Here is a 61,384-nt window from a genome sequence, read left to right on the forward strand (position 1 = left end):
GGGATCTTCATGATGCTGGATGTCACTTTTAAAAACAATGATTTCAGATTTTGTCTTTTTCAGGTTTGAAGCCGCCCTCGTTTATTCAGACGCTGAGACCTTTTCCTCATAAATATGTTTTCATGTTATTGTTCCTTTGTTTGTTTGTCACGTTGATATAACAGATTACTTTGTCTAGAACATTTATCATGATTAGTAAATATTGAGAAAAGTGGTATTTTTTTTAGAAAAGAAATGAAAAATAAATAATAACGGCTTCAACAATTAACAGAATTTTGCACCATTTAGGTTTGACTGATCTGTTGTTTTTTTTTATTTTTATAATTGTTTGTATCGCTGAATATTTTTGCACCTTCTCAGTCTTGGAGCTTGTTTTCTGCTCCAAGCTGCTGAAGCTTTTGTGTGTGGTGTTTATTTGAATGCAAATGAGCGTTGACTTCTACCTGCAGACTCCTGCCCACCTTCCAAGGCTGAGGACACGATCACAGCGAGTGTCCAACAAAGATGAGTGGGCTGACCATTAATATTCATTTCACCGACTGAAAGCAAAGTTTCACATTAAAAGTCACTTTACATCAGACAAATGGCATCCTAAAATTTCACTCCCACTATTATCTTCATCTGTTTATCATTTTTAGGTCATTAAGTTGTTGTTACTTATTCATTTTCTGCTGCTGCTGTCATTTTGATCATCTGGCCCACTTCTCTTTGTTCTTTTCTGTTTTTATTCCAGTGGAAAAAAGACGTTACCTTGAGCAATTTCCTCATGACTGGTGATACTCAAAACACTGAAAATCTGCATGTCACTTTCTGCATTTTATTCAGAGTTAAATATTCATTTAGCTTTTTTTCTCTTAAATTTCAACAAGACTTGTCAGCAATATGGATTGAAATTAAGAGTTAACCACACATACTGCTGGGTTTGTGTAAATTGCATATTTGACTTATGACTTTTGAGTTTTTTCAAAATCTTGTTTTCTTCATTTACATTTTTGAATAGATTATATTGCTTCATGCATGTTTATATCTGTTTTTTCCCATTTATTTTGCTTCCTGCTCTGATCCTAATAACTAATTACACCAGAATTACATCAGTCATCAGCTCCTTCAAAGTAAAAGCTCCTTGCATTTGTTCTCTCTTAGAATTTTTTGGGCTGTTCTTTTTTCTCATCGCAGCTGTTGACTCTTGTCTTTTTTATTTTATTTAATATACTCTCACTTCAGTGCCTTCAGCTTTTTCTTAAAACAATAAAAGTTCCTTTCACAGAAATAGCCTTCTGACTGCCTTGCTGCATTTGGACCCAGGGTCCACTATAAAGGTGCCCGGTGGTCCCCAGTGTCCACTGTCTTGCATATTTTGGGTCTTGGTGTTCAAACTTGGTCCTTGAGAGCCACTAGCTTACATCTTTTAGCTATTTCTCTGCTCTAATACAGAAGTTCTCAAAATTATGATGTTCTGAACAAACTCCAGAAATCATATAATACCCCCAAAAATAAAAATTTATTAAATATTTTCTTTAAAGCTTTTTATGAAGGCGTATGTTTGTGTTTTACACTCAACAAAATATAAACGCAACACCTTTGTTTCTGCTCCGATTTTTCATGAGATGGACAAAGATCTAAACTTCATTCCAGATACACAATATTACCATTCCTCTCAAACATTGTTCACAAATCAGTCTAAATGTGTGATAGTGAGCACCTGTGTTTTGCTGAGATAATCCATCCCACCTCACAGGTGTGCCACATCAAGATGCTGATCTGACATCATGAGTAGTGCACAGGTGTACCTTATACTGCCCACAATAAAAGGCCACCCTGGAATGTGCAGTTTTTTGCTTTATTGGGGGTCTGGGGACTCAGAACCGGTCAGTATCTGGTGTGACCACCATTTGCCTCATGCAGTGCAACACATATTCTTCACATAGAGTTTATCAGATTGTCAGTTGTGGCCTGTGGAATGTTGGTCCACTCCTCTTCAATGGCTGTGCGAAGTTGTTGGATATTAGTGGGAACTGGTGCACACTGTCGTATACGCCGGTCAAGCACATCCCAAACATGCTCAATGGGTGACATGTCTGGTGAGCATGCTGGCCATGCAAGAACTGGGACATTTTCAGCTTCCAAGAATTGTGTACAGATCCTTGCAACATGGGGCCGTGCATTATCTTGCTAAAACATGAGGTGATGTTCATGGATGTACGGCACAACAACGGGCCTCAGGATCTCATCACGGTATCTCTGTGCATTCAAAATGTCATCAATAAAATGCACCTGTGTTCTTCATCCATAACAGATGCCTGCCCATACTATAACCCCACCACCACCATGGGCCACTCGAGCCGCAACTTTGACATCAGCAAAGCGCTCACCCACACGACGCCACCACGCCGTCTGCCATCTGCCCTGAACAATGTAAACCGAGATTCATCCGTGAGCAGAACACCTCTCCAACGTGCCAGACGCCATCGAATGTGGGCATTTGCCCACTCAAGTCTGTTACGGCGACGAGCTGGAGTCAGGTCAAGACCCTGATGAGGACGACGAGCATGCAGTTTAGCTTCCCTGAGACGTTTCTGCAGAAATTGTTTGGTTATGCAAACCAATTGTTTCAGCAGCTGTCTGAGTCGCTGGTCTCTGACGATCTTGGAGATGAACCTGCTGGATGTGGTGGTCCTGGGCTGGTGTGATTACATGTCGTCTGCGGTTTTGAGGCCGGTTGGATGTACTGCCATATTCTCTGAAACGCCTTTGGAGACGGCTTATGGTGGAGAAATGAACATTCATTGCACGAGCAACAGATCTGGTTGACATTCCTGCTGTCAGCATGCCAATTGCACACTCCCTCAATGCTTGTGGCATCTTTGGCATTTTGCTGTGAGACAAAACTGCACATTCCAGGGTGGCCTTTTATTGTGGGTAGTATAAGGTACACCTGTGCACTACTCATGATGTCGGATCAGCATCTTGATGTGGCACACCTGTGAGGTGGGATGGATTATCTCAGTAAAGCAGAAGTGCTCACTATCACACATTTAGACTCATTTATGAACAATGTTTGAGAGAAATGGTAATATTGTGTATCTGGAATGAATTTTAGATATTTAAGTCCTTCTCATGAAAAATCGCAGCAGAAACAAAGGTGTTGCGTTTATGTTTTTGTTGAGTGTATATATGCAGCTAACTCGGATAGTTAAGCTTGTCGTCTCAAGCCTTTCCCGATCAGCAGCTGCAGCGCATCAGTTGAACCAGGTAAACTTCCCAGCTTCCACCAGATTTTATACTATTATCTGTAAAGTGAACAGAATCTCAGCTGTTTTTGATTAGTTGTGATCATCATGTTGAATTGGATTGTCGTCAAAAAGTAGACAACCTGTGGACGACCATCCAGTGATAGCACTCTGATTTCATTTAGTTTGTGATACACACACACTCAGGCAGGTGCACAAAAAAAGACTGTGAAAAGCAGTAATCTCATCCCCCCCCCCCCCCCCCCAAATCATTTAAACCAAGAATAGTTTTACCAGAAGGAGTTGAGGAGCCAAATCATCTGTACAAGAGAAAAAGGAGTTGGGGATTCGTAAAGCTGCACAGAAACAAACTCAGAAAGACGAACCTGTACCTTTTGATGAGCAAGTCCTATCATGGTATTAACTTGGATAAATAGCATTTAGCTTGAACACCTTTTACTTTTCAGAGGAAAATGTCCTATAGACCTTTGTTGGCGCCGTAAAGACACCTGCATCAGGATGTTCCACGATGGAATAAATCACCTGGTTGAACTTTTGGGATTAGCAGGTCTGCAGAGTGGAGTCGAAACAGAAAATCTTTTGCATGTTTGGGAACTCCTGCGCATGATGCATTTGCATACCAAAGCATCATGTTTCAGACTAATTGTTGAGAATAACACAGAACTCTTCAGTTGTCAACTGTTCATTAGACTGATTTGGCTGACAAGCAGCCATTTGCTACTGCAGCTTCCTTCTCTTCTTCTTAGAAACACACCAAATCAAATCCAAATAAAACCAGACCAGGCTCCCGCAGCTTCAGATAATTAATCTAATGTAATCCAGCCTCATATTGTTAATGGACAAAACGCTGAGCCTTTACACATCTAATCGGTCACAAATGAGATGATCTATAAGATGTGTTTACAGTTTTAATCTAAATGCTGATCACTCTGAAGATGGGGTTAAGTTCCCAGAGGAAACATTTAAACGAGATGGATGAGGTCTAGGAGGAAATGCTGAAAAGTTTTCTGTTTCATTAGAAAACATGTTTAAGGCAGGAGCTTTAAGATATGAACTTAAATCAGTGCGGAGAAACAACAGGAGTATTTACATTCTCTTTATATAAAAATCCATGTGATCTGATCAAATTCAGAGATTATTTATAATTGTTTCGTTGTTTCTGAATTAATTCTCTTACATTTATTCACTCCACAGGTGATGGTGAGCTTCGAGTCGGTTACAGCCGCAGCTCCTCATCATCAAACAGAGCCAGCTGAGGTGGTGCCGATACCTCCTAGACCCTTTCTTTGACCTTTTCCACCCATGTCCCACAAAAAGACATGTGCCCCCCACTTTTTCCAAAGTAAATTTTTGTCCCCTGCACTTTTACCGTCCATATTATCTATATTAAATAGACACTGGTTGAGCACTGGGTCAAAGCAGAAAACAACTTCTTGTGTTGAAGCCTGTTTCCCATTAGAACCGTCTGCAAGCTCATTTATTGGCTCTGCTCATACTTGCTAAAGTGTGATTGGTCGTTTCTGCCACCTGTGCACTTGACATTTCTGAATTCCTGACATTAGATAAAAAAGCCTCTAGGCTTTGGTTTATACATATTTTAGTATACTTATTGTACAGATCCCCCCCCCCCCCCCCCCCCCCCTCAGTCCTTATATGCCGGTTGCCCCATCCCCACCCCCACCCACCCACACTTACACACTTACACAAACACACATTTCTTAAGTCAAAGCTACGTCCATGGTCTGCGCTACAGGAGAGCAGCGTTCAGACTGATGCGCACTGACCGCTGGCATGCTGCACCTCCCTTCTCTCCTCTGTAATTTCATCTGACATTAATTGGCATGTTCCTATCTAAACTCTGCATACCACCCACATGCCCTCAACTGCTGCAATATAAACTACAATCCCTTTTTACTGGAGAAAATTGGTCTCTTTGTGTTAGCTGGGGAGAAATTACGCAACAAGCTGCACCCGCTCTTCATTTTAATTGCCACTGAGGAAAGGTCCTTTCCTTTTTCCCCACAATGAGGCATTTAAACTTGCTGGTTGTGTTTTCGTGTGGTGCTGGAGATGCAATGGAGTTGATTTTGTAGAAAATTATGAAGTTATTTAGTGTTTTCAGCTTTAATTGTGATTTGGGAATCATCAGCAGATCTTCCTTTTCTGCGCTAACTGCGCAGCAGGAATGTTGCTGATGATGTCATCTTGTTAAGGAGCACAATTTAGGAAACACCTCTTGGAACATTCACTTAATGTAAAGGGTTTTCTTTAATTGTGTGTGTGTGTGTGTGTGTGTGTGTGTGTGTGTGTGTGTGTGTGTGTGTGTGTGTGTGTGTGTGTGTGATCTTTCCCAGTGAAAACAAACTGCCTCTCAAGTTGGTTAAGAGCTGCGCCTCTCAGCTGAAGTGTGATTCAGTTTTAATGAGATGGAGGTGAAAGAGGAGCTGGCTAGCCTTCACAGAGTGGTAAAATAGTAGATTTTCTTTTCTCATCTGTCTAAAATTAGCTGAAGAGTAGAAAACTGCAGCTCGTGTGATGCATTTGGAGACATTTATCTCTGCTTCCGCTGTGGTTTATTAACAGGAGCCCTGGGTGCGCCTCTTTGGAGGAAAAAAACGCATCAGAAGTTAAACGCGGGGGTTCCGAGGGGTGTTTTACGCACAGTTGTTCTAGTTTCTACGCTTTACTCCAGCATGCTGCATTTTTCTGCACATTCATGTCATCATTATTTCTGAGTCGCTGGAACAAAGCCTCTCCAGGTTTCTGTGAGAGCCGCGCGTCCACTCATCTCCGAAGAGGACAGTGGCTGTTTGTTTGGCATCGTTTCAGTTTCCTTTTTATTTTTGGAAGTTGAACTGTTTAAGTTGCTCCCCATTTATCGCGTGATCAAATGTGTTTTTAGTCTTTATTTGAATCATTGCAGCTGCAGGTGAAATCGCCGGATTCCTCCGTGGCTGTGCGCGCATCGTGACCGAGGTTTGTTGAAAGAGAGAGAGAGAGAGAGAGAGAAGAGGTGGACAGTCTGGGAAGCACAAGTTCGCCAGAGGGCACCGAGAGGAGTTTACGCGCCCAATGAGAGCCACGCTTCAGAACCAAGGACAGATCCAAACAGCTGCACGGCAAACATATTCGCAGTGAGCAACATCTGGGTTCCTCTGGTCTCCTGAAGCTCTCCGCGGGGTTGTGTGGAGTCCACGGATTGTGCAGATCGATCTTCAGCAAGGTAAGAAACCTGAACCAGAAGGACGTTTGCCTGAAGCGGTGTACTTTACGCGCCATTCTTCTCATCTGATTGTTTTGAAAACCTAAACAATTCTTCTATTTGCACAATTAATTAATTAATCTTTAAAAACAACTTTACACATGTTTCTCTTCAGCCAGCATAAATTTAACAAGGCACAACAAAGCAGTTTGAACATGTATCCATGATACATTCCAGCGATTGTAAAATGATCTTACCAAATCAAGATTGTTGGCAAAATGTGAAGAAATATTTCACTTTGGATCAGTTAGATTCTGACATTTTAAACCAAATGGAACAAAAATCAACACACCATGAATGCAGCCTATTTTAAACTTAAAACTAATATCTAAAGATAACTGTTATAACCTCCATTCATATTTTTGTAAATTGCCATAGTCCTGCAGTGTGTGTGGTGTCATTTGCATACATGTCCAAGAGGGATATTCCTGCACTGAAATGTAGTGTCTGAGGGTTAAACAAGCAGACAGCCAAGTTTCCCTGTGCAGTTCTGATCAAATTATGCATTTGATCCGTGTTCAAATGCAATTAGCTGGCAGCTGGTCAACACAGAGGCATCCTAATTCCTGCATCTGACAAGTCCAGGTGTAGGGATAAACTGAGTCCATGCTGGAGATTAGGATGATGGAAATCCTCAGAGGAGTCCTGGAGGCTGCAGTGTTTTTCATCCTTTTGTTTTGTGTGTGTGTGTTTTTTTAATTACTTTTTAATAATGCAGAAATGTTGCTATGTGCAGAAAAAATTCCCCTTCTTTTAACCCATGCTTGGATTTTTATCCATTTACTGGCTTCCGCCACTCAACGGGCTGAATGATTTATGTGCTGCGATTCAAGCACTTAATTAAATGTCATATCATTCATGCTCAAGCATTTAATACATGCGTGCACGAGCTAAATCAGGTTTAAAACTTGGGAAATGCAATGAAGGGCAATTAGTGCAAATCACAACAAGATGGGTTTCTAATCTGATCAACTACACCAACAGATCTGTCCCTTTGGACACATAAATCTAATATTCCATCATAAATGAAGCTGTGGATATTGACCACTATCACCACTGACTCTCTCCAGTGAGTCAAATCTCACACAGATGTTACATTTAGTAGAGAAGGGTAGAACAATAAGGAAACGGTGTTCTCACAGCGTCTTAGAGAAATCCTTTTTGTGCCCGGCAGGAGCAGGAGTGCATTAGCTGATGGTTCAAAGCAGAGAGAAGCAACACTGCCTTTTCTTTTTGAACTTGCCTTTCAGAGGGAATATTGAGCGCAGACAGCTGGAGAGCGAGCAACTCTATTGGCTGCCGGGTGGGAGTGTGACTGCGGCTTCAAGATGGCTTTAATGATGTTATGGAGACCTGATAAAAGCTGTCTGTAACACAACTCCAGTTTAATAAGTTTTAAATATTAAAGATGAAGTGAATCGCTCTAGCACTTATTTCTTAGAGTTTTGGGAGGTTCTCCTGGACTTCCAACCTTGGCCCAGATTCTGTACAGGTCAGCCTAATTGACTGTTTCTTATTGGACCATTAATTCACACTGTGACCCTGAGTTTGCAGCCATCTGCACCTGTAGACAACATTGAGGAGCAATTAGATTTCTAATGCTGAACTCTTTAAGTTATTCCCTCACCTTTAGTTTCTATAAATAGGATAAAGCGGTGCACCTGCGGTGGCGGCGTCAACCTGCAGAACTCACAGCAGATCTGAGACAAGTTCCACATGACAAGCTCATGCATTATCTCATGTGATCCTTCTCAGACGAACAGCCAGTTGTGGATTCTTCAGTGCGCCATGAGGACTCCCACCCACAACCTGATGTAATATTAATCTGCAGAGACGCTCCGCTTTTGTTACACTTTTCTCCCTCTCCTCCTTTTCTTTTGTTGTTTGATGCTCCTCTTGGATTGTCACGGCGCGTTCTTTAATGTCACTGCAAAAGACACACACACACACACACACACACACACACACACACACACACACACACACACACACACACACACACACACACACACACACACACACACACACACACACACACACACACACACACACATGGCCTTATCTGTGTGTGTGGCTGCAGAAGCTGGTGGGTTTGTGTCCAACCTCTGCATCCCTCCACTGTGATGGTGTTCTGCCTATGCAAGCACAGGAAACAGGACACTTTCAGGTTGGATAAAAATCACAGGTAGGAGGAAGGTAGCTGGTGATGCTGGACAGTTTTTGACTAGATCAAATTTTACACTTAATATGAATTAAGAGAAGAGAAATGGAATGCAAAGCATAACAAATGAAAGCAGAGATGCATTTAAGCTTTGCTATGTCCAAAATAAAAAGTCCAAACCAGACTCTGAAACCTTTCCTGGTGCTACAAACGCCGCTGGCATTCCCTGTGATAAATATGTTGACAGAAATGGCCCCAAAATGGCTTGCAGCTCATTTTAGAAGTACACAGTCTGTGTGTGGATCTACATAAAATAATTGTGCTGAAGTGGTTGGTGTGTGTGTGTGTTTACGTTGCTGGGACCAATCCTGATCCGAGCACCACAACAACTCCTGGTGAGATCCAGACCTGTAGCCTCACACCATATCATGCTACATTAGCATACATGTCTCACTGCCCACTTTTCCTGCAGTCCCACCCTTATTTTTTTCTTTACCCATCATGTTTCCATGGCAACCCCAGCCACTGAGGTGAACTGCTGTCTATGTGATATTTCCGTTGTGAGCTTGGAAACTTCACCGTGCTCTAAATGTTAGATGTGATCAGTGTGAAGAGCGACCCTTAAGTGGGTCCTTCACGCTGTTGTATCCTCACCTGATAATACTGATGATAACAAATGCAAATCTACTTTAGTTTTAGAACGTCACTCGATCCATAGTTGAGGTTGGGGTTCTCGACTAAATGAAAGACTTGGTATTAACTTTTCCAATAAATATCGATTGGAATAAGCAGAGAGAAGCTCTGGTCAGTTAAAAATCAATAAAAAGATGAGAAACTTCTGAGAGAGAAAGTTTCTATATGAAACGCTGGCCTTTAGACTAATCTGTGTCTTACTGGGTTTTAGAAGTTTGACCAAACTTGCAAACACAATGCTGAATTACATGAACGAAGAATGACAGGATTTGGAGTTTTACTCATTAATATTCATGATATTTTAACATCTGAACTCTGAGCCACACCACTCTTCCACTGCCTCCGTTCACTCTGCAGCGTTGATGTTTTATCTTCACAAATAACACAAGCCTGAAGGAGTGTGGTCATGTTGTGGAACTGCTAATGCTAACAGTTCAAGACATGCTCTGCTCTCTCCCGATTGCAAAAATAAATACTACCTTCCCTGGTCATTAGCCAAGATGTTGGAGTCCATGAATGCTAGTTTTCAGTGTGACGTAGATCTGTGTGGCTTTTTGTGACCCGAGCACTTCCCCGTTTATTTTCTATCGGCGACTAAAGAAGGAAATTGTCAGGTCTGAACTAGGACTGAGACGGAATGAGCAAGAGTTGAGGTTTAGCGTGGATGAAAAAGCCAAACACAGAAGTGTGAACGCTGGGAATTGCAGACAAGCGGTTAATCTGGGAACATCAGCACGAAGCCCTAAAGGGAACAGGTTCACCATGATGTTCCAGGAAGAAAAGATTGGACTAACTAGAGTTAAGTGGATGGGTGTAGAGCTGGGAAGCTCGGGTCTCAGGCTTGGATCTGGTGAATCGATGACTGAGTACTGATTGGTGGGATGACTCCTATACATGGATGCGTTTTGATGACATGGGTGACTCCAGCCAGGGGGATGTTGGGAGCTGGAGTCCCAGGAGGGGGGAGACCGGCTGGAGGTCGTGGCAGAACTCAGAGTGGCTGATCATACTTCACAACAAGTAGTTCGTTTTCGCAGTGAATTTGATCTTTGAAAAAGGCAATGGGCACAAAGAGAAACAGAAAAACACTGAAATGAACAACATAATAATCACAGTGGAAACTAAGAATAAAAACAAAACTAAAGAAATGTTTAAAACTTATAAAACATTCCAGAAGAAGTGCCTTACCTGTTCTTTGTGTTTTATTCAGAGACAAATTTGGTGCTTTACAGTTTTCTTGTTTTAATCAGCAAACACATTTCAACATCAGACATAACTTGAGTACATAAAAAGGCAATTTATTAATGAAAAATTCCTTTCAGATCATCTATGCACTGAATACCCTTTTACAGCTCTGCAGATTTCCACAATGTTTCCATTTATGTTTTGTTTTTGTTTTCAGAGATTATCAGACATGCTGCACTCTTTAAGAGAAGTCCTAAAATTAATCTGCCTTCAGCCTCTGTGAACCCATCTCCTCTTCTGCCTGCTAAACCAGCTGACAACATGCAGCATGCAGTGTTCTGCACCGAGTTACGGGCCGGTTCTGCCCTTTACTGGCCTTTCCAGATGTTCCTGATGGAGATGTTGATGTCGGGAGTCCTGCCGAGCATCTCCAGATTACCACCTACAGCCAAGCGTGAGATCATCATAGACGGGGATTTGGTGATCGGAGGCTTGTTCCCTGTGCACGAAAAAGGTGACGGTACAGAGGACTGTGGGAAGATCAATGAACAGAGAGGAATCCAGAGACTGGAGGCCATGTTGCTGGCGCTTGATGAGATTAACTCCAGCGACCGTATTCTTCCTGGACTTCAGCTGGGCGCCCACATTCTGGACACCTGCTCCAAGGACACTTACGCTCTGGAGCAGTCTCTAGATTTTGTCAGGGCATCCCTCACGAAGGTTCACGACCCAGGCTTCATCTGCCCAGATGGCTCCAGGCCCATCCAGAATGAGGTCCCACTGGCCATCTCTGGAGTCATCGGAGGGTCCTACAGTGATGTGTCCATCCAGGTTTGGAGGCACATTCTTCTATTTTACATTCTGGATGTTGCACTGACACACAATTAAAGAAAACATTCAACTTACAGCAGTAAAATCAAGATTGTTTGGATGCAGTGTTTTAGAGCTAAACTCAACTGAAGCAGTGCTACTCAGGAGGTAACTTTTTGAAGCCATTACATGTAAGCACACTCCAACGATTTAAAGATTATTTAAAGTCATAATTAATTAACAGTTTACTAGAACCTGATGTCAGATTACGCAGCCAGTGTGTTTTTCTTAATTCAGAAATCCGGGTTGGTTTTAAAATAACTGAGAGAGTCCAGAGTTGACTTAGATTTGAATATATTCACGTCCAAAATAGAAAAAATGTTTAGAATTTTAAATTAATATGTAAACAACCCGGCTGCAGCCTGCTGTAGCTATAGCGCTAACAACGAGCTAACACTAAGATGAGCCCACTAAAACTATAATAAACCACAAAGTAAAAAGATCCACATTGTTGGACCAAAATATTATTACTTACAAGTCCAGTAACAACAAAGCCAGGTCACCATCAGTCAGTGATTTTGTAGCCTCCTTCAGCTCCCTCAAACTAGTGTAGGCTGCACCTATGTCCAATCCGGTTTTAGCTTTTTGATTCGACTACAAAGACATTGCTCTCTTACGTTTACTTCCAGGCTACGCCATTATGCCAACAGTTAAAGCAAACTTCTTATTTTTTGTCTTCTTCTGCTTATTATTGAAGATTGGCAAACTGGAAATGCTAACCCCTAGCATTACAGCTAACCAGTGCTGCCTACTCTCACGCATTGAGCGTCAGACACACAGATTTGACCCGCCACAGCTCCCAATACCCCCACGGTGAAGACACGTCACTGTCACAGTAAGCCCTCCCCCCCCCCCCCCCCCCCCCAGTATCTGGGTTGCAGACAGGTGTCAAATACGAATCAGGTCAAGTTTCTAACCCAGCAATAACTAAGATCAATGTTGATGCTCTAGCCTAAAGTTTAAAAAACTTTCTATTGTTACTGTAAAGTAACAGCAAAAAAGGATTAAAAAAAATGTTTTCAGTTGAGTTTTTTCACATCAAAAGCTGAAACTTCCCTAAATTTGGATGTGAACATTCCACATGAAGCTTAGAAACACCTTTTTTATGATAAAATCTAACCAATATTGTGCACGTAAACAGGTTTATATAAACGATTCTGTAATCCGGTTTGAGTGAATGAATCTACATAAATGTCAGGATCTTTAAAATAACTTTGCAACACAAAACTCCACGTGGATTTAATTAAATCCCACTGTTTGGTTTATTCTTTTATGAATCGTGTAATCAGGTGTCTTCTCAACTCAAAAAATTCCGTTAATTGCTGCAACTCTTTGCATCCGGTTCCAGCAGGACGTTTGCTTGAAGCATCAACATCCACAGAAATATTCATCGCTCTTTCAGCGATTCCATTTTGGATTTGCATTGAGTGCTGACCTTTCACTCACACACACACACACACACACACACACACACACACACACACACACACACACACACACACACACACACACACACACACACACGCGAAAGGTTGCCAAAGGAAATTCATCTGAACATAATTAATGAATTTTCATTCCCCTCTGGCGTTGTAATTATCGTGTTGCAGAAGGTGTTGGTGAGACATAGTGTGCAGGAATAATTTAATTTCAGTTAACACCAGATACTTAATTATTGTTATTATTATTACGTTTGTTGATGTTGCCAGGTTCGGAGCAGGAGGAGTAGGACCCAAGATGCAGAGCACCAGACGACATGAGGCAGGTGTAATTGAAAAAAAAAAGGGGTAGAATCCTTTATTTGGGAAATAATATCCAAAATATAATCCAAAAATCACAGAAAGGAAGCCAGGCCAGGCATCAGGAACAAACGAAAGATTCAGAAGGTCACTAACTGAGCAGGAGTTTCAGGTTTACACGGGGGAAACAAAACATGCTGACAACAAAAATGAACCGACAAACACAGAGGGACAAGACAGGGCTTTAAAACACAGAGGAAGGTAATCAGGGGAACAGGTGACAGGTGTGACGAGTGAGATACTGGAGGGAAGGCAGGCGCATTCAATAAGCTAAATGAGGGACTAGAACTGAGCAAAAGGGAAGATAACATTAACCTATAAAACACGGAGTAACTAAACCTAAAGACTAAGGGCAAATATAAACAACTAACAACTAGAGGGATGAGAAGGACTGATATAAAAATAGGAATTACCAGGGAGAGACTAGAAGGAAACCTGAGGGAAGCCTAGAGAAAGCTGTGGATGATGATGAAACACACAAGGAGAACCTGGAGTGAACAGGAGGGGGCCGGGAACCAGAGGGACATAGAATATGACAGATGTACATCTATGTGCATACGTGATGGTACAATGTTTCCATATTGGCATCAGTCACCTGCATAGCAGGACTCTCACATTTCATCAAAACTAGTGTGATTACATCTGTTAAGGGGGAAATTTGGCTGCAGCTGCTCCTCACCACTAACTGATTTAATGAAAAAGAGTTTTCTCCTCCTAAAATGTATTTATTTTATTGTTTATAAGCAGCCATTTGAAACCTCATGTTGGGTAAATTCAGTGAATCAGTCTCACTAGGCTGGTGAGTTATTGAAGACAAAACAATTTGAAAGAAAACACAAATTCTTAGTTTGAGTCACTCCAAGTCTATGTGTTAAGACACATTTGCAACACATTTTAAATATGGCTACCATCCCCTGCAGAAGTTGTCTCAGTTTTCTCTCACTTCTGGCAAGCTTAAACTAGGATCTCAGCTTTTCACTCCCAGCAGCCATCAGCCTATAAAACCAGAATGACTGATGAAAAAAGCTACACAAATGTGCAATAGTACAGTTTTCTTTCGTGTGAAGTCATTTTTAAACCCTGAAGTCAGCAGTCATCTTGTCCAACTGCCATTCTTCACAATGTGCATCATCTTCTAAATGCTTTTCTTTTTTCTAACGAGTGTTCACCCCCAATTAACGCCTTTGCTGTTGCAGCACTAAGTTTCCTTACTAAGGGACCAATAAGGTGTGTTGTTTTCTCCAACTGAACACAGGAGTGATTGAGAAGAGTTTGAGATGCTGATTCACAGGAGAACTACGCAGGGATTTTAGGGGAGCAGCAGTTTTCTTTGCAAATGTTTTTAAAATGTTCAAAAATTCGGCAACATGAGATCAAGGCTCTGCATCTCACACAAGGACGTGGAAACTTCTAGCAAACATTTCAATAGTTTTTGGAATCTGAATTATTCACAAACCACTGCCAGCTATTGTTGTCCAGCAATAAAATGACAAAGTTTTTTTTTAAATATTTTACTAATATTTTATTATTTTACTTTGTAAAGTACTGTTTTTTTGCAAAGATTAAATTAATGTCACACCTGTTGGTGGATAGCTCCTTGAGCAGCCTCAATCTAAAGAAATAAAGATTTGTTCTGTCTAGATTGACATGCAAACAGCTAGTCACTGTGAAGGCAGTTACAAAGTGGAACACTTTCCTGTCAAAAAGAAAGTCTCTGATGGGAAAGGTGTCATTTTTAAGCCAACACAATTTCATAATTGTTTATCACTAAATGAATGATGAGGTAGGCCGGCAAGCCATCCTATATATGTGAATAGTCTGGCCACGGCCCATTGATAGCTCTGGGTGGGAGGATCTATGGTTGCCTTTGAAACTGTCTCCACATGCTATTGGATAACAAACAACGTGACATACTCACCACTACGAATGTCAGTCAACAAGGCAGTCTACCATACTTCATCAGAAGCCCTTTTTATGACACACCATGAAGGCAAATCGGCATGGGTGTGAGAATGTGTTGACCTTAACGGTGTGTCTTATAAGCGCGCCACGATGGCACGGTGTTGCACGAATTTTTTGGGATTCCTTCCACCTCGATCGGTAGTAATATTGCGATAATTGTCCACCATAAACGGCGTTTGCGCCTTGAGGTGTCATGATGACGTGGGGAGTTACTGCCAAGTTCTGGCCAGCAACTACATTGAAAATGAAAGAAAACACGGACAGTAAGTTTTCATTTTTGAACAAAATCAGCCGAGACGGCAAACTGGAGCACTGAATCTTCTCACCGTTAGAGCTGGAGGTCAGATCACTAGAGACGGCATAGGAACTGGTGGGAACAGACACCTTTTTTGGCTTGTTAAAAAACGAATGAGCACGAATTCGATCACAATAAAAAGCTATTCATGTTCAAGATAAACAGAAGTCCCCCATACCCCCTTTATGCCGCCATCACCTAAGCTTTTGTGAAAAAGGACAGAATTGCATCAAATTCTCGCCACGATCTGACCACTTATTTATGACCTAAGGCTCCCTGATGCCACCACGGTGTTTGTAAAAATGGCTAAAGATGCAAATGCATCCTTTTTCCAAATCAACTTAAGTACCTCTATCTGCTCTTGAGTCAAAGAAAAGCCCAAGTCTAAATAGTCTAAAGTTGATGCCAAAGTCATTTCTAATGAGCCGTCACCATCTTTGTTTTGTCAGTAACATCTCGCCCACCAACGAAGCGCTATGGTTGACCCGCCAAACCAATAGAGCGCTGCGATTGGACCGCTATGGCTGTCAGTCAATGGGGCAGTCCGCCATAATTGTGGAAGAAGCAGGAAAGAAGACAAAGATGCATTGTTTTTCTAAATAAACATGCTGTGATTGGCCGGCCAAAATACTGGCTGGGTCTACAGAGGTTTCAGTGGAGCATTTCTTGAAAAACATGTAAAGCAAAATGATTTTGCTTCGACAAATGATGGTCTAGATTCTAAGCTAATGATGACCCTATTTGCAGCATGAATTAGAGACAGAGCTAGTGTTTTTTTTATATTTCTGCCAGAATAACAGCATAACGCCTCACTGATAGTTGTGTAAATGTTTTTCTAACACAGTGTTGAAATTTTGTAACATTTTTCAGGTTTGAGTTGTTTTCAAAAGGCAGAAATCTACTTTGTACCCGTCCTGCTGTGGCTAGCTGTTAGCGCGTCTCTCTGATCCAAACCAAACTGAGGTCGTGGACAGAGCCGTCACAACAGGTAAAAGATTAATTGTTCACAACCTTTCCACAAAAACCCACTTCAAAAGACCTGAATGGAGTTTCCTACTGGGCGGTCCGAGGACATCCGCTAGGTTTTTCTCACACTGCTACAGATCGTCCTCTCCAGTAACAAGCCCGGCTTTTTTACATTTCAGTCTTTTTTTTTTCTCTGAATGGCTCTTCAGCATCCGCAGACACGCCAACAGAAACTCATCTTTACTGTTTGTTTCATCTCTTCTGTCACTCTGCTGAACAGCCTTTTTGTTGCCTTTCACTTGTTCCTGGCATTGAATTGGACCGAGCTGTGAGAGCGGCTGTTGAGGGGGTCACTGGTTTTAGACTGTCCCCGTTTATCCTTTTGAGAAACTGAAGGGCATTATACAAGTGAGGGGAAGACGAGTGCCAGGGACCGTCACAGGGAAGTTTTGAGAGGAGCTACTTTTCCCATCTGTGGGGTGCACCTCTATTAGCTGGCAGGGACGTGTCCACCTGCGAGTTGGAGAACAGGCTGATGCTTCCTGTGACGGGGCCAAGGAGGAGATGAGGCACATACGGCAGGAAGCATGCCAGTTTCTCACACGCCCAAAGGATTTGTTCATTACTGGCCCGGTAGTACTTGGAAACCTTTTATTATATGGTCTTCTTGGTCGTCCTTGTTATTCCTTCTCTCTGCTGAAGTTTCTTGAAAATCACTTTTATCGCCATCTGGGATCGTTATAGCCGAGCGTCCACGATGACTCAGCTTGAGCAGCCACATTTCAATTTCACCTGAAGAAATAACAGCAACAAATAACACAAATGATCCTTCTCAACTGTTCTCACATGTTCCCCGGACAAATAACGTGAAGATGAAATGTAATCTGTGAGTATGTTGGATCTGGATGGCACTCGCCGAAGACCAGAAATTCGTTTAGAGCGGATCTAATTTTGACCTGTCGATATGAAACTCAAACAGGTGCTGGCGGAGTTGTCCCAGATCAATTCAACCACATTAGAAATAATATTTAAGAGTTTCTGATAGAAAAACTGTATTTTTTTTTCCTTTTGAACATCTTGATGAAATGCTAAATCCTGAAAACATATGGAAAGAGCAAAAAAAGAGAGATAAAACAATAAATATTACTACTACAGATGGGAAGGCTCTCATAAATATGAGGTTATAACATTTGTCTTGCCGTATATTTGATGTTTAATGTTTTGGGTTTATTAACTCCGGTGGTGTGTGTTACGGAGATGAATTAGGAGGGCTCTGCTTTTATTGCTTTCATGGTTATTCAGATGGAGAGAGGAGGGAATAAAAAAACCCGCTTTGGTGATAACTTCAAAAAAGGTTTTGTTTATCACGTGATGGGCTCTTTGAAACTGTAATGCAGCGCCTTCTGTGAGCACATCTCTGCTCTCTAATTATCGCATCACAATGTCATTCAGCATGGGGAAAACACTGTAATGACTGCAAGGTTGTTTGGGGTCACGCAGTTATTGTAACGCTGGCTTATGTGATTCTGGACGAATCTCACTTAATTTAATCTGGCTCGGAGCTGTTGTTCCTGCGCAGTATCACAGGTCAGTCTTCTCCCAAAAGCCTGTAGCTGTTATTCAGAGTGTAATACACGAGACAGAGTGACACGAGCGATGCATTTCACTCTCAGTAACAATAAAACTGCCAGACTTACCAGGTTTGTGCTACAGGCTACGAGCGAATATCTTAAAGCTTTAAGCTGAGAGGTCGATAAGCCGTGCTACATCCTCGCACTCGAGAAATGCTTCAAAAGTTGCTGTTGAGATGAGTGCTGTTCAGCTGGTGGGAGGAAAGAATGGATGTGAATGGAGGCTTAGCGTAAAAAAATTCCTGTTCCTGAAATAGTCTGTTGAAGCAAATCAGCACTCTCGCTTTACTGGTGCGTCCGGGTTCAGATCTCGCAGACCCTACGACAGAATCATTAAACTCTGCATCTATGGGTCCATGCGATTCATGGGTATTTTGATTTCTACAGCCTTAAAAATAATTATTTGGAGAATTTTTTTAAAGGTACAAAATGTAAGAATGGAGTAAGAGTGACACCCTGGGTCAAATTTTGTTACTGGAGGCCATATTACTAAGATTACTTTCTCATTACCGTTCCGTGCATTTCGTGGCTGTTGCCAGTTATGGATCAGCACCAGAAGATTCCAGATGAGTCATGCACAGAAAGTTGATAAGTAGCTTTTATGGAAATTTTATATTTCATTATTTTAATCCTATTAACAAATGTCCTGAAAGCATTCTCTCTCTCACACACACACACACACACACACACACACACACACACACACACACACACACACACACACACACACACACACACACACACACACACACACACACACACACACACACACACACACACACTGCCTCTCCCCCTCATGACCTCTCTCCCATTCACACACATACACTTCTGCTTCTTTCCTTTTCTCATGTTATAAAATAAACTTGCAAGCAGAATTCGGGGCAGTTGCCTCGTTGCTCTGCCACAAATTGCAATTTGGTTTACTTGTTTGCTTCCTTATTGTCTCCTGTCTCTCTCTAGCTGCAGGAAATGGGTTTATAGATAAATATATTGATAAAATCCCTAACAGTAACTAAATGCGTAGTCATCTGGTGTTAGCACTCTTGGGTGTTTTACGGGAGCAATTACTACACTTATCATCTACATTGTAGCTACATCGTAGCTCATCCCCACCAGTGTATGAATGTGTGTGAATGGGTGAATGATACACTGTAGTGTAAAGCGCTTTGGAGTCCTTACTCTGAGAGGCGCTATACAAGTGCAGGTCATTTATCATTTATCATGTAAATATATCTCCGGCATTAGAAAGAGTGCAGCTGTTTGCTATTTTGCTGTCAGCTTGCTGTTATGGTTCTGAATGACTTATTACAGTTTATCTCTATTGAAACACTGTAACGAATATTTTGAACTCAAATTCCAAAACCATAGTGCTATTTTTCAAAAAACACACACACAAAAAACACCTATTTCTCTGAACTATACACACTATTTGAACATCTTAGGTGTGTTCTTACTATGCGTTATTTCTAATTCCATGTTGTCATTCTTTTTAAAACACAGAAACGGTTTTGTTACCTGTTATTGACTGACGCGTCAATAACAGGTAACAAAACCGTTTCCGCATACACACTATTCTCCTGCTTAACACGTGAGTCAGATTTGGTGAACTGTTACTGCAAAACTCCACACAAAAATCCCTACAGTTTTTAGTGCTGACCCCATGTGGTCATTTAGAAAGCACTAGCAGGAAATAATGTTAACTGAAGTCAGCACAGCTTGAGCTCAGTTAGCACACAATTAACCAGCTGGAAACACTAACATCAAAATTTAACACACACCAATCAGAAACTCTGATGGATAGATAAAAGGGTCAGTCAGCTCATTATCATTTGAAACAATGGATCCAAAAAGATTCAAAGGAAGAGGTGGAGGAGGAGGTCTAGGAAACTAGTGTGGAGGAGGTGCAAGAGGAGGAGGAGGTAGAGGAGTGAGAGGCATAGATATGTATATAAACACTAGATGCCTCGTCCCCGCTGTTCGCCAATGGGATGCGACGTAGGAACGTGGCGGCCATCTTACCTCAGACAGCTGCCCCCCTTTCTTGACATTTGTTATAAACGCCAGAGATGTGTCTATGAAATAGAATGGGTTTGGCCCAGAAATGTCTGTTATTTCACTCCACAAAGCATTTAATCTTTAATAAATAACACATTTAATTGTAAGCTACAGTAACTTAAAGTATACATAGCCTAATATTATATTACATATCTATCTATCTATATCTATCTATATATTCCTAGTTTGTGAAATAAGATTTGTGTAGAGATGAGATTTCAAGGTTCGTCTGAGGTAAAGCCCACATTAACAGAACACAGATACAAAATGTGCATCCCAACAAATAAGACAACTAACACCCAAATCACATCTGCCAGCCAGAACCGGCCCGCCAGCAATCAAATTTCACTCAGCAAATTATTTTGTATTTTCACTATTTCTTAACTTTTGGTTTCTTATTTATTGACTTTCATTTATTAATTATAAGCTCTTTGGAAATGCTTTCTGAAAAGTTAGGAAATAATCAAACGATGGATTAGGTTAAGAAATAAGATGGATTACTGTAATAAATATGATGGATGGATAATGGATTGATCTTGTGAAGGAGATTTTTAACATTCATAAAACCAGATAAACAATGCATAGAAGAAGGTAGCTGCAGCAATGGAACAGCAGTTTCTAATTATTTTGTTTACATAAAAACAATTAACAGACTGAATAATGTACAAGTCTAGGTTTTCTTTGCAACAGTTACAGATGAAAGGTGATCCCATGTTGTCTCAGTTTGTCACAGTGGCGATTCGAGCATCCGTAGGTTTCACGAAAGTCAGGCATGCTGACCCTCGAGCTTCACAATTAATAAAGGTGTATTTCTGCAAACATAAATCCAGAAATGTCCTGTTTTAATATATCTTAATATAAGTTTTGTGTAACAAATCAAGATGCTTAAAAATCCCAGGTAGTTTAGCATTAATTTACCTAAAATAAAACAAGCGACTCCCACTGAGGTAAATAGTCAACTTTGTTTTGCTAAGCAGTGCACCCACCGTAGCCTCGTCATCTCTAAGCCAAATTAGACAGCTAATAAATACAAAAACATCCACAAACAGCCATTTACACAACGATTGGGTTGTCGTAAAGTCGTTATTGGTTTTGTAGAACCACATAAAATATCGACTGTGGTCTCAACCTGAATAACATGCAGATAGCCTAGGCGGGACACATGGTTCACAATTAAGCCACTTTCTAAAGCAAAAGCGTTACTTTCAACGTGCAAGTATGTTGTCTCAAGCCCATGTGTTCTAAGATTTGTAACAAGGCAAACCGCTTGTAAATCTGTTAATATTTCATTTTTTGTTCAAGCTGATCACTCACCTTCCAGCTTCTACCATTGAGAGCGGAGGGGTCTGTTGTCTGAGGTAAGATGGCTGCCGTTTAGCTACGACCTCGACTCCCGCTTTCGCCATCTAGTGTTTATATACATATCTATGGTGGGAGGTAGAGGATGTGCAGGAGGAGGTGGAATAAGAGAAGGAGGAGAAGGAGGTCTAGGACACCAGGGAGGAGGTAGTGGAGGAGGTTGAGGACGACAGTGACAAGGAAGGGGAAGAACAAGGGCAAGGAGACAAGTGGTTTCAGATGAAATTCGAGCAACTTTGACCATGTCCTTGTCCATGGTATGACTATGAGGGAGGTGGGGCAACAAGTCCAGCCAAATGTGAGTCGCTTCACCGTTGCCTCCATCATCAGACCCCCCACCCCCCCACCCCCCGAGAAATCTCGAGAAATCGAGAGAGGGAGTGAAACGCCACCATTGTGTTATCATTCACTTCATACACATATTTCACTGTAATATCGAGCTGTTGGTGATTGAAAAGGTTGCTTGAGATACTTTTAGAGCCGACTATTTATGTCTAATTCCCTGTTAGCATTGTTAGCTCAATATTGGTCTCTACATTATGTGACATTACTGTAATGTATGTGTTTTATTACACCTGGCGTAAAACAAAACACAAGAATACATTTGACTTTGACTTTGAACCTTCCTTGTCGTGGGTCAAGTTGGGTGAGTTCATGAATTTAAGTGACAGTGTGACGTAGATCTGTCAGGATTTTCTAATCCTAGAGTTTCACCATCTATTTTTTATCAGACGGTAATGCAGGTGATAGGTGTAGGAGACTATTTTCATGTTCAGCTTGCATGAAAATCTCAGAGTGACCGATTATGTTCAGAAATAATCATAAAAAATTTTTTTTCAGTGTTCCACACCTTTAAATGGCATGAACCACACATTGTTCGCATCACTCCACATTCACCAGTACATGATAAAAAAAGCATTTGTTGAATAATTCCGGTAGTTTTTGCAGATCCACGGTTCATTATCTGTCTGAAACAAGTCAGTGACATTCCCATAGGAAAAGATTAGGTTCAGTGTGCCAATTAGAGACCCATAACACAAAATTTCTAGGAATTAAAAAAAAGGCAATGACAAAAGGCTGCATCTTGGAGTAAACTAATGAGAGTGAAGTATATTGTTGAGACGACACAAACACGGGTAGTAAGAGGTAAAAAAAGAACAGTTGGTTACCAAGGTAACCAGATAATTGACTTGGCAATATGTGTTGTGGTGACAGGAAACAAGCATATTAAAAGCACTGAAATTTGCTAGCCTTGCAGTGAAGGAGCAAAATTATAGGAAAGCTAAGTAATGCTTACTCACTCACACGTTTTCTGGGCCTAATTACTGTAATCCTGCTCAGGATGCATCCCTGCAGCAGTGGGCGAGAGGTGGTGTGCTGTTTTGATAGGTCATCAGTTCATCAACATCGTAAACAATTATACAAAGTACTCCAAACAATTTTATCAAAAAAAGAAGCAAAATTTTTAATACATGCTTTTTTTTATGTATTCAGTGACTCATTATCTGCTGGCAGAGGATGTGTTGTTTTTTTCCAGTGTAGAAAAACAATTATAAAAACCTTAAAACCAACACTGTAGAGTTTAATTAATTTTTTTTATTTTCTAAAATACATCAAAATGAATAAGAGTTCACATCTTCATATTTTCTCCTGGCTCGTCATTAGTCCAACAGGCTATGCTAACGATGGTTGTTTGTTTTGTAAAGTCCTGTGTTGACTATGGGATGGATTTACATCATGATGAAAGCTGAAATGCATCTCAGTGACAATGAACAGATAAATTGATACAATTTTATTGTTTTTTTACAATTGTCGTTAAAATAGCTCAATTATACATATTTATGCTGATAATTTCACTACCCAGCCAAAAGAATTTAACAAGCCTCCTATTGGGTAATTACTGCATGGGTGATTATCTTTCAGCTGGCAGCAAGTTATTTAACCCCAACTGGTGCAATGACTTGCTTCTCATTTTGACGCCATATTAGACGCCTTGCTTCCTTCAATGGGAGCCTGTGAAGACAAAATGCATTTACTGATTTGTAACAAACGGTTACAAAACTTTCACCATTATAAACATTGTTTTACACATTTACCTCTTCACTTATTGCCAGTGATAAAATGGAGTTTGAGGTGCTCATCATTTTGCTGGAGGTTGCACACCCAGGGATTTTTGACCGTAATGGCCATTCGTCGGCAAGGCCTCACTTGAACACAGAAATACTGCTTGCTTGCATTGATTTAGGTATTTACTGCCCCATCACCAGGGAAAATGCATATTGTCCCTTTAAAAAGCATAAAGTGCTGTAAACATTAAATAGTTTTGAGCTGTTTAGAGAGAACAGTTGTCTCTGGCTCATACTAGCCATTACCTCATCAATCTTGTAGGATGTAATCTCCATATTGTCAAACAGAGGCTGCTCAGAAAGCTATTAAAATTATTTATGACTTTTACACTGAAGCAAATTTACCTTTAATATCAGATGGTACTTTTTTCTTTAGAATACGCTGATAAGAATCAGCACCTGGTGATGTTTATCTTGAGAGGTGCTTTATATAAAAAAAATTCTTCTGCTTTTTTTTCTTTTTCTTCTTCTTCTTCTTCTTCTTCTAATAATAATAATAATAATAATAATAATAATAATAATAATAATAATAATAATATCTGTTTTACATGAAAATGTATGAGTTTTATTGCATTTGTTGCAATAATGTTGTTATTTATACTCCTTCACATAAGCACCTTTAGCTCCAGACAGTGAGCTCTGATGTCTTTACATTACATACTGTATCTGGTCTCAGCCGTAAGGACCCTGGGGACGTGTGATGGACTTTCCATGTTGAAGAACGAAAGACATGAATAAGAGACTGTCGGTGTTCCAGATGTCTCATATTTTTCTTTAATGCTCCAAACGGAGCACTGGCCTCGTACATCAGAATTACCGCTCTTCATTATGAATGATCTTACAGTGATACGGACTCAACAGATATGGGCTGAAACGGCTTAACGTAAAGCCTAGAACAACAGTTCCTACGTTAGTTTATCTGTCTTATTGAAATATCAGCAGTCGTTATTGCATTACTGACTTTTAACACATTATTTGTCAATGGCTTGTTTATCAAGCAATACCTCTAATGAGAGCTTTTTGGTGCGGAGTATGAAAGCAAACACATTTTGGTCGTTACCCGTTATAACTATTTCACTTGTTTTCTTCTTCAATCTTAGAAAAAAACATTTAGAATAAAAACTGGCTGTGAGACGCAGAGGCACTTGTGAAAGTGTGTCGCTAAATTTGAAATAAACAGAGAAAGTGAAACGCAGTAATACACTATAAATTAATGAACATATATTCATGTGCTTTGCTGAAAAAAGGGAATATGACAACTAAAGAAAAGTCAAAAATAATTAAAGGAAAGAACATTAGTGGAGATGAATGAAGAGCTGACCACTTTTATCTGACATTTTGCGACAGAAATCACTCAGTGTAACATATTAGTCTACATCTATTAGTAAATGCACTCTGCACATCAGCGCCTTCTCTATTATTGCTAAGAGACTCTTTCTGGACAAAAGAAACTCTGAAAGGAAGGAACCGTTCATGTTTTCTCCTCTTGAAAGCAGACTCCATCTCACTAATGAACCTCCCAAATAACAGAACCAAAATAAGACTTAACTCTATGGCACGTTGCCATAATTACGCTGACATGTTAAGTCTAACGCGCAATTATAATGGGGTTATTATTTTAGTTGTGCAATTATTTTGTATAAATATTTTCAAATGCAGCAGTCCTCCCTGCAAACTGTCATCCACGGCAGTGAGGCTTAATTAGGAAGTAGAAAAAGGATTGTTTTAGTTTTATTTATTTTTTTGAAAGGGGGGGATCCCGCCGTGATTTTTAAATGTACCTGAAGCAGCACTGAGGCTGCTTGTATCTGAGAGAGAATAAGAGGGAAGCAGTGCATGAGGATGAATTGACAGCTACTGTCACACACTTCAGCGGCATCCTGAAAGGTGAGCTGTCAGAAATCTTTTCAGGAAGGTCTACAGCTTTGCTGAAAAAACCCTGCAGGAGGAAACCACCATGTTACTATGCAAGCTTTCTGCATAAATATGGTTTTCATCCACAGCAGCATAAATCCAAATAGTGGGTCTTATTAAGATTGCCCATGCATTAAAAAGAGGTCAGATCTCTTTGTGGGTAATTTGATGAACACTCTTGTAATTCTACTGGGGAAAAAAAGTACAGAGCACATGTCGGACTGTGGTCTGCTTGTCTAAATTCATCAGATTATTTTTATTTTCTCCCTCAAAAGTTCCTGCTTTATGCGACTCCTGGTTTTGGGAGTGTGTGAAAGTTAAACACGTGTAGTAGTGGTAGTGATTTTATGGTTGGACATTGGTCTGAATCTAAAATATATCACTTCCCACTGTGCAAATCTAAAATATATCACTTCCCACTGTGCAAATCTAAAATATATCACTTCCCACTGTGCAAATCTAAAATATATCACTTCCCACTGTGCAAAGACCTAGTTTGGACGACCTACAGACGTGGTCTGGACCGACAGACTCAATATAGACATGATCTGAATGTCCATGCGACGTTGACTGTTTGCAGGGTTTTTGCATAGATATAAAAAGTCATTTTAATTCATTTCACACAATCATGTTTATTTGTTTCTAAATATTGGCTTCATAACACAACAGAGGTGATTTAACATCATGTTTTAGGCCTAACCTAACCCTTCTACGGCTGCTGATGTTAGGTCAACTGGACTAATTAACTAAATTCTAAAAATAATGCTTTTTTAAAGTATTTCCTTGATGTTATCTCAAGATAGTGAAATAAAAAATGTGTTATCCTGAGAAAACAGATTTTGATTTCTTGAGATAAGTTATTTATCTAATCATTTTCAGATCTTGGTGGCTGTTTTATTAAGAAAAGCTTATAAAAGCCTTGTTTAGTTGTGTTAAGAAGAAATGATTAAATACTCTAAACTTTATCATAGATGAAGCTGAAAATGTCACAGAATATTATTTGTCTATGCATCGCTGTTATAAATAATCTCTAATGGAATGACACAGGAGCCAATTGTTTTTGCGCAATTTCCATGTCAGTCAAATAATTAAATGGCATTTAAGTGAAAGAAGTATTTGCCAGGTTTATTCGTGTACCTTTTGATTTGTCAGACATTTTCGTTTGTTCGACAAGACTGACTCACAAAAAAAAATCATATTTTCTCTATTTCAGAGAAAACAATCTGAACAAGTTACTTTGACAATCCAATCAAAGTAAATTCAACAAAATCCAATAGCAAAAAAATAAACCAACTTATAAAAATTGTGATGGCAAAGTTCAACCATATCATTCGGCAAATTAATTGATTCACTTTGAGAACAAAAAGTTCTTATTTTTTAAGGTTCATTCAACAAATTATTTCTTTGAGTGTATCTGAGTAATTAAAAGAGTTTTTGGGGGGGAGGGGGGGGAAGATCTGTAATTAACACTGGCAGCATGTTGCAGTTAGACCTGTTTAATTCAGCTAGAATCAAATGCTTTTATTTTTTAAGCCTGACAGTAAAATGATTAAAACACATACTAATAACCAGAGAAAAGTGAATTAAGCAAGATGAAAGTTGACAGTTTAACTTTTCAAACTGTCATGATTTCATGTTTCTAGCTTTCTCACCAACTGCACCGTGATGTTTTGCAGACAGTTTTAAAGGTTTTCCAAGAACTCTTTAGGTTTTAGACAGCTTTCAAAAATGAAGATGTAGAGAATGTTTACCTTCCCCTTGGTGAGGGAGGGCCCATTTTCATGTTAAACTGCAGAACCTAAACTTGTTTTCCTGGTACTCAGTGGAGTCGATACTAAAGTGTAACGTAAAATCAAGTAATCGATCAGGAGAGAGTCCCACCTGTGGGTTTCACTACCGTCTGAGGACTAAGGTTGGTTTGGTTACAAGCTGATGTGTTACAGCCACTGGCACATCTCAGAAAGATCAGAAGAAAGAAACTGCTTGGGTTTTGTGCATGCAGTTTTACAAATTTGTTTAAATAGTGTGTGAACTACAAGGCAGACAAATATTAATCAAAAAGTCATAAATTTTAGCTCAGTGAGTATTTAACGTATTAATTTTTTTTAACAGATATCATCTCAGTGTAATATGGCAAACCGTTTTAACATTTAATTAACAGACCTCTCATTAGTTACTATTTATATAATTTATTCTAGTGCTAATTGTATTATCATTAGTTACAATTGCAAATCAAGACATCCACAGCAATTTGTTAAAACTATAATTACGTATATCCATGATAACAATTGCACTATAGGAATTAAGTTTGAGGTATCCTAAGGTTTTAACAGTTATTAAGCAGATTGGATATGTGTTCCAGATATCTAAAATTCTATTTTTTCTGGTAGAATTTTACATTTCAGATGCATTTCCAATGAAATGTAATTCTTTCTATGACAGATGACGTCACATTTCCCATTTGTGTGTATTTGGTTCATAGCACCTCCTATCCACAAAGACATTCTTCCTGTCAAGAAGGAATATTATAGATAGGAGAAACTGAGTTCTGAAACCAAAAACTCCTCCTATCTCTTTCTTAAAATTCTCATACTTAAAGAACTTAATTATCTGACCGTATTTCATTACTTTTTTATTTGGTTAGTTACCTACATTTTTACATAAACCCCATGAAAGGTTTGAGCTGACGCTTTAGAAGATTGTGTGTGTGTGTGTGTGTGTGTGTATAAAACAAAGGAGATGATTTTAGACTTCAGAAGAAACAGGGTGGAGTCAAACACTGTTTCCATCATGGGAGAAGAAGTGGAGGTGGTTGAGGAATACAAATACCTTGGAGTTCACCTGGACAACAGACTGGACTGGAGAAAGAACAGCGAAGCCGTTTACAAGAAGGGACACAGCAGACTGCACTTCTTGAGGATGCTTAGGTCCTTCAATGTCTGTAGCAAGATGCTGCAGATCTTCTACAAGTCTGTGGTTGAGGGTGTAATCTCTTCAGCCATCATCTGTTGGGGTAGTAGCATTAGAAGCAGGGACCTGAAAAGGCTCAACAGCCTAATAAAAAAGGCTGGTTCTGTTCTGGGGACGACTCTGGAACCACTGGAAGAGATAATGCAAAGAAGGATTCTCCAGAGAATCAAGACAATTATGGACAACCCTGAGCATTCTCTTCATAAGACTGTCCGACAATGGAAGAGTGTCTTCAGTCAGAGGCTTCTTCAGTTTTGCTGCAACACTGACCGCTACTGGAGATCCTTCCTGCCAACAGCCATTGTAATATACAATAACTCTTTGATGACTTGATTATTATTATTATTCAGAGCTTCTACAGCAATCAGTTTGTTGAGAAGCAACATGTTTTCTTTAAACTAAAGAGTGTTCATGCAGGAATGCAATCTGTGTTAAACATGAATTTGTTTGTTACCCTCAGGAGGTGTCCTCTGTGGCAGCCATTTTGAACCAGCTAAAGAGGAAGCCCGCCTCTAATGCTGCCTTTATATAGTAAAATGCCTGAGTGGGCTGAGGTGAGTGGCCGACCTGAATTGGGGGGGTCGGAGAGTATATAAGTGGACTGCTGGGGGTGGCAAGAGATCTCTCTCTCAAAGTGACTGAGACTGGAAGAGAGTTGGATGGGTGGCCATTTTGAAGACTGCTGGATTATCTGTTTTGTTTTTTTTGACCAGAGGAAATTAAAACGGTTTTCCTTGTTCATCAACCAAGTCACCATGTCTCTTTTGTCCTCACTACACTTCACTGTGTAACACAGTTTCCCTCTGGGATTAATAAAGTATTTTTGAATTGAATTAAATTGAAAGGACCATTGACTCCATTTTGCAGAGGAGCTCTTCATGCAGAAAACTGTGTAAACAGAAACTAATGTCGTTCATGATGGAACATTTTTGATGGCTCTGTTTAAAGCTGGGCTGAGATGGGCGAGCTGGAAGAGCGAGAGCGGCATTTAGTGTGAGTGTCGAAGCTTCCAATTAGATCCATAGGGATGCCATTGTTTGAGAAGCCTCCAGGCATACAATGATGCTTGAGGGGAGGAGGGAGTCACTCTGAAGCCCGTGGGTATTCAGTAATCACCACGTCTCATGAGGTATCCTGCAGATTGACGAGTTTTCTACAGCCTCTCTGTCATGCCTTTATGATGTTGTGTGAGGAAATAATCACCAGGATTTCATGTTTTGTCTGTGTGACACGAACGTTTCAGCAGGTTAGTGTTCAACATTAAATCTTCAGACGAAGATAATTGTTCAATCCTGGAGACCACCGCCTCTTCAAAGACACCCCCCCCCCCCCACCACCACCACCACCACCAAACACACACACACAAACTCTCATGCACATTTGCACAATCTGATAAAATCAAAACATAATTTTCTGTATCAGAAATTGTTGACAGAATCATTTCAACATCACTGATAAAATCCTGAGTGATTTTTTTCCTTGCTGCTATCTCCTGGAGGGATTTGTGATGCTACAGCTGCTGGTGATTGTATTCCTGAGCAAAAGACACCAAATAGTTAGAGATAGCGGATCATTACATAGCAGCTCATTTCTCTGCCAAAGCAGACCATCACCTCACTTCACCTCCTGATCAGATGTAAAAGGGCAAAAATCTGAAGGAATGTAGATAAACTTGAAAACATTTAAATATGTACATCCCTGTCATGCATTAGCTTAGAAAGGTTAAGTTATATATATATATATATATATATATATATATATATATATATATATATATATATATATATATATATATATATATATATAATGCAAACAAAATGCAGCTTGAAGAGAAGGAGCATCCCCTTCACCATCTCTATCTCTCCAGCATTCTCAAATTAAAACAAAGAAACTAAACGGGAGTCTTTAAAAAAGACCAACTTTAACCAAATAGAACACCATTAGAACCTTCTTTAACTTGACTTGGCAGCTATTTAAACCAAATAACTTGGAGTCTGGGGTACCTTTTTCACTTTTTTTGTCAATGATATCCAAATGTTGTTATTCGCATTAAAGCTGTTATAGCAAATTGACAAAACAAGCTAGGTTTGGAACACAAGACATAGTTACAGAACACCAGCTATACCAGAGGAAACAAGATAGTGCCAAACACCAGTAGCCATTTTCTAGGTCCAAACGTCTTTTGTTGTCCATGATTTCAAATGGTGTTATTCTTTTTGGAACTCTGGTAGTTTGTCCTTAAGTTGAAGTGGTAGCAGCCGGCTATTTCTTCTTCTATGATATTACTGAGCCAAGAACCTCTCTCACCAGTTGTGTTCTTTTGCTAAATATGCAAGTGTGTAATGAATGGAGGACTCAGAGAAGTGTGGCAGTTCGGCAAGACCGACAACTGGATTGTCCAATAGTTGCTTTCGGCGGATGTTTTTAGACAAATGCGAGAACACCACTTTCTTCTCTCTTTTTTAAAATCTCTTCATTATATTTACAGCTATAATATGTTAAAATGTTAAGAGGCATGAAATTTTTTTAAGCTAATTTGTGTTTCAAATTTGCCAATGCAGCTTTAAAGAGTTAGGAGAAAATTCCCAGTGTCAGCCTTTGATGTCTTGTTTTTCTGACAAATTAAAGGAAGGAAGACATTCTAAGCATTGTTAAAAATACTGGGAGACCAAAACCCAGTTCAGGGGTTCTTATTAAGACATGGGCGAGGCAGTTTGGTGTGGTCCAGCACAGAGTCCTGATCCCAATCTGACACTGGTGGTGAACCAGGAATTCTCATCCAACAGTCTGACTGTACAAGGATCTATAATTCCTATAAGCACATTGCTACATGAAAAATCTTCCCAGAAGAGACTATGGTGTTTTAGCTGCAAAAGGTGGACCAGCTCTATCTGAAATCCTATATACTGAGGAATGTACTGAGGACTGGATGTCATCAAAGACAGACATTCCAATACTTTTGGCAATATGATGTGCATCAACATAAATTACATTTTTATATGTGTGTTAAACTGCATTTCTCTCTTCTTTAGGTGGCCAACCTACTGCGTTTGTTCCAAATACCTCAGATTAGTTATGCCTCTACCAGTGCGAAGCTCAGTGACAAGACACGCTACGACTACTTCGCCCGGACGGTTCCTCCAGACTTCTACCAGGCCAAGGCCATGGCTGAGATCCTTCGTTACTTCAACTGGACCTATGTGTCAACAGTAGCGTCCGAGGGGGACTACGGTGAGACTGGTATTGACGCCTTCCAGCAGGAGGCCCGCACTCGCCAAATCTGCATCGCAACTTCTGCTAAGGTGAGCCGTACCATGAACCGCCAGGGCTATGAGAACGTTATTCGTTCTCTGCAGCAGAAGTCCAACGCCAAGGTGGTGATCCTGTTCACCCGCAGCGAGGACGCCCGGGAGCTGCTGGTGGCTGCTGCCAGGATGAATGTCAGTTTCACCTGGGTGGCTAGTGACGGATGGGGGGCCCAGGAGAGTGTGGTGAGGGGCAGTGAGAGTGCAGCAGATGGGGCTTTTACTATTGAGCTTGCCTCCTACCCAATCAGAGAGTTTGAAGACTACTTCACCAAGCTGAATCCGTACACCAATACCCGGAACCCATGGTTCAAAGAATTCTGGGAACACCGGTTTGACTGCAACCTTCAAGAGCCGGACTGCAGCGAGCGCAGCCTACGAGATGGAACTTTTGAGCAGGAGTCTAAGATCATGTTTGTGGTGAACGCTGTCTATGCCATGGCTCATGCTCTACACAACATGAGGCAAGCAGTGTGCTCCAACACATCCAAGGTCTGTGATGCCATGAAACCAGGCAACGGCAAACGATTCTACAAGGAGTTTATTCTGAAGACCAAGTTTGAAGGTAAGCAAAGTTGTTAGGGCAGGCACATCCAAAGTCAGGCCCCAGAAGCCATTTTATGCCATTAGAGTAATTTTGCCCAACTCAGTTAGATTTTTAGAATGGTGAAATTTTGTCTTTTCTAGTTAGGAGGCTTCCCAACTAGATGCCCGAGCCACATCAGCTGGCTCCTCTCGATGTGGAGGAGCAGCGGGTCTACTCCAGTCCACTCCCTGGTCTGTCACCTTATCGTAACGGAGGGGTTTGATTGTCCCAGTGATCCTAGGAGCTAAGTTGTCTGAGGCTTAATGCCTCTGGTAGGGTCACCCATCGCAAACCGGTCCTAGGTGAGGGATCAGACAAAGTGATGCAGCCCAAAGACCTCTTATGATGAGTAATAGAAATGGAAACTATGTTCCCTCGCCTAGACACGGGTCACCAGGGCGCCCCTCTTGAGCCAGGCCTGGAGTTGGGGCACAATGGCGAGCGCCTGGTGGCTGGGCTTTTTCCCATGGAGCCCAGTCGGGCATAGACATAAGAGGAGACATAGGTCCCCCTTCCCATGAGGTCACCACCCATGGGAGGAGCCAAAGGGGTTGGGTACATTGTGTGCTGGGATAGTAGCCAAAGGCTAAAAAGGCTAGAAATAAAGATAAACAAAAAAATCTACACATTGCAAACAAATCAGTAAACAAGACTGAACAAGAGCACAGAAATGGCAAGAACACAAAAATGAAACAACAGTAAAAAAAAAAAAAACATGGTCCAAATCACCAAAACCAAACATTTATGTTTGGTTCTGATCTGAACATAGTTTAGATGGACCATAGGTCAGCAGAGATCAGACCATTGGAACTTTTCTTGGATATTGTTTTTGCATATAGCAATGCAAATGAACCTGTTTGATGGTGAGTAGCTCAATGCTTCATTTAGAGTTAAAGTCACTGAATGTTTTCTGGTGGTTTCCATATAAACCATGAAATGAATCTGAACTATTCAGTCTTATGTACAGATCTGTGTGTGCATGAGTCTGTTTCTTATCTGCTTTAGACAAATAAATGATACTTCTCCTGAGTTGTTTTTAAGTTCAAAAACCTACTCTCTCTTGGTTTAATGAAGCCATTCAAGTGCTGTTCAAGCGACTTTCCAATTTTAGACTCACAAATGTCAAGACTCAAAAACTACTCAACTTACTTCAGAAGCAACGGCACTGTGTGACTTAATTTTCTTCTCATGACCTATTGAATATATATATATATATATATATATATATATATATATATATATATATATAATATGTGTGTGTGTGTGTGTGTGTGTGTGTGTGTGTGTGTGTGTGTGTGTGTGTGTGTGTGTATATATATATATAAATACATACATATATTCAGCAGTTCACAAAAGTGACTTTGCAAACAAAACAGAGTAAAATTTAAAACTGAATGTTATTAGCACGTCTGGATGCATGTATACTATTCATCTTTAAGGTATGCCTCCAATGATGGCTGTGTTATTGTTTCTCACCAGCTCCTTTCAGACCTGCCGACACAGAGAGCATGGTTCGCTTTGACTCTGTCGGAGACGGCATCAGCCGCTACAACATCTTTCATTACCACAAAGAAGATGGCAGGTTTACCTACAAGAAGGTCGGCTACTGGGACCAGATCCTGACTCTAAACACCACCATGGTGCCCTGGCGCGGCCTTGTACCTCCGACCTCCCAGTGTAGCGACCCCTGCAGGAAAAATGAGATAAAGAGCATGCAGCCTGGAGATGTGTGCTGCTGGATCTGCATCCCTTGTCAGCCCTACCAGTACTTGCAAGATGAGTTCACCTGCGCTGACTGTAGCTTTGGTCAGTGGCCGCTGGCTAACCTGACTGGCTGCTATGATCTGCCTGAAGAGTACATCCGTTGGGAGGATGCTTGGGCGATAGGACCTGTGACCATCTCCTGTTTTGGTATCCTATGCACCCTGACTGTTGTGGGAGTGTTTTTTCAGCACAATGAAACACCTGTGGTCAAAGCCAGTGGACGTGAACTTTCCTACATTCTTTTGATGGGAGTGCTAATGTGCTATAGCATCACTTTCATCTACATTGCCAAACCTTCCACTGCTGTTTGCACGCTACGCAGACTGGGCCTGGGCACTTCCTTTGCAGTGTGTTACTCAGCTCTGCTCACCAAGACCAACCGCATCGCTCGAATCTTCAGCGGGGTAAAAGATGGAGCACAGCGGCCACGCTTTATCAGCCCAGCATCCCAAGTGGCGATATGTGGAGCTCTAATCTCCTGCCAGCTGCTGGTGGCTGTGATCTGGTTGTTAGTGGAGGTGCCCGGGGTGCGGAAGGAGGTGAGCCCAGAGAGGAGAGATGTGGTTACCCTCAAGTGCAACAGCAGGGACACCAGCATGCTCATGTCCCTCACCTACAACTGTGTCCTTATCATCCTCTGCACTGTTTACGCTTTCAAGACCAGAAAGTGTCCCGAAAACTTCAACGAGGCCAAGTTCATTGGGTTTACAATGTACACCACCTGCATCATCTGGCTCGCCTTCCAGCCCATTTTCTATGTCACAGCCAGTGACTACAGGGTAAATATGCACAAAATTATATTCTCATCAACTCTGTTTCAATCATAGGAGTTCTGGGAAATTTCTGGGAGGAGGGAAGGTGGCAGGGAAAATAGGCTGGCTCTGTCCTTTCAGCCTTTGTGCTTCCATACAAAATTGTTTTTTTCAGGACTTTGCCAAGACTTCCTCTCATAATGACAGATCAGCAGTGATTGATGTCACTGATCAGCGCCAAAAGGCATCTGTGGACATTAATAAGATTTTAAAAGTTTTATTCTGTTAAAGTGCACCATCATTTAATCCATCAAAGGGAGAGTGGCTGCATGATGTAAGAAGTGATATTCAATGACCAGGTAAAGTGTAGTTTTTTACGGTGATCTGTAGGAGAACACAAAGAGTAGTGAAGTATGGTGTTGTGTAGGGAATTCCACTTTTTTGGCGTTGGGAGTTTAGAAACATCGATTTAAAAAAGACAATGTGCAGTTTTTACTGTTAATCTCTGGAAAATCTATTGAAATATAGTTGAAAGTGACTTAAGCGATGCCCTCTTGTTAAAAATATTGGCAGCTTTGTAACGTATAACCATAAAAATCGTGTCTAAACTACATGGCAGCAGGTCTAAGCCTCTGTGCAACAGCATATTAGATGCCACATTTCCTTCTGTGGGAGCCCGTAAAAACAAAATTCATTTACTGATTTGTAACAAACGGCTACAAAACGTTTGCCATTCATAAACGTTGCTTTACACGTTTAAGTCTTCAGTCATTGTCAGTGATGAAAGGAAGTCTGATGTGCTTGTCATTTTGCTGGAGGTTGTGCTCCCAGGGATTTTTGACTCTAATGGCCATCCATTGGTAAGGCCTTACTCCAACACAAAAATACGGCTTGCTTGCAATGATTTAGGTCTGTACTGCCCCCTATTGCCAGGAAAAATACACACCGTCATTTTAAAGCAGCTTCAATGCTGCACATTTTCTTTTCCTTTCATTAAGCTTTTGTCAGCTCTACCGATTTTACAAATGTTTGATGACGTCTGCAAGTATCATTCCCTACTAAGTTACAACCAATCAGCATGAGTTAACCGCAAGTCCTGCCCAGCAACTCCATTGGGCCATTTCTGAGTACATAACCCAATACAGGTGCTTGCTTGGTTCCTGGTGGCCCGGGGAAATGGAGACATACTGTGTAAGTCGGGACAAAATTACCTGGAAGCTGTGATACTGGAAACAGGCTTCATTTTTTAATGAGTCACACACATCAGCTTGAGTTAACCATACGTCTGTTTCCGAGTTCATAACCTTGTTCTAGTACTGAGTTGGTCATCAAAAGGACTTTAAAGTGGTCCTTTTGGGCACGGTCCGGTAAAATGGAGACACACACTACTGTGAAAGTCCAGTAAAATCACCCGGAAGCTCCAATAGTGGAAACAGGTCCTTAGTGTCATCTGCGTAGTCACGATGTGTGTCTTTGTTTTTGAACTTTTGTAGATGTGGAAAAAACTTTAAATGAATACTCCTTTGCTTTATTTGCATTTGATCCCCACCAACCGTACACAACTAAAAAAGATGCTTTCTTAAATTAGAGCTGAAGAATCTTTGTGGACATTAAGAAAAACTCTGGATACAAATCCAGCATTTATACACTGACCTAAAAAGGCAAACTTATTCACTGAGTTGCAAATGTTCTTGTTGCTAAATGGCACATTTCAGGTGTACAAACAGAATTATTTTAAATATTATGAATAAAAAAAAACGTACCTTTTGGTGACGTTAGCAAGTTACGGTATTGCTTTGCGCTCCAAGGCACTTCCTCAAAAAATAAAAAAATGACTAGAAAATGATAACATATCTCCAGCTGAAGGCTAAATTTAGCTCACAGAAAAGGCAAAGAGTAAATGAGCTGAATCTGCATTCTGAAATTGTTGGCACCATAACATTACAGCAGCACGCTAATTAGAATATATTATTTTAGGCTCCAGGTCCTGATGAATCTGTTTGCTTTGTGCAGTCTGTGTGAAGTGATGAAATTAAAGATTAAACTCGAACCTGACAGAGCATGTGAGCTGAGTGTTGGTGCCCGAGGCCGACCCAAGGCTGCTGTCACAGCGTTTTGGTCAAGGTGTGCACCAAGGCCTTTGTTGTGCAAACAGGAAGTGGAGAAAGGGTGTTTGATCACACAAGCTTTCTATCATCATAAGGTATCTGAGCCCTTTCATGTCTGCTGTAATCGAATCATGAGCGTGAAGCCACCTTTGGTGATGCTCAGAGGGATTTCTGAGGCCACCTGAGCATCATCCAGGATCCGTTTTCATGCTGGAGACGCAGCACAGATTAATTAACGGAATGTCAGGTATGACACCGCAACAGGGACACCAAAGCCTTCGCTCTGTGTGACAACAATAATAATGGTGGCGGGTTCAGTTACTGGGTTCCAGATTAGAGGTGGATAGCATGAGAGTGTGGTCAGCCTCAGCGTTGTTGCTCCAAAAATCAGCATGAACTCCCAAGTTTAACTGGCAAATACACATTTTATGAGCACAAGCTGTTAAGGTGTGAATTATTCAAATGTCATATTTTTGTATGTTTATATTGCTGCGCAAAAGGCTTGAGTCACATCTGATTTCTTTGTTTGTTTAAACAGAGATGCTTTCAATCTTTTAAAGTGCTTTCAATCAAATGTCCTGGCTTCCTGAATGTCTTTACAGGGTTTTCTTTGGTCTTTGGCTGCTTTTTCAATTATTTTCTGTCCAGAGCTCAAACATCATCTCTGTACGACACATTTAGTTTCCATTTCTTTATTTCAATACATAAAAATCTCATTGGCAGAATGTGTTGCAGTAGCATGGTCTTAAAAGAGCTCCTAACTGAAAACCTAACAAACAGCATGATTAGTTGAAGAAAGATGCGTTTTTCATGCTTTTGCTAAATTTTGGCTCGTATTTTATGTTACTGTTCATTTGTTATATTCAGTGTTTTGGGCCAAATCGTCCTTGTTTTATTCTCTGCTTGCTCACTTTTCTTAATGTTCAAGCACACATACTACACACAGTTGGTTGACATAAACAAAATGCTTGAAAAAGCAGCCATAGTCCAAATAATTAACCCTGAAAGACATTCAGAAACTCTTGTGTGAAATTGCAAGGAGTCAGATTCACTAGAAGCAAAATATAATGAAACTAATGCGGTCAAAAATCTTTTGGGCCAACGTTTTTTATTACAACTAAGTATAATCCTAAAACTCCAAAAGCATTTGCAGCTGATAATGTTAGAATAGAACAATAGAATAAAGTTGAATAGACTTTATTTATCCCACTTATTACAACAGCACGTGCGCTTAGAGAATAATTAGAAGAAAAATAGTAATAAAAGTACATGTATATGCACATAGGAAGTATTGAACACGTACTGAGTATTGCATGGATGGTATTGAGTTACAGGATAATGCCAGTACCGGTTAAACTGACGAGTTATACACTCTTGCTGCAGAGGGGATGATTGACCTACGGTAATGATCTCAGTCTGCCTCTGAAGGAGCTGTCCATGGTCTCCACAGTGGAATGCAGTGGGTGGGAGGGTTTTTTTAAGATGGTGGTCATCTTTCCCATCATCCTCTTTTCACATGTCTCCTCAACTGAATCCAGAGGGCAGCCCAGAACCAAGCTAGCTGTTAACTAGCTTGTTCAGTCTCTTCCTGTCTCGGTAAGAGCTCCCTGCACCCTGACAGATCACAGCAGAGTGATAACAGAGCCAACAGCAGTGTGATAAAAGGATTTTAGCAGCTGGGAATTATCTCCGAAGGACCTCAGCCTCCTCAGCCCAGAACATCTGTGTTGTTGGACCAGTTCAATTTACTGTTGATGTGAACACCCAGGTACTTAAAGGTATCCACCACCTCAGTGTCTGCTCCCTGGATGTTTACTGGTGAGAGAGGGGGAGTGATTCTCTGGAAGTCAATCATCATTTAAGTCAAATTCAAAGTAGAATAAAATTTCAAACAGTCATTTGACAAGTACATAAAATGCCCTCAAATCCAATAAAAATGTATCATCTGTTGGCTGAAAAGTGCAACCTTGTTTTTCCAAGAGTAAAATTACAAACAGCAGCATCCTGTTGTTGCAATATAGTCATTTAAATCACTGTTAAATTAAAACATCTACTACAAACACATCCTCCTTGCAGGAGGAGACCAAGTCCTCGTGGGACTCCCATCTGTTGTTTTTGAAGTAAAACGTGTGACAACTTCACAGACTTCTGCAGTGCTTTCGTTGTGCTGCATATTTGTGAAGGATTTTCACTTCAAACTGCGGTTTTGCAAATAGAAGTTCTTGGACTGCAGGGGGACCCAGTGGGGTGGGAGGAGATGGAGCTGAGGAAGATGACCCCAGCAGTCAGCTCACATTAGCAGCTGAAATATGACTAACAAGGCAGTGACTTTCTGGGACAGCCAGCTGTGCTTATCCCATATTCCATCTTTTTGCCCTCATATTCATGCACATACAAATTCACAATTAGAATAGCTTACATACATAATTGAAAACCTCAGACACATCCGTAATTGGAAATGAAAGTGTGAGTAATAATGCAGGAATAATAACTCTTTGGACTTTTTTTTCAATGTTGCTGCCTAATTTCCTCACAGCAGAGAGAAAGATGCAGGTAAATTGATTTCAAAATGTAGCAATTTATTTAGCGTCTTGGTGTTGGATTACTTGATGAGCACTTTTCTCAGTAGTACTTTTAGAGGAATCTTCTGGTAATCTACTCGGTTGTTGCGTTTTGCTCAGTGATCGGCACTCTTGGTTAGAAAGAAAAAATAAAATCTGACACCTAAAATTCTTTAGGAATTTCTACAGAAGAGGGAAACTCATTATTTGGGTTAAAAGCCTATTTTTGTGAGGAGGTCCATCTTTGCCGAAGCGGCTGTTGAGGAAAGCTAAATGATCCTTTTAAAGAGCAAAAAATAAATAAATAAATACAAACTGATGTTTTGGCCTTGTTTGCAGGTTCAGACCACCACCATGTGCATCTCTGTCAGTCTGAGCGGTTCGGTGGTTCTCGGCTGCCTGTTTGCCCCTAAAATCCACATAATCCTGTTCCAGCCTCAGAAAAATGTGGCTACACTCAGAGTGACGGCTAATCGTTTCAGCGCCACGGTTTCCACTTCTGCCTCTGCTCCCAGCTCCAGCTACTCCAAAGGTACTCCCACTGTGTACTCCCAATGCTGTTTACCAAAAACATCCTTTATATAGACGCTAACAGTTTCACACACCACCTCCCCCTCGAGGCCTGTTATCTTACAAATTATTGATGATTTAATAGCTTCCTGACAATTTTAAACATGCCCTTGTTTGACTGCTGCTAAAGAAACCTGATGTCTTTAAGACAAGTAGACAAATCTCCAAGTTGTCTTTTCATTTGAAGGTGGAGAAGATAACTGCTGCATAGTTTGTCATTCATGAATGAATCATGCTTTTAACAGCTTTCAATTTGGTTTTGAAGCACTTCAGAGGTACAAAATAACATTTGTGTGAATGAGCTGCATCTGGAGTTGATAGATGGCAGTAAGTCATTTCAGTTATTTTCGGTCTGAGTGCTGCCTTTGAAATTGTCAATCAAACTTTCTTATTCTATTGTCTAGAGGTGGTTGACATGAAGTCCTTGGATAAAATAACTGGGCTTGCATCCCTCAATCAGACACTCTATCATTATTTTTTAGCAGAGACGTCAATTGGCCAATTTTTTATTTCCCGATAAGTTTCATAGTTAACTTGCGATCAATAAGGAAGAGAGTCGTTTGTTTACCCCGCTGCCCTCAGCTGCAGTTTGCCCGGCAGCCACTTCCACAAGTACTTTTTAACACTCAGAAGCATCTTCTTTATCACACCTAACTTCCTAAACAGTTCAAAACAAAAGAGCCACTGACTGTCAAAACAATAAAAAAACATGTTAATGCATGATACATGTATGTCAGTGTTTGTCAACCCTGGCCCCCAGGGCCCACTGTCCTGCAGGTTTTCCACGTCTCTGCTTCAGCACACCTGATTTACATCAAGTGATGCAGATGCATGTAAATCACTTCTTCATTTAAGTCAGGTGTGTGGCAGCAGGGAAACACTGGTGTTTAGAAGGGCAATGTGGAAAACATGCAGGACAAGGTGCCCTGAGAACCAGGATTGAGAAACACTGATATATGTGGTGATGTTCCTTAATGAATGTGTTAGCTGATAATAACGTGTTAAATTTGACAGCCTAATTTTAAACGAAGTTAAACCTGGTATGACCCAGTCAGGTTATGGTATACCTCAGGGATCCATCCTCACCCTTCTTAGGTTTCCTGGTTGAACCCTTCCTAGACTTCTTTTGAAGAACCACACATATATTTATATGCAGATGACACTCACTTTTACATGTCAGTGACATCTACTGTTCCCAGCAGATTAGCTAATTGACAAATTATTTCAGGAAATAACTCTATATGTCCAAGAATTTTCTCAGATTTAAAAGTGGGATATGGAACACAAACACCAAAGCAACATCTAGTGTGTGGACATTGCAGTTGCAACAACAGAACAAGGTTTCCAGCCGTCGGGATAACAGTTTCGCAGCCGATACGTGACATTTTTTGTTTGGGTTCATCTGTTTAGGCTTCATCTAAACTCACTCTGGTTTTAGGTCTTTTATGGTTTCTCCTCTTCTGAGGGGAACAACATCTTCTGGGCTTGACTTGCCAAAACCACCACTTTCCACAGGCCCAGCCTCGCTGGGCCAATGGACTGTTTGGCAACCCACAATGGTGCTCTCTATTGGCTGGTAGATGTAAACAAAATCCCAATGTCATGCCCTTCAAAATAAATATTTGATTATTTTTTAGTTAAAATATAGATTTTAAAGGAAATGCTGTACTGTACCTTCTTTCTGCACACCTCTAAACACCCTGTGGAGGTATTATTTTTTAAATATAGTTTTAATCAAATGGTTTCATATTCAATCTTTATTTAAGATAAGTAATTGTTTTTATTTTGTCTTGTTGTTATAATCAGTTGGATTAATCAGAAATAGATTTTAAAGTAAAATTTGACTCCACTGTTTAAATAATTTCAAGCATTTTTTATCATCTTAACACAATGTTAAAGATCAGGTAATTTATCAATGCAAAATTTGCACACGTTTAAACATTGAGTGTGTATGGTATGTTTTAAATGAAGATAAACATTCTAATAACAGAAAATTTTCAGACAAATATTTCAAGCAATAAACTTTGTGTTTGTGCGAAAGAAACAGGGTCTGCTGCTAAGCTGAGCAAAAACTCCACCACAGAGTAAAAAGAAAGTATTAATGTTAAAAAGATGAAAAAAAATAGATTCAGAAATAATTCTGCCTTCTCAGCGTGAAGTAATTTCAGAGGGACTGAGAGAAAATCTGTCCTGTGGTCTCATGAATTCACACTTAAAATTCTTTTTGAAATACATGCTTGCCACATTTTCTGGGCTGAAGAGAAGAGGAACTACTTCTGTGAGGCTACAGCACGCATCAGTGCACATAAACACACCAGTGGAGGCACAAATATTGCTAAGAAACCAGTAGTGCCAAACCAGCTTCTGCACACATTACCCCAGTCTTGCTCCAAAGGAACAGGAAGTAGGTGCTAAACTTCCCTTCAGACTAGCCTCTCAGTGGAAAAACAGCAAGTGTCTTTTGAGAGAAAGAAAATAGGACTAAGAAAACATTTTTAATAAAACATTTTTCTCAGAAAACTACAACCTTTTTTACTCAGATCGCAGTACTGCTAAAAAAATAAAAGTCCAATTCTCAACTCCATCACTCACTGCTGATCTCAGATTTAAAACGGTCTGGTCCACTCATTTAATCAATACATTTTAAGTGGTCTATAGTAGGAATGAATGCCTTGTAAACTGCACTCTGGGTACAAAAAGCCCTGGTGCGCCTGTTTCAGGATCTAGAAGATTGCCAGATCAGAGGAGAGCTTCAGATGACATGATTTTGAGTTTACTTCCTGATATTTGGACATCTCATCTCTGATTGGCTAACAGAAACGCAACTCTACCACTGACTCCATTTACTTCGCAACACTGATGTTTCATCTCCACAAATAACACAAGCCTGGAGGACTATCTAATGCTAATATTTACAGCTTCTGGTAGCTGAGACATTCTCTGCTGTTTCCTGGACATTAAACCAACAACAGCCTTCCCCGTCGTGAATCAAACTAGGCGAGTCTATGAATGTTAAGTGACAGTGTGATGTCACACTGTCAGGCTTTTCAGATCCTAGCTTTCACTGTCTATTTTCTATCAGAAGCTAAAGCAGGAAACAGGTGTGGGGGACTGTTTTCATGTTCAGCTTGAATGAAAAATTCAGAGTTACTGATTATAATCAGAAATAATAATAAAAAAAATGTTTTTTCTGTGATCCACACCTTTTAATGATTTCACAAGAAGGTAGTAGTAGAAGTATATTTAATTTAAATATCCCAGCATTTTTCAAACAGGGTTTTTATTCTGTAAGCATCGTAATCAAAACATTCAGGACTGTCAGGTGTAAATGAACGGCTGGGGATTTTAGGTTTATCCAAACATTAAAATGAAGTACTCAATATAAACTCAAAATCAGCGTCTAGGACTCGTTATGTGGCACCTCGTTTGTGTAATGTGTGTAATGGGTATTCCAGGCAGTAAGCAGAGATCTAAACAAGCCAATGCTCCCAGCCAAGAAATTACCCAGCAGATTCCAAAAGTAAGATATATTGTTTTAATTAGTGACCTTTACAGGGCTCTGCTGGTGGATTTGTTACATTACCCCAGACTCAGATCATCTCTCGTTGATTCCACAACCAAATAGAATAAAGAATTTATATTCTGCATGCTGCAATAATTTCATTTTAAAATAAAATGTAACAAAATCTGAACAGAGTTGTGACTTAATTTGAATTTATTTCTGGTGTTTTACATTCATGTTTGGAGCAGAAAGTGGAAGCATGGCTAATTAAAACACTAACATTGTGACTGGCTCCTTTAGCTTTAGTCGTGTCTTCATTTGGACATAAGAGAAGACGTAACAACCGATTAATGCACTGTGATTTCATGTGCTTTGCTTCTGAAATAATTATTAAACAACATTGTTAAAGCACTAAACTGCATGTTGTTCCTAAATAAAACTAAATTATGTTTCTGTTAATAGGATTGATGACAAATTTGACGTTTTTGTTTAAAAAAAAAGATACAGTCATGATCCTGTTTTTTGGCTTCCTGCACTTCTTTTCAGAGAAATTAGGATTATGTTCAAGAAGACCGATAAGCTAACGGTTAATCTGTAGACCAGTATACTACTGCCATCTAGGTGACAAAAAAATACAGTTTTATAAACATTTCACTGTCATCACTCTGTCATTAAATGGTTATTTTTGAGAAGAAACTCCTGCTTGACTCGACCCCATAGAAGCCCTGGATGAGCTCCATCTAGCTGCTGGTGGTGAATTTTAGGTAACTTGTAATAGACAATGGTGAAAAGTTTTATAAAATAAAATTGCATAATATTTGCTTTAAAGTTTGGGGGATTGAGGCTGTTTTACAATGATAGTAAAAAAAAAAAAACTTTAGCCTTTGCACTTCTCTGAACAGAGGCTGAAAGAAATTATTTGAAACTTTTACACAAAAAGCACATTTCAGAACAATATAAAAATTCCCTTTGAGAAAAATGTGAAAGTTTTAGATTTCTGGGCAATCTTTTCAGAGAAATTAAGTATGTTCAAGAAGATTGATGAGCTAACTGCTAGTCTGAAGGAAATCATTACGGCCATCTCCGCGATTAATACAAAAAGTTATTTTTCAAACCTTTACATAGTCATCAGTTTGGCGCTAAATTGTTAGATTAACAGAAATAATAAAGTCCTGCCTACTTATTATTTTGTGTTTATAGTTTTTAACTACAATATATCTAAGTGATTTAAAAAACACATTGTTGTTAAAGGTGTGGAACACTGAAAATACGTTTTTATTATTATTTCTGATAATTATCACTCACTGGGTTTTTTATGCAGGCTGATTATGAAAATGGTCTCCTACACCTATCTCCTGCATTAGCTTCTGACAGAAAATAGATGGAGAAACACGGATTTGAAAATCCTGACAGCTCTACGTCTAGCGGTCGCTTGGACTCACCCATACTGGTTAGCGATGGGGAAGGCTTTTTTTCAGTGTTCAGAATAAGCAGAGATCGTCTAGGCTAACAGAAGCTAACTTTTAGCCTTTGCAACTCAACCACACAGCTGCAACTCCACCAGGCTTGTGTTATTTACGGAGATAAAGCATCCATGTTGCAGAACAAACAGAGTAAGTAATAGAGTTGCATTTCTGTTAGGTAATCAAGGGTGAGATGTCCAAATATCAGGAAATAGGACTCCAAGTCCTGTTGTGTTAAGATCTCCTCAGATGTGGCAGACCTGTCCCCGCTGATGCTGGCATTTCTGGGCTTTCTTTGCCCTGAGTACGGCTTGCAAGGCATTAATTCCTACCAGACACCACTGCAAATGCGTTGATCAAAACAAGTTTCCCACACCTTAAAAAATCCTCATGGGCAGCTTTCAACCAGAACATCCAAGTCCACCAAGGCTTTTACATCTGGTTCACTGACTTCTCATCAGCAGAACCCAAACAAAGCTGAGGTCTGGCTAACATCACAACTCTCTTTCCCTCAGGATCGGCCTCCAACTACGTGCCGGCGGTTTGTAACGGCCGTGAGGTGGTGGACTCTACAACCTCGTCTTTGTGAATGAAAACGAAGAAAAGGTTCCTCTCTTAAGCACAAGAGACCATCCAATCATCAGCCATCCCTCCATCAGAGATCTCACATGTTAAAGAGAGATAACTGACAGGGTCGAGTGAGCTACAGCGGCAGGAGTAACTTACTCTGAATGCTAAATGACATTCCCACATCTGATGGTATGTATCAACTGTAAAGCCTCATTATTTTGTATAGATTTTAAATGCTGTGATCTTGGTTGACAGATAGATGTTATACTTGCACCGTGCCTTGTCCTAAAGAGTCTCATTGTCAAATGGGTGGTTGTGAAGCAATAGTGTAATACAAAAAGGATGTTCTTATCATGTTATAACAGTGCTGTGAATATATCCAAATGTTTTAGACATTTTGTAAAAAATAAATGCTATGAAATAAACCTTAAAGTGTGTGACTAACTGTAGGGAATGATGAAACCTAGGCAACTATAAAGGACATGTGTTACTGTAGACTATAGATTAAAGGTGTGTGTTATCTTGTAATTTATGTAAATAAAATGTTTTCTAATTAAAAAGACTCGATTATGCGAAGTGCAAACCTGGAATTCTGCTTTGCCTTTTTTCCTTTCATAGATAAAACATCACATTTGAAAAGCTGTGATTATGCTTAGTAAATGACCCATATTTGTATAACGCCTTCTTAGGGTTCTATAACCCCCCAAGACACTTCACAATCAATCATTCACACATTCACACACTGGTGGGGATGAACTATGTAGCCACAGGGGTGCACTGACAGAGGCGAGGCCTGCTGAACACTGGCGCCACCGATCCCTCCGACCACCACCAGCAGGCAAGGAGGGTTAAGCGTCTTGCCCAGTGACACAACAGCAGCATTCTCTGGTGGAAGCCGGGATTAAACCTGCAACCTTCTGATTACCAGACAACCCCCTCTACTTCCTGAGCAGCTGCATTACATTTGAGTAGATGTGTGATTATGAACGATTTCTATTAAAAGCTCTAAGCCAAGCTATATCCTTTTCTTCAGAAGCTAACCTTAATTTAGCAACATTTGCTATTTTTCTTACTCCTCTTTAACATGTGTAGCGTTGTGGTTTATGCTCTTTTATGAAAGAGGAACCATTCTACATGTTAATTTGTGATATTAATTTTATTAAATTAATAACCAAATTGTATAGTTTTAAGAAGACTCAAAGGTTGTTTTCATCGATAAACTGTCGATCATATCCGTGGGTCTGTGTTTCAGTTCAATGAAGCAACAAGTTTGGCAATTAAAAGTTTTAATTCTTCAAATTAAACTAATGATTTTGAAATTGACAAACAGGAAATAACAATCAACATTGGCAACTTTGTGGGACAATCTTTAACAGTTGATATGCTGTTCTTGCTCAAATAGACCTTCTGTTGGTGAATGAAGGTTGAGAGTGATATGATGTGGTTATGGATGCGTGGGTGTGCAAAGTGTAGTGAGAATTGAACATGAGGTGAGATGAATGTGTGTGTGTGCGTCTGATTTTGCTTCAGGAAGAAACAGGTGTCTGAGTGAAAAGTGATGGTTTGAATAAACTTAGGTTTAGTTGGAAACGCTATCTGTCGTGTTCTGCCTCACCGAAAATCGGACCCCCTGTTGGACCCGGGACGTCACCTTAGGATGATGTTTCATCCATGGCACCTTGGCTGGCAAAGAAGACAAAGATGCGCCGCGAACCGGTCCAGAGTTGCCCTCGGTACACGTGGATGGTAAAGTGTTTTGTCGATGCGCTTTCTTAAGTTAATTCACTCAGAAATCAAGGACTCTGGACGAGTCTGCGTTAGAAGTTGCGATTCAGCTATTCTGTCTGGCTGACAGGAACAGCGTAAGGGGGGGAGAAACGAGCCGACCGGCTCTGTCCCCCCTTCGGTTTCTTCAGGTCCTCTCTCTTTCGTTGTCAAGCACGAACTGAACTCATAAGACTGAAACTTACCAAAAGCCTTTCTCTTCTCAAAGCAAACGTGTGCGTCAGCAAATGTGTTTTGGAGTTTACTGTGAGAATCTGTGTGTGGGTGTGTGTGCTTGAGTGTGTGTGTGAAGGTAGGTAACAAACATCCTCAAAAATTATCTAATTAAGTATGGATTCATTAATCCATTATAATTACCCAAAGCATAAGAATCATTCATTTGATTAAACACATTTATAATTAGCAAAATGATAATGATTATTCTTTAACATTAAAATCAAGAAAGGAAGTTTTAAGACTTGTTATGTTATGACTACTTGTCCATGAGAACTCCTTCTTCTGGTACTGCAGGTGTTCAGATGGTTTCCAGCAGACTCTTGCAGACTTCATGTCTGCAAAGGTCTCAATCTGTGGGTGAAAGTTCTCAGCGACCCAGCTCTTTGACCCAGCCGAGTCAAATGACCTTTTGCACAGAAAACCCATATTTCCTCACATTACACATGATTAGTACTCTCCTCTAAAACCTGATGCGTTAAATCCTACAAATGTTCTGCCACCTAGTGGAGGGATTTACTACAGGTAGCTAGTGCCAGATCTACTAACACATAAAACACTATTGCCTAAATAACACTTCCAAATAAATGTTATAATTTAACTAATTTTCTTTTATGTCAGATTTAAAGGACTAAACGGGCTTCACATAAACCCAGTTTATTGAAAAACTAAATCCCCACAAATGTGTTCAAGTGACAATGTGTAGTTTTTATCGTTAATCTCTGGAAATACCCATCAAAATGTTATTGAAAATGAATGAAAAGTTGCTGAATAATATTGGCAGCTTCGTAACATATGACCATAAAAATTGGGTCCAAAATACATTGGAGCGGGGTTTAAGTCTCAGGGCGACGCCATATTGGATGCCATGTTTCCTTCTATGGGAGCCCTTGAGGACAAAACACATTTACTGATTTGTTACAAACGGTTACAAAACTTTCACCATTAATAAACATTGTTTTACACATTTACCTCTTCACTCATTGCCAGTGATTAAAATGAGTCTGATGTGCTTGTCATTTAGCCTAAATTAGCCTTTTTGACCCTAATAGACATTCCTTGGTAAGGTCTTACTCCAACAGAAACATACTGGGTGCTTGCTATGATTTAGGTATCTACTGCCCATCACCAGGAACAATACACACAGTCACTTTAAAGGGCAGAAGAAAATCACGTTCAACCTTCTTAGTAGGACGTACAAAATAATAAAGGCCATTAAAATACTGAAAATCATTTGAATTGATCGTGATGCTTCTGCTGAGATGTAGGATAACTCATGACCATTAAAGCAGCCCACGTGCTGCTGGGTAATCCAGTATAGTGATCTGTAAATTATTATTTTCACTGGTTCGTGTAAGAAGTTTTAATAAACATGTAGTTTTCACCGGACAAGAAACGATCTTGCGGAGTTAAAAGGGTTGTTCAGAGGGAAAAGGCTTTATGATCGCCAAGTTTGGAAATAACATTAGATCTGACTGGATTGAAAAGCTAACAGCTAGTTGAAGTGAGACTTGAATAGCCATTTATCTAAAAAAAAATCCTTGTTACTTGTAAAAGCCGCACCCAGTTTGAACATTTCCTGCAGGGATAAGATTTAATGCTAGAAAACCATCAAATGTAAGTGGCTTGGATTTAGAAAAGTTTTGCATGAACTGATTTTATTTTAAAGATGGCAGCCATCTACAGGAGAAACTCAAAAAACTAGAATATGGTGCAAACGTTGATTTTAGTAATTAAGCTTGAAATGTGAAACTAACATGGGATAGACTCAGTACATGCAAGGCCAGATGTTTTAATTATAACTTTGCTTTGTGATGATTACGACTCACAGCTGATGAAAATCTCAACTAGAATATTGTAAAAAGCTTCAAGTGTCACACGCTAATCAATCAACTGCAAAGAGTTCTTGAGCCTTTATGGTCTCTCAGTCTAAGCTGGATTAGTGAAAGTGATCTATTCATAACAGTTTCTATGGAGAACACCTCCAACAGTGCAGCTTCTTCACATTTTGTCCACCTGGGTGCTGCATGGCTCAGCCACACTGAGTGGAAACTCCATTCATAAAAGATATAGAGGTACCCAGCCTTTATAACACACACACACACACACACAGCTTTTGTAGAGCAACTTTAATTTACAAATTTATGGGAAAATAAACCCAAAAAGAGTATCAAGTTTTTAAACTTTTCATTTACAAAAAGACAAAAAAAAAAAAAAGAAAAGAAAAAAAGTGATCATTCATCCTGGTTTCCTTCTGCGTCAGAAGGTTTTCTCCTCAGAGGAATAATATAGATCCCGTTTTTGGCTTCTTTTAGTCTCCACCATCGTCCCAACCTGTAAAAGGTAACACAAGCAAATTAGGAATTAAATCAGATTCTTTGAGTTTAATGCACAAGTTAGAGAAGGAAAAATGAAACTCTGAAAATATCCAAAAGGTTTTCACATGGTTCAAATCTGAGGTTTGTTAGTGACTTCATCAGAAATACGGATTATTATTTTTTATTCTAAAACCGATTCTTCAAATGTTTCTGAAATGACTAGAATTATGTGGGCCTTATTTTAGTGAGCGAACTGCTTTAGATGTACACCTATTAATAATACAAAAGTAAAGAAACAACTGGATGGCGAATCAAATGTCATTTATGTTCAGAAACCTTTAACATAAATATTTCTGAAAAACATACAAATTGAACAAAAATCTAACTTTTTCACTGATAACCACCACTGTGACTTCCTAAATCTAGTTCCCTCCTCAGTGAACGGTGTAGTTGACCTTTAACAGGATGAATCAACACTGCCCTCTAGTGGAAGTTAATGAACCAAATTTATTAGTAGCTGGGATCTCCGAACACAGTTTCCATGGAGACACGTGCAAAAATGTTGTACCTGTGCTCCTGTCCGACTCCAGCCACCAAGAACCGACCAGAACTCGAAAACTTCAGGCTGTTGACAAAACCAGGCTGGTCGGTGGAAAGCAGGGGATTAGGAATAGGAAGGATCATTACGGAATAACGTTTCACAAGAGGAGCAGGTCGGCAGAACTCACCATCGGCACACTGAAGAGAAGCTCCAACCCGCGATAGCTCGGGCCACATTTCCACACGTTCACCTGGGAGTTATGTGAACCTAAAAAAAAAAGAATATTATTATCACAAGAAATATAATCATGCAAATAAATAACTCATTTTAAACGAAATCCTGAGAGGGTTTAGTGAAAGCAGGATCTTGAAATGATCCGAGATAGTAAAAAGCTCGTGAAGGGGACTCTCACAGCCAGAGGCACCTGAGGCGACGGTGTCGGAGTTCTGTAAGGCTGCAACCGAGGCCACCCAATGAGGCTGCTCCAGCCCTAGATCACCATGGCAACCGTGAGCCTGCTTTACTGTGCAGAGAGGCTTCTTCTTGTTGACACTCCACAGAGACACAGAGCTAAGCGTGGGCATGAGAAAGAGGCATGAATGAGTCTGGTGACAAGAGAAAATGCCAAAACACAATAATAATAATCAAAATAACGACTTTAAAAATGGCAGCTCATACCCATCATCTGCTCCTGTTATCATGTGCTCCTCGTTTATGAGCTGGATGCAGTCGATCGAACCTCTAAAAACAAACGCGTAAAACTCATTTACCAATTAAAAAACACCCTGCTACAAAAGCACAGGATTATATTAATACTAGATCGGCATGAATGTAATGACGAATCAATTTTGCAGAAAAATTTTACCCAAAATTATCTTCCAACATCATTTTTATTTCTGACAAGAGCATTCCTGATAGATTTCTCCATTTACATTCAATCCTGGTCCTGGAGGGGCGGTACCCAGCATGTTTTAGTGGTTTCTCTGCTCTGACACACTTTGATTCAGTGGTTGAATCACCCGTACAGCAGCTCATCGGGCTCAGCAGAAGCCTGTTAATCACCTGCTGATTGAAATCAGGTGTGTTGAAGCGGAGTTCTGACATGCTTGACACCTAGCATACCCCCTGTTCTACAGGAACTCTTGTTTTGGTCTTTTTTTTCTTCTTCTTTTTTTTTAATTTTTGCTCTTTCCTTGCTTTTCTTTTGTTTTGATCATTTGTTAATGACACAAACGCAAACATGAAGAAGAAAAAAAATGATGGGGTGGGAAGCGGTAGGATAATCTCACTAATTTTTAATCAGAATATTCAGACATCTCAACTCTGATTGGATAACAGCAAAGTGGTGCTTCCACTGCCTTCAGAAAACTGTTCTATTAGAGCTAATTGTCTCTGGAGACGCAGCTTTTTTAATCTGATCCACAGTCAGAGGAGGAAGGAGAAAAAGAATAACTGAATCCGGATAGTTTCAGAATGATGTCAGCATGTAAACTCGTGTTTTCTCCTGAACAACTTAAAGCATTCCTGATGAATAATGAATGTAAACATGTGTGCCCCCAGCTTTGTTCACACAGAAGCATAACAGAGCCTTGTCCATTTCCCCTCAGCACGCAAAAAACCCAAAGTAAAGTAAAGAAGACACAAAGTCAGAGGCGAGGGATGAGCAGACTCACTCGTGTCCGTGAAACACCAGCTGAGACTCCTCAGCTATCTTCCACACTCTCACAGTGCCGTCTCGGCCCCCTGCTGTCACACAGCGCTCACGGCTCAGACTGTCCAGTCCTGTGATGGCATCCTGGTGGCCGAAGCTACAGAAACAAGACAAACACAAGCATTTAAAATGTCTAACAAAGCTCGAACTGAAGAATTTTTTTCTCCCAACTTACAGAGTTTCAACATATGCTTTCTCATCCACATTCCACACTTTGACTGAGCGATCGTGAGATGCGCTGTACAGATCATGAGTCCCTCTCCTGAATGAAAGACCCTAAGAAATTGAAATAATAAATAATTGTCGTTGCACAAAGCAGAGAGAAGCAGTGTCCAACTGTGGGATGAATGAGCGAGTGTGAACACACCGACAGGGGGCCTTTGTGTCCTACAAATTTATACAGATGTTTACATGTGTCAGCCTCCCAAATCATGATCAGTTTGTTCATGTCTCCAGTCGCCTGAAAGGAAAAGAAAACACCGCTGTAGCATTCAACCGCCATGCAAACAGAAACACCTTGGAGAAAAGTCTGCTTCTTACCAAGTATTTTCCATCTGATGATATGGTCATACACAGGATGTGAGCTGTATGTCCAACGTGGCGCTCCTCCGTACCTTTCCTTCCACCGTGTATCGTGTGCAGTTTCCTGCCACTTTCAACATCCCCTGAGCATCCAGGAGAGGATTTATTAACAGCGATGCAGACAATGACCAAGAAAGAGTTTACAGAATACCAACATTTAATGATGGAGCAATCTTTGGCAGCAGAGAAGATGCATTTATCATCAGGAGCGATGACAAGGCAGGTGATCGGAAGTTTGTGTCCCCGCAAAACCCTGATCTCTGAAGCCTCAGGTGCAATGATCTAAAAGACGAAAAGCACATCTGAGTAAAATAAAACACTCAACGTGCAGAAGGACGTAAAAGACAAAATGCATGTTTGCTTACATCTTTGGCAACAAGACGTTGGAGCTTTCCTTTCTGTTCGAGCTGATTGAGAAAAGACATAAAAAGAAAAGTTAGTGCAGAAACTAATTTGCTGCTTAAATAAAACCCTCAGCAGAGCAATCTCATCCAATGTCAAACATTCCAGGTGTCACCTCAACCGTATCTAAATGTTGCAATGTTGTTTTATTTGGCTGTAAGGATTTGAGACAAAACTTTAAAAAAGAACTTCAAGTTTAAATGCCTGGGTATTTTATTCGTATATCTACATTTAGTTTCAAGTGTCACAGGTGTATTTTTTTATTGACATGACCTCATTGTGTCATCTTCTATGGCTATGCTTTAATAAGTTACAAACTGGAAAAAAATTACTTACGTTCAGGCAAAAATCCACGATAAAAGCCAAAACTACAGATAATGTGATTGAATTTTTTTTAAATATCCACTGATGCTTTACATTTGCTGGGCTGGTACAACTGCAGGACACGTATTTGTACACATCTGTTTTATATAATTGTTTATGAAACTTCTTACCACTTCTTCTTGAAGTCTTCCTGCAATCAGATCCGTCTCAAAGGACTCATCTTCTGCTTTATTTTTCTCTGTTTAGTGCAAACCCTTTGTTAAAACATTTTACAGTGTACTAGTACAGAATAAAACTTTGTAAAATACTTTACCTTCTTCCTTTAGCTGTTCTAGGTAAAGTTTGGCCAATCTGAGTTTCTTCTCCTGCGGAGTCTCCTCATAAACTATCTCCTCATTGGCCTGCCTCTTCTTGAGTAATGTAGAACTTCAAGAAAATAAAACAACAATATATATATATACACACACGTACGTATAAGTAATGTTCTTGTTATACACAATAGTTTCTGAACATATCTGAAACATACCTCTCTGCTTCTGAGTCACTGGAAATTTCTTCGTTGTATTTCTTGGACTTTGCTTTATTTGTCTTCCCATCTTCACCCTGTACGAAATGATAACCCCATTTCTAATCGCACATTATGCAGTTAAAAACAAACATAATTACAAATAAACCCTCTGTTTACTAGATTTATTTAAGTTCATGCTAACAGTTTGTTTAGTGTACCTTCCGTTTTGGCGCCGACGTACTTTTCCCTTTTTTGGTTAACTTGGGATTTGCATTTTTCTTGATGAAAAATGACGATGACATTACGGCAATTAACTAAATCGTTTCGAAATGATCTACAATCGGGTAGCTAGCTAACTCGTTCTTGCAGCAACATTCATCCCACATGGGTGAACTGCAACCAAACATAAAGTTCGTGCCCGGCGTCAACGCACACTGATTGGCCAAGAGTCAAGTTTTCTTCAAGAATCCCGCCTATCGTAAAAATTCTCGCGTTTCATTGGCTGAGCTGTACACGAGAACGAACAGGAAACTGTACTCGGCTAAAAGTCTTCCCACGGGAACTGCGTTTTGACAGCTTTGTTCCACACACGCTTGTGAAAATATTAGAAAATTAAAAATAACCGGCATATACATATGAATTCAATACGCACTGAAAAATAAACTAAACATCTATATTTCACGCATATTTATCTAAAATTCCTCCGCACGACTATTGACACATTGTCGAAAATTTACCAGGACCTATTTACTGTAATACTGGTGTAGTACTACTACTTCCTCTACTACGCAGTGTATTTCCATGTACTCCGTTGCCTTTGTCCTCAGTGACTGTGTGTAAAAAAAAGAAACAGTTTTCATTGAAGACAGCCTAAACGGCCAGGTGAGCTAATTCTGTACCATCCACCCACGCATCAGATAAGATTTGATGTTTTAGTTCAGTATTTGTTTATTATCTGTGTCTCCAGCGACTGGAGCTCAGTAGGAGGGGATGAGGAGGCAGACAAAACAAAACCTCTCCATCTTGTTCGATTAGTTTTAAATAAAAGCAGTTTTGTTTTTAAAAAAGTTTGAGTGACCACCAGCTGTGCAGAAAAACAAAAAAATGTAAGCGTGTTCGCACCAACCCTTCACTTTTCTCAGATATCTCAGTTCAATGCCACCAAAGAGAAACTGTGCGATAAGTTCATCTCAACCCCAAGTGAAGATGATAAAAATCGGCAGTGATCCAGATGAGCAGATATTTCCCTCTGGATCGATGGAGGATCGGTTCGGGATAGAAGAGGAGTCCAGTCCTTCTCCTCTTCCCAAGAACGAGGTGAGACAGTAAAGTTAGTGCGCAGAAAGGCATCAGGTTCTTTTATGTGTCTGTTTTATTCAGCATGAACCCATTGACTTTGATGAAGAAAACCTCTCTACCACCGGCATCAGAACCGACACCATCAGCCTTCTGATGAAAATAGACCAACTTCAGGCCCAACTTAAATACGAACGAAGATGCAGGATTTTGGCTGAGAGAGAGCTCAGAGAACTCAGAGGTGAGAGCAGACGTAACTATTCGATTAATCAGTAGATTAAAAAAATAATTTTATTCAAACCACAATATTTGTTTTATTAATAACTTACAGTTTACCTCAGAATCTGAGAGATAACATAGTTATTTGATTGCTGTAGAAATGTCATAATTCTTATTGTTACAAAGCAGATCAAGTTAAATAAATAGTGTAGCTTTTTTTCAAATTATCACATAATTCTGATGTTCTTGCAGTTGTAATTTACTGGCCCTCTAGAAATATCAACATTCTGTCATCAGTCAGCCCAATAAATAAGTTATTTCAGAAAAGCTGATGAGAAGAGCTGGTCCTCTCTGTGAATCAACAAATTAGTTTTTTCTCAAGGAAGATGGATTGATGTGAGAGATACTTTGATTACATTCACTTTCATTGAGTTTACTAAATCTAGAAGATCGCGTGTGTTCTTGATAGAGAAAAACTCACAATAAATAAATAAAAACAACTTCTGTCGAGAGAGAGGGAATGAGAAAGCTCATCTTAGATGTGCAAAAACCAGCTGCATGTTTTATAACACGTAAAAAGAAATTATAATACAACTCATCTTTTTAGTTGTTTATTATTTTCAGCACAAAAGAAAGTACTTGAAACTAAGAAGCATGACGAGGAAGTATTATAGGACTTTTGCTTAATCGGGGATACAAATGCTTTGAGATTCTTCAGATTTACTTCATTTGACACACTTGCTGTGTTACCATCTCACTGTAATGTGTTTTGTAGAGATGAACACCCTCATGATGCAGATGAGACACATGACGCATGAATTACGAGTCACTCTAGATCAAGTTCTCCATGGAGGCGAGCCACCCGTTACACCACAAAACCCAGATGAAACCCTGACGTTCCTGCCGGGGCCTGAAGTTCAGATGAGAACAGTTGATAGTATCCCTGAGGTGAGTCCTCTAATGACCTTTGACCGCTGAGACCTTTGGCAAATAGGCTGGTGAAGGTTCTCAGTCATCCAGGTCATGGTAATCCAAAGCGATTCAAATGAAGGCAACTGGACTTCTTTGGGTGATAGCCCAGGAAGCTCTGGAACTGTGTGTGTCTGAAGACGAAGACCATTTTGAAGTCAATTCTGAGTCTGATGATTCTGATTATGAGCCAAATGAGGAAGCTGCTATTCGTATTCCTCCAAGCAAAGCATTCACATCAAAAATGGTGAGATACAGAGGTCTTTATCCCCAAATATGCAACAGGCAAAACTGTCTGCAGAAAACATAACAAAGACAGTGCCAGGGCCCAGTAGGATGGCAGTGACTCGTGTAGCAGACATCAAGTCCGCTTTAGAGCTCGTCATGCCCAGCTCAATACAGAAAATCATTCTTGCAATGACTAATGTAGAAGAAAGGCGTGTTTTGGAGGAGAAGTGGAAAGAGCTCGATAAAATGCATTTACATGCTTATTTGGGAGTTCTCATCCTGGGCCCCAGCTGCTGCAGCTACAGCGAGAGAGATCCAGGACATCTAGTACACCATTCTGTGAGGTAAGTGCGTGTGTGTGTGTTGTGTGTTTTATGATAAGCAAAAAAGGATAGTAATAATTGTCCTCTTTTTTAGGTTGCTGCTGGGGGAAAAGGGAAGAGAAAGAGGTGCCAGGTCTGCAAGCCATCTGATGATGTCAAGACAAGCATGACCTGTGTGAAATGTGCTAAATTAATTTGCACAAAACACACTGTGATGACATGTCCCTCATGTGCTGTGTAAACACATGCACCTTGTTCATTTGTGTTCACCACAACATATGATGACATGTCACTTGTGCGCTGTGGAGTTCATACTTCTGACCTCACATTTTGATGTTTTGTCATTTTGTTTCAAAAAAGTGCTCAAATAAAGTTTACTTTCACCCAAAATCTTCTCGAGTCATTAGTTTTGATTTTAAGTCAGCGGGTCAATTTGACCCAGAGCAGAAGAGATGTTGCATGTCACTTTATTTACATAACTATATAAAAAGAAAAAAATATATAAAATAAATGTTAAAAATCATCAATGTCTCGTAAAACTATTGTGTTTTATATGTAGGTATTTTCAACGTACAATAAAAAAGTTTTAAAATTCAGTTTTTATGAAAAACAAGTGAATTATCCAGATTGGACCATGATCTGTGAGAGTACACCAAATATTGATTGAAATGGATAGTAATAGACTTAATAATAAGATATAAACAATGTTTATCGGGATGTTTTTGGTTTCTGACTCTTGGATTTGAAAACGTGTCCTGGGTCAAACTCACTCAGGAACAACATTGGTGTTCCTGAGAAACAAACATACCAGGAGCAGAAACTACTTATGAATAGCTCTCCTCCCTACCCCCTGAGGAGTTGTTGAACTCGTTAGGCCCTATTGTGTTGGGATGGTTGTTTTGATTAAATGTGGGAGGGTGTGACTTTGACTGAAACTGTTTTGTAATTAGGTTTAGAGCTGCATTGTAGGTCTTTCCTGTTTGACATAGATAGTTTCTTTTACTTCTCTCTCAAACTCTATCTTCTCGGTCCAGAATGTGCACATTGTTGTCTTCCAAAGTGTGTCCCTTGTCCTTCAAGTGTAAGTGGACAGTTTCAGTCTAGTTCACACCCTCCTGCATCTACAACCATTCCCACAAAATAGGGCCTTACGAGTGCAATGCCTCCTCATGGGGTAGGGAGCAGGGCTATTCATAAGTAGTTTCTGCTCATTGCACAACAATAGACAAGAGTTTATAAGCCTGACCCTTGCATAACTTTGTCAGAATTCCTCAGATGAGAAGCAAAACGTCTTCAAGAATCCAAAGAAGTCCCGTTGCCTTCATTTGTACCCCTTTGGCAGATAGCTCGAATTAGAATCGCACAACAGCTTTTGTATCAGGATGTTTACTGTTTTAACTCATTTTCACCAGCGAGTGGCAGTTTGGTTAAAGAAAACATTCACCCATCATTTATTTTCTCCTTTTTGTTTTCAGGATGAGTTGAATTTTTGTTATCTGGCTGAAAATCTCCGGGTGCCAAAACACCTCTATGAGCGCGTTGCCGAAATAGGCGACTACAAGAAGTACATTTCAGCTCTCCTGATGATACTTTTTGACAGAGACACTTTAGCCACACATTGTCTGCTGGGCAGGAAGAACACCACAGGAGAGGATAGCCACAAGCCTCCTCTTCCACCTGAGATTTTAAAAGGCCTCATGGGTAAGATAAAAACAACAACTTTTACCTACATAGCAAAACCGGCTCATGAGGAATAATAAAGTTTTTCTTTCCTCAGATCATGTTGCAGAAAAGTTTGGCGTCGACAGCACCCAAATAAAAAACGCCATTCGCACAAAGTTAAACAACGAAGACAAGCTGATGAAGAAGAGGCTGGGGTTAAACCGAGCGGACAGCAGAGTCATTGTTGAACCAGCCTTTTGCCGAGATGCTTCCCTTCAGGCTAAACATGAACGGAATGGCTCGGAGTTCTAGCTGTGCCGATCTTTCGCCGCCACCGCCTACATTTTAATGTCCGATAGGAATTAGTGACAAATTGTCTTATTTGATGTATTCGACGTGAAGCTGTTTACTTTTCCGGCACTTTGTAGAACTTGTTCCACTTTGTTCCAGATGTAAGCTCTCGGTGCTGGTTGAGTATTTGAAAAGTGAAAACTGTTGACAACACTAAAATGTCACACGTTACTGTCAGTAATAAACACAAACGTTGTCATGTTTATGTTTATTAATTCATTTAGTGGTTGCTTTTATTCAAAGTGTGGATATAGCAATGCAGTTGTGATTTTAGCTTGTGGGTGGAAACTGGAGTACCTGGACAACACCCACACATGCATGGGGAGAACCTCTGCACAGACAGATCACAGGATCTGAACCTGCAGCCACCCTGCATTTTTATTGATGTTTTCATACTTTCAGTGGTTGTAGTTTACTAACACATGTCTATAACAGTCTGTCTTCACCAAATCAAGTGTACTTTAGCTGTGTTCAAGTAAGACATTTAAATGTGTGAAAAAGATGTTTAGGCCATTTTGAAAAGTGATTTTTTTTGTGTGTGAAAGTTGTAAATAATATTTATTTTTTAAACTTCCAGAACAACCTCTGTTCAAAGAAATAGGGTTTACGTCCTGCAGGACTGATGAGTTAACAGTGAGTAGATCTTAAAATATCTCAGATCTCCTAAATTTAACGATTCATTCAGGATTACTTCACAAACATTTCTGCTTGCTCTTAATTTTGTTTTTACTTTGAATTCTGTGAACAGCAATATGTAGCTTTCTCAACGCATCACAGGGTCGAGTACAGTCCCATAGGAATTTCTCAATTTTCCTTACAAAATTACAGAATAATAAAAACAAAATGATTATGGTGTAAAGGTTCAGAAATCAGGATCAGGTGTCTGCTTTTGCAGATGATGTGGTCCTGTTGGCCTCATCAGACCGTGATCTCCAGGTTTTGCTGGAGCGGTTTGCAGCCGAGTGTGAAGCAGCTGGGAAGAGGATCAGCTCCTCTAAATCTGAGACCATGGTCTTGAATCGGAAAAGGGTAGAATGCCTTCTCCAGGTCAGCGACGAGGTCCTGTCCCAAGTGGAGGAATTTAGGTGTCTCCGGGTCTTGTTCACGAGTGAGGGAACGGTAGAGTGGGAGATTGCTAGGCAGATTGGCTGCCTCAGCAGTCATGCAGGCATTGTCTGTCGTGGTGAAGAGACAGCTGAGTCGGAAGGAGAAGCTCTCAATTTACCAGTCGATCTACGTTCCAACACTCATCTATGGTCACGAGCTTTGGGTAGTGACTGAAAGAATGAGATCACGGTTACAAGCGGCCAAAATGAGTTTTCTCCACAGGGTGACAGGGCTCTCCCTTAGAGATAGGGTGAGAAGCTCGGTCATCCGAGAGGGTCTCGGAGTAGATCCACTGTTCCTCCACATCGAGAGGAGCCAGTTGAGGTGGCTTGGGCATCTAGTTAGGATGCCTCCTTGTGTCACACCCTGTCCTGTCTCCCCATTCGGTTCAGTCCTGTGTTCATGTTAATTGCTCCCACCTACCTCTCGTCTCCCAATCACCCAAGCTCCCAGCTCCTCCTGTATTTAAACCCTGTTAGCCCATTTTGTCTGGTTGGTTCATTGTTTCATTGTCCTGCGTGTCTCATTAAAACCCTTTAAATGTTCCTGTCTGCCTGTCTGCCTGCCTGCCTCCTTCCTCACCCACGTGTGGATCCTCACCTCCATTTCACTCACCGGCACGCCTGACACCTTGACGCCTCCCTGGTGAGATTTTCCAGACAGGTTCAACCCGTGAGGAGACCTGAAGGAAGACCCAGGACATGCTGGAGGGACTGTCTGGATTTCCCCTGAGGAGCTGGCCCTGAGGAGAGGGACGTCTGAACCTCTCTGCTTAGGCAGCCGACTCCGGATAAGTGGAATTTAGGAGATTTGAGCAGTTTCAAGATGGCAGCAAAACACTTCGGTATTTGCTGTGCTCAGACTAACCATTAGTACATCAATCCTGAAGGATGCGAACACTATTTCTACTAACAGAGGCTTTTTAGGATGCAAAGAGAGTAATTATTCCTATCTTTGACAGAGAGACACATTTAAAACAGACAATAAATATATAATTTTAATGTTTGAGAAAATGTAGATCTCCAATAAAGGTCTCTGTATAGTAAAAGTTTGAAGTTCATAGATGATGTTCCTATTAAACTAGTGTTTAGTTTGAAACAACAGCTAACAGATGTGAGTGTTGAGCCTTTTTTCATGCTATACTCTTTGAGGATCTTAAAGTGAAACA

The 61,384-nt window shown here is 40.2% G+C and overlaps 3 protein-coding genes across 7 annotated transcripts; 2 read left to right on the plus strand and 1 right to left on the minus strand.

Annotated features, from left to right (window-relative positions):
- Positions 1 to 6,328: 6,328 nt before the first annotated feature.
- On the plus strand, positions 6,329 to 45,837 carry grm2b (glutamate receptor, metabotropic 2b). Of its 2 annotated transcripts, XM_054730580.2 has the most exons (6): positions 6,335 to 6,474; positions 10,770 to 11,383; positions 31,529 to 32,366; positions 33,867 to 34,930; positions 39,912 to 40,104; positions 45,623 to 45,837. In XM_054730580.2, exons 2-6 carry the CDS (start codon positions 10,874 to 10,876, stop codon positions 45,694 to 45,696), a joined length of 2,679 nt encoding a protein of 892 aa, XP_054586555.1. In that variant the 5' UTR covers positions 6,335 to 6,474; positions 10,770 to 10,873; the 3' UTR covers positions 45,697 to 45,837. The 2 variants fall into 2 exon arrangements, with proteins under 2 accessions (XP_015814398.1, XP_054586555.1); XM_015958912.3 differs by lacking the exon at positions 10,770 to 11,383 and having other exon boundaries at positions 6,329 to 6,474.
- Positions 45,838 to 49,789: 3,952 nt separating this feature from the next.
- rrp9 (ribosomal RNA processing 9, U3 small nucleolar RNA binding protein) lies at positions 49,790 to 54,548 on the minus strand. Of its 4 annotated transcripts, none has more exons than XM_070549395.1 (15): positions 54,280 to 54,548; positions 54,080 to 54,156; positions 53,867 to 53,979; positions 53,724 to 53,791; positions 53,193 to 53,234; positions 52,983 to 53,109; positions 52,786 to 52,910; positions 52,613 to 52,705; positions 52,421 to 52,521; positions 52,208 to 52,342; positions 51,213 to 51,275; positions 50,959 to 51,104; positions 50,722 to 50,801; positions 50,562 to 50,618; positions 49,790 to 50,009 (listed from the first exon to the last, which is right to left on the minus strand). In XM_070549395.1, the coding sequence occupies exons 1-15, from the start codon at positions 54,361 to 54,363 to the stop codon at positions 49,935 to 49,937; spliced, it is 1,386 nt and encodes a 461-aa protein (XP_070405496.1). In that variant the 5' UTR covers positions 54,364 to 54,548; the 3' UTR covers positions 49,790 to 49,934. The 4 variants fall into 4 exon arrangements, with proteins under 4 accessions (XP_070405496.1, XP_015814392.3, XP_070405495.1 ...); XM_015958906.3 differs by having other exon boundaries at positions 50,562 to 50,635; XM_070549394.1 differs by having other exon boundaries at positions 50,947 to 51,104.
- A 263-nt stretch (positions 54,549 to 54,811) lies between these two features.
- Positions 54,812 to 59,312, plus strand: LOC107385190 (uncharacterized). Its single transcript, XM_015958909.3, has 6 exons — positions 54,812 to 54,943; positions 55,204 to 55,378; positions 55,442 to 55,598; positions 56,352 to 56,524; positions 58,572 to 58,797; positions 58,874 to 59,312. The coding sequence occupies exons 2-6, from the start codon at positions 55,217 to 55,219 to the stop codon at positions 59,068 to 59,070; spliced, it is 915 nt and encodes a 304-aa protein (XP_015814395.1). The 5' UTR covers positions 54,812 to 54,943; positions 55,204 to 55,216; the 3' UTR covers positions 59,071 to 59,312.
- Positions 59,313 to 61,384: the final 2,072 nt, after the last annotated feature.

This window comes from Nothobranchius furzeri, chromosome 3 (assembly GCF_043380555.1).
Source record: "Nothobranchius furzeri strain GRZ-AD chromosome 3, NfurGRZ-RIMD1, whole genome shotgun sequence".
Taxonomy (NCBI): domain Eukaryota; kingdom Metazoa; phylum Chordata; class Actinopteri; order Cyprinodontiformes; family Nothobranchiidae; genus Nothobranchius; species Nothobranchius furzeri.

Coding starts and splice junctions, on each gene's coding strand:
- grm2b (XM_054730580.2), top strand. CDS start 10,874: ATGCAGCATGCAGTGTTCTGCACCGAGTTACGGGCCGGTTCTGCCCTT. Junction 11,384..31,528: donor ACAGTGATGTGTCCATCCAG/GTTTGGAGGCAC, acceptor TCTCTTCTTTAG/GTGGCCAACCTACTGCGTTT. Junction 40,105..45,622: donor CAGCTCCAGCTACTCCAAAG/GTACTCCCACTG, acceptor TCTTTCCCTCAG/GATCGGCCTCCAACTACGTG.
- rrp9 (XM_015958905.3), bottom strand. CDS start 54,363: ATGTCATCGTCATTTTTCATCAAGAAAAATGCAAATCCCAAGTTAACC. Junction 52,911..52,982: donor AGATTGCTCCATCATTAAAT/GTTGGTATTCTG, acceptor CTGGATGCTCAG/GGGATGTTGAAAGTGGCAGG. Junction 52,343..52,420: donor AAAGCATATGTTGAAACTCT/GTAAGTTGGGAG, acceptor TTGTTTCTGTAG/CTTCGGCCACCAGGATGCCA.
- LOC107385190 (XM_015958909.3), top strand. CDS start 55,217: ATGCCACCAAAGAGAAACTGTGCGATAAGTTCATCTCAACCCCAAGTG. Junction 56,525..58,571: donor CAGTTGATAGTATCCCTGAG/GTGAGTCCTCTA, acceptor TTTTGTTTTCAG/GATGAGTTGAATTTTTGTTA. Junction 58,798..58,873: donor GATTTTAAAAGGCCTCATGG/GTAAGATAAAAA, acceptor TTCTTTCCTCAG/ATCATGTTGCAGAAAAGTTT.